General features: G+C 26.2%; 3 protein-coding genes and 1 long non-coding RNA gene across 4 annotated transcripts in view; all 4 read left to right on the top strand.

Annotated features, from left to right (window-relative positions):
* The window catches only part of LOC145844135 (glycine dehydrogenase (decarboxylating), mitochondrial-like), a 16,189-nt gene extending 13,242 nt beyond the window's left edge, over positions 1–2,947 (top strand). Inside the window, exons 19-22 of the mRNA XM_082951496.1 lie at positions 32–89; positions 425–592; positions 1,796–1,941; positions 2,266–2,947. Of these exons, the coding sequence (XP_082807622.1) occupies positions 32–89; positions 425–592; positions 1,796–1,941; positions 2,266–2,409 (516 nt within the window). The 3' untranslated portion in view covers positions 2,410–2,947. The remainder of the gene's footprint in view (positions 1–31; positions 90–424; positions 593–1,795; positions 1,942–2,265) is intronic.
* Positions 2,948–16,718: 13,771 nt separating this feature from the next.
* On the top strand, positions 16,719–26,279 carry LOC145844699 (kelch-like protein 24). Its single transcript, XM_082952115.1, has 13 exons — positions 16,719–17,075; positions 17,377–17,432; positions 17,489–17,614; positions 18,699–18,857; positions 19,702–19,832; positions 20,303–20,454; positions 20,719–20,920; positions 20,978–21,035; positions 21,303–21,445; positions 21,977–22,100; positions 22,429–22,540; positions 24,273–24,398; positions 25,479–26,279. Exons 1-13 carry the CDS (start codon positions 16,823–16,825, stop codon positions 25,664–25,666), a joined length of 1,830 nt encoding a protein of 609 aa, XP_082808241.1. The 5' UTR covers positions 16,719–16,822; the 3' UTR covers positions 25,667–26,279.
* A 10,688-nt stretch (positions 26,280–36,967) lies between these two features.
* Positions 36,968–38,097, top strand: LOC145844361 (uncharacterized). Its single transcript, XM_082951757.1, has one exon. The coding sequence runs from the start codon at positions 36,980–36,982 to the stop codon at positions 37,553–37,555; it is 576 nt and encodes a 191-aa protein (XP_082807883.1). The 5' UTR covers positions 36,968–36,979; the 3' UTR covers positions 37,556–38,097.
* A 697-nt stretch (positions 38,098–38,794) lies between these two features.
* LOC145844625 (uncharacterized) lies at positions 38,795–42,750 on the top strand. Its single transcript, XR_014370299.1, has 3 exons — positions 38,795–38,892; positions 41,206–41,267; positions 42,615–42,750. It is a non-coding gene; the product is annotated as an uncharacterized LOC145844625 (long non-coding RNA).
* Positions 42,751–72,089: the final 29,339 nt, after the last annotated feature.

The following is a 72,089-nucleotide window of genomic DNA, read 5'->3' as shown; positions in this document are numbered from 1 at the left end:
TGTGCTCAACAAATGTTTTATTTTTATTCAGATAATGTACAGAGGAGTTAACGGGTATTCAGCTCACGAATTTATCTTGGATACTTCAGGTTTCAATAATTAACTACTATTTAGTTGTATTAACAATAGTTTTAATTTTGACTAAGTTCTTGTTATAAGATTTACCAAAGATAAATGGTATAAATTCAAAATTACATTTTTTTACTGACATAAATTTTCACTGCTAGTTATTTGGTACACATTTATTTATTAATATATTTTTCATTATTTTCTCTGGCCAAAATTTATGTTAAAAACATAACTTTTTTTTTCTAAAATTTTGCAACAAGCAAAAATTAATACTAAATTGGTTCAAAGAATGACTAAAACTAAAACCGATAAAAACCAGAAACGACCATAATAGTCACTTTTACAACTTACGCAGGGTTCAAGAAGACGTGCGGGGTTGAAGCTGTGGACATCGCCAAACGTCTGCAGGATTACGGCTACCACGGCCCAACCATGTCGTGGCCCGTCACCGGTACACTGATGATCGAACCCACGGAGAGTGAAGACAAGAGCGAACTCGATCGGTACTGCGATGCGTTGATTGGTTGGTTGATTGTTCCTGCTTTGTTCTCATTGGTCCAATGTTGTGATTTGTTCTCACTTTATTAAATTTCTCTAAGTTATTTAGATTGGTTAATTTTTTTTCAACACTTTTCTTATTGGTCAAAACTTTTTAATCTGTTATTATTTCTTAATTTATTGATTTTTTAATAGTTCACAACCTGATTTAATATTAGTTGAATTTTTTAAACTGCTCTTATTGGTTGATTTATTGGTTTTTTAATAATACACATTCTAATTACTAATTGGTTAATTTATTGGTTGTTTAATAGTTCATAGGCTAATTACTTATCGGTTATTTTATTGGTTTTCTAATAATACACATTCTATTTACTAGTTGGTTAATTTACTGGTTCTCCAATATTTGGCAATCTAATTACTGATTGGTTAATTTACTGGTTTTCTAGTAGTTGGCGAGCCGTATGTTTCGTCCTACTTTAAACTTTTGTAATTATTATGAAACTCACAATATAGAAAAACTTAGTTAAAGCTATTTATATTAAATATTTGAAAAAGTTATGTAAGTTCAAATTTTACTTAAGAAGTAGTTTATAAAAGATACCTTACTTTAATTTATCAGTATTTTTTTGATGTAATAACAAAACATTTTATAGTGTCATACAAAACTTTTACTTAAAAATTATTGTAGCAGTTATGTACTCAATCTTAATAACGCAAAGTAGCAGCAAAAATTGTGGAGTAATAAAGTTGGTCACTCACTTTATGCACAATAATTTTTGTACTGATTGAACTAACAACCGTAGACAGTTTTAACTTATTAGTTATCAGATTGTAATAACATTATTGGCAGGCGATATAAAGTTTTATATTTCAGTTATGTAATGGATTATTATTAATTAACTATTTATATGTTTTTCATCACACATTATAACTTTAGTCTTAACGTGTTGTGGATTTTGTTCAACTTTGTAGGTGTGTTATTTTAATTACATTACAGTAATTGATAAATTAAATACATACAATTTTTATCTTATTGAAATTATTGCAGACAGTTGATTTTTAAATCTTATGTGTCTGTAGTTCTCGGAAGCTTTTTACATTGTTGTAATAACATTCCAAGTAAGTTTTTGTAAACATGCAAAGTCAAGTTTAATTTAAAAATATGCATAAACCAGCTTATAAATACGTAGTCTTCTGCTAACTCATGCAAATACTTGTTTCACAGAAATTCGCCACGAAATACGTGACATAGAGGAGGGAAAAGTAGACAAAATGAACAATTTACTAAAAAATTCCCCACATCCCCTGCAAGTTGTTGCCGGGAAAAAGTGGGAATTTCCCTACAGCAGGACCCAAGCCGCCTTCCCATTGGTTGGTTGTTTTAGTTTGAGAATTATTAGATGTTGCAATTTTGTGTAAATTTTTATTTTTTACTTGTAAAGTTTGATAAGAATACTTGATAATAGTTGTACAAGTACTATTAATAAAAATAAAGATATTTTAACACTATTTTTTTAAGGTTTTTTTTTCTAAAAAAAATCTTTCACAGAGAATTTTTTTTGAACTCTGTATTATCTTTACATCGATTAAAAAGGTTACAGGTATTTAAAAACGAGTTAGCAAAGTTTTGAATAAAACCAAATACTTAAAAAAATTGAAAACGACCAGAAAAGTAACTTTTAAATATCATACCAGGGCTTTGTGGACAACACAAAAATGTGGCCTCAAAATTCTAGGATTGACGACGTTTATGGTGACCAGAACCTAGTTTGTACCTGCCCGCCCATGGACAGCTACCAGGACGAGTGTGACGTAACAGAGAAAATCGAAGCTTTATGACGTAACAACGGAACAATTTGAAACTGCAAGGCTGCCTCTGATAATTGATGTTTCGATGGAATTTCTGTGGTCATTGATGAAGCGTTTTAAAAATTGTTTTATGTGATGAAAAGTAGAAATGTTTTCAGTAATTCATATTTTTTAAAAGTTAAGCTGTTTGATAGTGGTATTGTTATTTAAATATTTTTTAATTTTAGCGTTTGTAACATATTCAAAAGTTATTAAGGTTTAAAGTTTTTTTAATATCAATTAAGTTAAAAATTAGAATAGTGTATAGTCTTAATGTAAATAAGTTAGTTTTACGCAATTTCCTTTAACTATATACAATTTACATACGTTTTTTTAAATTTTCATTCCCAGTTGTTTTATGTTTGCAAGTGATCTTACATCAAAATGTTTTATTTTTACAGCATTTTTTACTTCTAATTATTCGTGTCTTTTTTTGTAGTTTTCAATGATATTTTTTATTTACAGTTCGAATTATTTTATGTCGATTTGTTTTTTATGTCTATACGTATTAAACTTGTTTTAAAAAATGTCAATTTAATTAACAATGTATTTAACAAATTATATAAGTTTTAAAATGGATTAGATTTTTATTTATGTTTTTTTTTGTCATCTTTAAAACACCAAACATATTGTTTAGCTTAGTTAGAAACAAAGTTATTATTTATTAAAGGTTGAGCAAATTTAAAATTTAAAAGTAAAAAAAAAGATTATAATTTCCAGTTAGAAATCTGAACTTTTCATTTCACGTTTAATCAATAAAAATTGATTATTAAAGACTGTATAAAACCTCAACCCTAATAAATTAAAAATTAGCAGAACCTTAATACGGTTTTGTTACATTAATAACAACAATTAAAAATAAAAAAATAATTTTGAAATAGTCAAAAACGTCTTCATTATTTTAGAAAAATAATAAACAAAGCAAAAGGTTATTATGAAATAGAAAGTTGTTAAATACGTTGAGTACATATAAGTTGAAATATTTAGTTTTTTAACAAGTTTTGTGAATAATGAAAGGTTTTTAAATAGATGTTGCTTTTTAAGTAAAAAATACCGAAAAATTATTTACGTTTAGATTAATATTATTGTACTTTCTAAAGTTATATTGATGTTGTTTAATAAATATTACATTTCAAAATATTTATACAAAAATGTGTTAAAAGAAAACTTTTATTTGTAAAAAGTTATTAAAAAAACACAATATACGTAATGTAAATTGTGATATTTACTAAATAATTATTCAGAAGGTTTTTAAACAACATGTTGTAGTAAATAAAAAACAAAAAAAAAGATAGTGTTTAACAAATAACTTCAAATTACATACTCTAAGAAACAGTTTAACAAAAAGTTTTATACTGCATCTGATTTGCCTCTTTAGCAAACCTAATATCAACAAGCAAGTTTATTATTCATTATGATTTTTAAAATAATTGTTTTTGTGAAAATAAACAAGCTAGCATTAATTTGCTTTTATAATACATACGATGTGTTTTAACATGGAAAGCTTGTTAAACTGAAATTTAAAAAAGTTCTAAAAACTTATAGTTTAGTTACATACAAATAATTAAGGCTTAAAACAGAAAACATGTTTGTTTTTTTTGTTTTTACTGATCGCTTATTTAAAGTCAGTATCAAGGTTTAAACGAAAATACTTAAATCTATAACCATTAAAAACTTGAACGTGATTAAAGCTCTTATATTGTTTATTGTTTTAATTTATTATAAAACAAGTCATAGAGAAATATTTATGCTGTTTTAACAACGTGAAATTTATAAGTTTAAAGATTTTTCAATATCTAGTTTTTTAAATCAGAATATACTATAAACAATTACGTATAGTCAATACAAATAACTACGTACTAAAATTCATAAACTTCCATAATTAAATATACACCATAAAATAGGGGTGGGCAACGTTTTTCAATCAACGGGCCGGATCCGGTAAAATTAAGTCTTTTGCGGGCCGGTGCATTTCGAACTAGAGATTTACCGGATCTATTATCTGAATCCAGCCGAAAAATTACTTTTTAGATCCGAATCCGACTGGATACTAATTTCAAGTCGAGATCCGGATCCGATCGGATTTAAAAAAAGTTTTGGATCCGGCCGGATTCTAATTTTATGGATACAGTTGATCACTTTTTTGAATTCAAATTCACAAAACTTTCTCAAGTCTGACAACTTAAGATGCAGATTGAGACGTGTCAGATGTTTAAATAATGTTTATAAATAGAATTGACATTGTAATTTACAAATATCGTACTTAAAAAAAAACAACTTTGCTTGAGGCAATTTGGAAAAAAGATATTCCAACTAAGTTAGAACAACACAAATACTAGGACAAAATGGTATATTTATTAATACACATTAATTTATAAAGTCATTTTTTAGCATGTTTTTAAAGTCAAATTTTTACAGTTTTGTTTTGTAAAAGTATTATTAATAGTTTTATGAAAATTTTGTAACATTTACCTTTCGCGGGCCTGTCACTTTGGTCGTGGGCCAGTCATTTTCATTTGCGGGCCGGATCCAATTAAAGTTCAAAAAACAGTCGGGGGCCGGTCATTTTCACTCTGCGGGCCGGATCCGGCCCGCGGGCCGTACGTTACCCACTTCACCATAAAACTTGTTTATGCCTAATCAAATCAGTAATACTGATCAAAGTTAAAATATATTATCGAAAATAGTACGAGCTTAGTTTGGTAAAAAAAAATTCTTTGATGTTATATAAAAATTTATACAAGAACTTTTTATGAAAATATTCAGTCGTTGATTCTAAAATACAATTTTTTTGCTGGATATACAAATTTAAAACTATTAGAAAGTCTTCTGTAACAAACATCTCATCGAAATGAATCTTTGGTGTGAGTTTTAATGCGGCATTTTAGTTATAACTTCAGTAAAACCTTTATAAGTAATTTTTTATTATAGTTCAACATGTGAAGATTTTAGAAATACATTTAGAATCGAGCGTTAACTTGAAACCTCCTTGCCAACATGTGTAAATATATATTAGGAAAAACTAAATTTATAATGTTTTCAGTCATTTTTCACACTTTAATGGTTCAAAAGTTTGAAATGTGATGTGCTTTTTAATTTTAAGTAAGTTTTAAGCTTTCGCGTTACTTCAAAAAACTTCACTTTGTTTTAATGAGGTATTTAATCAGTAAATAAAACTAAAAAAAAAAGTTTGAAATAACTGTTTGCAATACAAAGTACACTAAATAATTTTTTTTTGTTCAAAACAATTAGTATTACTGCCGCTAACTTTTCTCAAAATACATTAAATTAAGAAAATAGTTTTACTAAAAAACCTTCAATATTTTTTAATTAGGAAAATAGCTCATGGTGAATTTAACGACTTTAACCTTGTTATATTTGCTTTTGACAAGTATACATATATTTGAAATTTGTATAAAACGTTTTCGCCACAAAAGTATCACTTTACTTGTAAAAGTTCTTTAAAGAAAATTAAATTAAATTTAATAAAAAAATAAAACTTAATAACAAAATGTTTCTTAAGCGGTATAACTATTTTATTAACAGTTCAATTTGATATATCAGAAAGTAGTTTATTTACAAACATCACATCTTATTACTTTTTTTTTGTTCTTTTTTAAGCAATCAAGTTTTATTTTATAGAAAGCTTTAAATTTCAGATTAAAAAACTATATTGTTTTGGTATGAGTAAACATGTAGCGTTCAGGACTTCAACTTCTGGCGAATTTATTCTCACTTAAATGATTTTAAGAAGTATTATTTGTTATTAAAAAATTTATTATTGATATCGTTTAATGCCGTAGACAAGACATTAAAAAGTAACCGTGATGTAAGACTGGTAAAAGGTTCTTAATGCACCAGGTCCTAAGACATAATATTTTGAGCGCATTTTTTGTCGTTCAATAAACTAATATTGCGAAAAGTCTTTTAGATTAGATCATCTTGATAAACTTTAAAATGAAATTATTTTGAGAAAAGCAAACAATTTTAAAAAATGTATCTAGGAAAAATTAAGTTTAAAAACAACTGCACAAAGGTGTTATCATTTAAAAAACATTTATTAGATCTGAAAAAAGTTTTTTTATAAGGTAAAACATTAAGCTTAATTGAAAAAACAAAAACAATTCATATTTTTTGAATGAACTTTTAAGCTCATATTTGTTTATCATTTTTTATCTTAGGTGTGTCACAAATTATTAGACAAAAGTGCATAACCCATTGAATTTTTATGTAACAAAGTGCACTTTATAATTAAAGTAAATAGAAGCATAACTTAAATCAGCATTCAGCTGATAATTGTATTTAAAATAGACAAACTCTGACAATTAGAAAGCCATTGCTTATCTTTATATAGACACTTGCTTTCTTTATTGAAACAAGATAATAAATTGATTATGTAAATCAAAATTATTATTTCTTGATTGGAATTTGAGAGCTAGTGTACCTAAATGTTTTTATATTTGAAGTTGAGAGCTAATATTTCTTATTTAAACCCATATGGCATTTTGAGAAGTAATTATTTTGAAACAGAAAATATATTTTTAAGCATTTGTTGAATCAATCTAAAGTTTTACTTTGTTAGAATTATAAACAAGATTTTCTTAAGTTTTTTAAGAAGCTAATAAAGTAGATAGTAAAGTGTTTGAACTTTAGAAAATTATTTATATTAATGACATTTATAAAAAAAAAAATTATAACTTATTTTAAGGATTTAAATGTAAAAATTATATTTAAAATTTTTTAAGTTAAATGTAAATAAAGTTTAAAGTAACTTTTAATTATGCTTAACCAAAAAGAATATTAAAAAGTACATACTTTGCAGTTGTTTAACACACTCCATTGTCTAGTGTTGTAATGGAAACCTTCAAAAAAATGTTGGGTTACGGAAGGTCTGATGAGAAATGTTGGCAGAAGTTAATAAAACTTTTCTTCTTTCTGGCACCCCATTTTCACGGCTCCATCTGTCTTTATTTGTTGTACTGGAACTCGATCAAGCTGTACTACTCTTGGTGGGTAGATCTGTTTCCAAAGATACTCTTGGAGATCTTGCTTATTATTGATCTCTTATTTTACCCGGCTCTTGTTCGGAGGACTTTGTTGAGCTGCTATAAAAGGTTGCGAGAACACCTCCAACCGAAACCTCGGAAATTTGCGTGGTTTCCTGACATTTCGACAATGTCGGCTTGGTTGAATCGTTGCGCTTCAGCAGTGAGGTGGAACCATGAGAAAGACCAACTCGCAGAGAAACATTGTGCTACAGTCTTCACGTGGAATGAAGAAAAGAATGAACTTTTCCAGAATGTTCCATTTACTACCGTTGTTAATCAAAAAAAACCTTCAGCACCCGAGGCAGTGACTGCCGATAAAAATCAAAAAGCTCTTATTGCTGATCAAGGTACACATGGAGCAACCAGCAAGCCTGGTTTGATGAGGATTCATGAGAAAAATCAGTCTGTAGAAAAGGTTCCACCTATTTCTGACAGCAATGATGTTGATCACGGATGTCCTGAGGCAGTTGAGTGCAAGCATTCCATTTTGAAAGAAGAAATTATACCTTGTCATGGTAGTGAACAAGCAACAAAGTTAAACGAATCTTCACAAACAAACAAACCATTTTCTGAAGCGTTGCAAGCCACTGAAGAAAAAGATAACGAGTTAAAACATTGATATTCGCAATCAACTTTGTATCCAGATGTATCATGGCTTACTAGAAAATCAAGAAAACACTGATATTCAAACCAACCTTGGATGCATAAAGTTGTTGTAGTTTTGTGGATCATTTTGTATGTTAAGTTTAAAATAAACAGTTTTCTGTGTTTTTAAATACTCTATTGATATTAAAGAATTAAGTTTTGTTAAAGTAGCATATTACAGTTTGAGTTTTTGAAATTTACCGCTTTGTTTTGTTTCGATTCCATTACCACAATAAACTAATATTTAAAAATCAGTGAAATTTTCTTCTACATTATCCTACTCTTATTAAGTTTAATTATACAAGAAAGTTGATTAGCATATTATCTTATTTGAAGTAGTAATAAATAAGATAACTATTGCCAAGGTACAAATACTTATGTAAGGGTTAAATTTTATAAAGAAAAATTGTAGTTTTTGTATAAAGCAGGGGCGTGTTTTGACTGGTTTCCTGTTACCTGTGAACCCCTTGAAAAAAAGAAAAGAAAAATTCTCTGAGAACATCACTAAAAACGTAGTTTTTTGACTTTGTTTTGGTTATTTGATAAATTTGTAATGAGAATGTTGAATTTATAACACTGAAAGATTATAAGTTTCCGTAACACAAAATGCTCGATTTTGCCCAGCTGAAATAAACTTCAAAAGAAATTTTTAACTGTGATGAGATAATAGGTAAAAGTTTTAAAGTAACATTTTTTTCTGGAAACTTACTAAGATTCCCATTATAAATGTTTACCTAGTGTAAATAACTTTTTATTAAGTTACGTTTTTAACTTAAGTACAACTTTACTTAAATGTCCAATATAATCACTAAAGTTTTTACTTATTTGGCTGTATATAATAATGTAGTGTGAAGCTCTTGAACCTTGAAAAGTTCAATTCAGAGATTTTCAAATCAGGCAATCAAACATTTAATTACAATTTAAAGATAATTAAATTTTGTTGTACAAGTTTAAACATATTTTTAGTGAAATTACAATTTTTTTCAAGTTATTTTATTTTTGTATATCTGGTGGCCACAAAGTTGATTCTTGATTTTTTGCAGTTTTCAGCTGATAGAGATTTCAAAACCAACATTATTTTTATTGCTTAATGAACGATAAAAAAAGCGCTCAAAAAGTTTGGTATAAGGAATCCCTGCACCATAAGGCAAACATTTAATTACAATTAAAACATATTTTAGTTCAAATTTATAAGTCTATACATTTTTTTCAAGTAAAACTTCAGTTTTTAATAAAGTTGTTTTACTTTTGTATATCTGTTGGCCACAAAATTGATTCCTAATTATTTGAAGTTTTTACTCAATGAGATTTCAAAACCATCATTTGAATCTTTGCACCATCAGGCAAACATTTAATTATAGTTAAAAGATTTTTCAATTTAACTGTATAAGTCTAAAATTTTTTTTAGTGAAATTTCAGTTTTAATAGATAAAATAACTTTTTAGAATTTTTTTTATTATAAATAGATATATAAATGTAAAGAGTTTGAATTTTTAAAGAAAAATTTGTAAGAACTCCATCTATACTAACATTTAAATCAAACTTTGTAAGTTCATAACTTTTTTCTGGTTATTTTAGTTTTGATTTATCTAAATTTAATACAGTATAATAAATAAAAAATTTAACATATTTCTTTTTATTTCTAAGCAGAAAAAATTATTTTAAAGAAAGAGTTTTTCGGCTAAATATTGCGTACTTAACTGGCAGTGCATACCTATGAAATACGTACTTAGGCGGCAAATTAAGAACAAAAAAATTGTGAACCCACTTTGAAATAAGTCTAGATACGCCTCTGGTACAAAGTTTGTATATGAACATAATATCAAAACACATTTCCTAAAATCGTTAGCTTTTTGATTCCATTCGCTAAGATAAATTTGAAGTTAACATTTTATACTGCTTAATATTTGATATAAAAAATACTAAGTATAATAATTTATGGTTGTGTCCTTAAATTTCAAACTTTCTTAAATTTTTATAAAACTAGATTAGATTTAAAAGAGGTTGTACCTCTGCTGATTAAAAATTATTATGCTTTTCTAATATTATATCGTTGAATTACTTGTTACTAAAACAAGAATAAAGATCGCGAAAAATAAAGCTTTTTATTATAAACTGCATAAAGTTTAATGCATTTTAAGTGTAATATTTTATTAAAATTAAATTTAAATATAATATTTTTATTATGAACGTTTTTAAAATTGCGGGTCTAATTAATGTTTTACTAGTCAAATTCTTTTAATAGATTTGATAATTTTCATCTTTAAGATCAAAAAACACAGTTGTAAACAAGTTGAACATTGATTAACATATGTTTCTAATTAGAACAACTTTAAAGTAAAAGTAGTATTAGGAGTTTTCTAAAATCCATCTTTGTTTTTTATAAAACGAAACAGTAGTTTAAGTTTACTTATTAGGTCTTAGTTTTTAGACATTCTTTAATTTTCAATAAGACCTAATAAGATCTTTCAAGATAAACAAAAGGTTCTTCGTACACCAGGTCCTTAGACAAAACTTTTTGAGCTCTTTTTTTATCCTTCAATAAACAATACATATTACCTTAAAACTTATTTATGCCTCGTAAAAATCAAACTGATCGGAGTAAAAGTTTATTAGAAACTAGTTAAACACATTTTTTTGTTTAACATGATTTAATAATTCATACCTTGTAAATATAATCAGGTTTTTAAGATACTAATTATGGATATACAAACTTAATCTATCAGAAAATACTTTCTAACTAACATGTCATCGAAATGAATCTTAAGTATGAGTTTTAATGCGGTATTTTAGTTTTAACTTCAGTAAAAACTTTATAACACTTATTTTGTTTACGAATCAACATGTTAAGATTTTAGGAACAGTTTTAGAATCGAGTGTTAGACTTGAAATTTTCTTACCAATATGCGTGAATATCTATTCTATTTAGTAAAATCATATTTACAAATATTTTGAATCATTTTCACATTTGAATGGTTCAAAGCTTTGAATTCTAATTTTTTATTTTAGTTTTTAGTTAAGTGTTTAGCATATTCACTTCACGAAACTTTATCTTTTTTAATAAATACCTTAACCAAATAAATAACAGAAATTTGGCATTACTGTCTGCAAATCACTTTTTTTTTAAATGTACAGTTTTTACTTTTATTAACTTTTTCAACATAAATTAAACAAAGAAACTTAACAATTACAAGAACTTTCAATCAAGGTAGGAAAATGCTTGATGCTAAATTTAGTGACTTGATCGTTGTTAATTTTGTTTTGATGAGTAAGTAAATAAGTATTTGTTTTTAAAAACCTTTAATTTTTTTTTGCAAATAAATATTACTTCACTCGTATAAGTACTTTTTTGAAAGCTTAAACTAAGTTAAATATAAAAAAATGTGTTAAAAGCTACACATTAAAATATTTTTAATTCGGTGTGAACTCTTTTATTAACACTTATATTTAATATTTCAAAAAGTCTTTTTATTAGAAACATCTAATCCAAAAGGTCTGTTTCTAGTTTTAGCTCTTATTTAAGTAATAAAATTTTATTTAAAAGAAAACTTCAGATTTCTTAATTTTTCTAGTATAAGCCAACATATAACATTTCAAACTGAAGCTTCGAACAAATTTACGTTAGTAAATATTATTATATGCTTTTAAACAATCTCAGTGCGAAGCGTCTTTTATATATGATTTTACATTGATAGAATTTAGAAGAAAGTAGTTTTAATCTATATACAAACACACACACTTAAAATTAATATTTATTATGAGTTGTCTTTAAAATCAACTGTCTTCAGTTAGCAACACTAATTAAAAATCACCTAATCAAATTTGCTTTTTATTTCTTCTTGAAAAAAGTTCTTATACTAATAGTGTTTTTAGTGATAACTGTAACAGTTAGAAAATGATACAGTACTTGAGATAAAATATAGTATTCAATAATAAAATATTGAGCTTTATCTGAAAAGCCAAAGACAAAAACTTGATTTATAAAATGAATTTTTAAGCTGAATTACAACAAAATTATTTGCAAATTATGAATTTTTCGAACATATAGTTTGTTTGTTTTTTTATAAAAAGAATCTCAGAAATAGTTTTTGTTAGAATTTAGTTTTAATTTTGAGATCTAAAAAACTGTACTACAACATGAAAACAAGAAAGTGATACGACTGATAGCTGATAAATATGTTAAAATAGAAAAATTATATTATATAAAAAGCCAATGTTTGGCTCAAAAAAAAAATTTCTTCTTATAGAACTTTAACGTTGTAAAAGTTTTGAGTTTGACATAGTATTTATATTATGTGATAAAAATCTATTAGCTGTGTTATTCATATGCTTCAAATTGGTAGTTAAACTAACTTCAAACAATTTTAAATTCTACATATAAGATAAAATCTATTAAATTCTAAATTTTAAAAAGTAAAGGTTATTACATATTACCTTGTATTTATTAAAATTAATCTAACTTGTTTTTTAATTGTGTCTGTTAAATCAATTTTTCATAGAAAAGAAAATTATATTAAAACTAATGCAATTAAGTCCGTAAAACATTAATATGATATAAAATTACTTCTGTTAATGAAGTTATAAAACAAAGCAAAATTATGTTATGTTTTAAACTATATAAATTGTTTAATAATTTAAAATCCAAAGTAACTTAAAATACTAAGTACCTTTCGAAAAACTTTAACCAAAAGACTAATAGTATAGTTTTCTAGGTTTTCAAAACTTAGTTATTGAAATGGAAGCCTTCAAAAAAGTGTTAGGTTACGGAAGATCTGATGAGAAACGTTGGCAGAAGTTGGTAAAAGTTTTCTTCTTGTTGGTACAATTTGTTCTCGGCGCCATCTGCGTTTATTTGTTCATCTGGAACTCTACAAAGCTGTACTACTCTTGGTGGGTAGATCTGATTCCGAGGATACTCTTGGAGATCTTGCTCGTTATTGCGATCTTATTCTACCTGGCTCTTATTTGTACGAGTTTTCCGAAGAACTGGATTGAAAGGTTGCTGGAATGCATCAATCCCAAGCCTTCGGTGAAGTCTGACGGCGCGAGAATGTCGGCTTGGTTGAATCGTTGCGCTTCGGTCATAGGGTGGAACAATGAAAAGGATCAGAAAGTGACAACGAGTTAAAACATCAGTGTCCGCGATCAACTTCGTACCCCGATGGATCAGGGCTTACTAGAAGATCAAGAAAATACTGAAATTCAATTTCATTCGATGCATGAAATTGTTATTGTTTTGTGAATCATTTTGTATGTTTAAGTTTAAAATAAAAGTTTTTCTGTGTTATTGAATACTCTGTTTCGTTAACATTTTTTCATGTTGAGTTCTTGAAATTTACCGCTTTGTTTTGTTTCGGTTATGTTACCAAAATAAACTAACGTTTAAAAATCAATGGAGTTGTCTTGTTTTACATAGTAGTACTCAATGTATAATTTTATATGCTTTTGTTCAGCTAGATATATATTGTGTTTGTAAAGAAGAAATGAATAAAATAATTATTACCAAGGTACAAGAACAAAGTTTTAGTACAAAGTTTTTCTATAAACATAATATCAAAACACATTTCTTAAAATCGTGTTTCCATTAACTTAAATAAATTTTTAAGTCAACGAATCTATTCTGTGTCTACTAAAAGTTAAATTTAAAATTTAATTTTGAGAATAAAAAGGTTGTTAAACCATTTACGGTCGAGTTAGTAAATTGTCAATTCTTTAAATTTAATGAAATTAGACCAAATTCACAGGACTTCTACTGATATACAATTGATTCTGCTATTCTAGTATTTTAACATAATGATACTTGGTGTCAAACAATAATAAAGATCATAAATATAATCAAAAATAGTTCTACATTATTAACTATAAAGTTTTATGGTTTGAGTATTTAATTTTTTCTAAAAAGTTGTCTTTAAACTTTTTATTGTTAATTTAAACTTTTTAGTACATTTGATAATTTTCATCGCGCAGATAAAAAATACAGTTGTAAACAACATATTAACTACTTTGAAGTTTAAGTAGTATTAGTAACTAATTACATTATTTTATCAAAATCAAATTGAAATAAGTGTACATAAAATAATTAAATCAAACTTTCATTAATTTTTATTACTCTAGAAATTATTTATATAGTTAAAAATACTTTAAAATAAACTGTTAGTTATAAACATAATAAATGCAAAACACTCTAAAGTCTTTTTGTGATAGATACTACGTATTTCTCTACTTTTCATCAGAAACTAACAAAAACGCAGTTAAACGATTTTTAGTTGCAGAACATTTAATAAATAATAGAGATTGTGCTAGGAAGTATGAGATATATAGATTTTAATTAGTTCATTACTGTAGTAGTGTATTTGATCTCTTTAAGTTAGAGGCTATCTCTATATTTTTTGAGAAACCAGAATTGTGCATACAGAAAGAATTGATTACAAAGTGTTTTTATTTCGTAAAATTATTTATTTTGTTTCCGTTGATAGTATTTTAGTTTAGTTGATGTTTACTGTACACTGATTATTTAATGCGCTAATTACTTAGTTAGTTTTAACTTTTTTTTTGTTTTTAGATAAAACTATTCATAACTTTATGTTCTATTCTACAGGTAGTTTCCGATGAAAAGTAGAGAAAAACGTATTCAACTATCACAAAAAAAATTTAGTGAGTGTTTTATACTTTTTATGTACTTAATTAAAAGCTAATAATATTTGATATTAGTTTTTAATTTTATTTGAGAATACTTGATTACTGTATTAAAAATTTACTATATGTTACTAAAACTACAATAAATAATAACAAAAATGTATAAAGACCTTATAAGAAGTACAAATAACCCTTAAAACAACAATATATTAGTGCATATTACTTTAAAATTAATTTAATTATACTTTTTACTAATGTACAATTTTGTTAAATTAAAGAGAAAGACACAGATAGCAATTAAAGTGAACATAAGTTTTAATTTTTATAAAAAATCTAATAAAATCCCAAAATGATTTAAAATAATGTTGCACATATAGAACAAAGTTGATTTTTCCTTACAATTTTAATAAACTAGAAAACCTAAAAAAAAAAACAATATTAACAATAAAACGTTTTTTAAAACTGACTAGTTAAAACTATATGTATAAAGTTGGATAAAAACTACAAACATTTTAAATTTCTTTCGTATTAGTAAGTTTAAAAACTTCTCACATTTAAATCGCAATTATAACTTATAGTTGGGCGAAATGTAAAAAACACTGCTAAAACTTTTTATTCCCTCGGGCGATTAACAGCATTAATACATGCATATGCTCTGATTTCGATAAAAAGCTAAAAAAATATAATAATATTTTGGTAGAAGTGAAATTTAGAAACAGTTTCTTTTAAGTTATAAATATAAGGTAACCTACATTATTTCTGAGCTTAGACAGTTAACTTTTATTTTTACTATAGTAGCAGTTTTAGTTTAGTAGTCCACTTAAGTATTTATTAAACAAACTTTTTGGACTTTTAAACGTAAATGAAATCAAAAAGTGAAAACTATTGAGGGATATTTTTAAATCAAGTCTTATAGTTTGGTTTTTAGCATACATGCTTAGGAAAGTGTGAGCTTTTTTAATTTTAAGACGTCAAGTTACATTGTGTAACATGTAATAACAATTTTAGTATTAAACTAATTTTTAGAACTGTGGTATAGCCTTAATTGTTTTTTTACGATAGTGTAAAACTACACTCTGTAAAAATTTTAGTTTTATCTTTTTAAAGTATTTACATTATCTTTCTGAAAATATTTCAAAGCTTTATTTTATTTTGTATTCAGTTTTACATAAATAATCTAAACAATTCAATCTTCAATAACTTAAGTGAGCTTTTTTATTATAAATACTTTTATAGGGCTAAAACTAAGCCTTTCATTAAAAAAGATGCTCCTTTATAATATAAATAAACAATTAAACTATGTTACTGTGTAAAAGTCATAAAGCACGTTATTTCCATATTAGGCTTGTAGCACACATAGGCCTAACAATTAAATCGTTTGCTGTTTAACTATTATTTCTTTAAATATATTTTTCAATGCAGCTTTTATTTTAGATCAGCCAGTAAATGCGAAAAGAATTCAATATTATGACATTTGTTAAAGATTATTTCAATTATAAAACAATAGAAAAACAAAAACAGATAACAATAGTGAATAAGATAAAGTTTCGTTTCAGATAAAAACATTGTAAGTTCAATTGCAATGACCTAGAGCAGTTTTTCAAGTTTTTCATTTTCATGTATATATATTTAAGTTTAAAATAGAAAAAGTAAATAGAAAGTTGAAACATGTTTTTCTGCGGGTGGCTTATTTTAGTTGTGACGTCACATAGACAACTTGCAGACGACAACGCGTCTGTTGGCTCAAGTTTAAATTAAATCAAATTTATTTGTTTTGAACAGGTTTGGTATTATGTTTTATAAAACTTCGGTAAACACTAGCAAAAAGGATTTATTAATATTACTATTACTTATTTTTATGAAAATTATACTTTAATGGACTTTAGGATAAAGAACTACTTTTAAAAAGCAGTTTAAACATTATCTATACAAAAACAACTTTGCCGATTCTTTCTATTTAAACTCATAAGAAATTTTAGTCGCAGTCACAAAATTATCACAACTGCAAAAAAAATAAAAAAAAGTTGCAGCTTGTTACAAACCTCGTAATACCTCAAGAAAAATCCCCTAAACTGATGCCGCTGCGCCTGAACAGATCCGACTCTTTCGTCAGCATAACGCCTCCAGCGGTTGCCAAGGAAACCACGCCACCTGACGACGATGACGACAAACTGCCTAGCAACGAGCGGAAGGAGTACACGAACCCGAAACACTGCCACCAAGTGTTGAAGTGTTTCAACAAATTACGCAACAGGGTTTTGTTTACTGACGTCATACTGGCCGCGGAAGAAAGGGAATTCCCTTGTCACAGAGCAGTTCTAGTCGCCGGTTTGTTTGAAATAAGGATTAATATTGAATCCTTAAAAAATAAATAAAATAAAAATCAAATGTTTTTGTTGTTAGTACCTCAGCAAAAATGTTGTTGCATATTTTAGTTTTGAATTATAATTTTTTGGTTAATATATTTTGGTGATATTCAGATACCGTTAAAAATCAAAATTAATAAGTACTAAAATAATCTAAAAACATTAAAATGATGTAGTAGCTTTTGAAATTTAAGCAACAAAAACAACTAACTAACTATTAAAACTAAATTTATAACTAACGCTTTAGTATATTTTTTTTTCAGGAAGCAAATACTTCGAAGCGATGTTCACAAACGACCACAAGGAGTCGCGAGAGATGGTAAACAAACTCAATTATACACAAACTAAACTTTTTACAACAATATAAACACATAGGTGGTGCAAATTAGCGGAATGACGAGTGACACAATGGAAATATTGCTCAAGTATCTCTACACTGCAACTGTTTGCATAGATTGTGAGAATGTGCAGCATCTTTTGGAGGCATCAAACCTCTTCCAAGTTAGATTTTGTTGCTTGTTGTTTTTATTTTTTCTTTAATTAAACAAAGCAAACTTAAGTTTTCAAATTAAAATTTTTAAGCTAAATTTTTCTTTCATTTCATTTAGGAGCCTGCTGTTTTTTTGAGCATAAATATTTTGAGTTACTTATATAAATATGATAGTCTTAGTTTATTTTCTTATAAATATGCTTGTTAATATAAAATCATTCTAAAGAGACTAAAGTAAACAACAACTTTTTTATTGATTACAAGTACATGCATTAAACTTTCTTTTTATATTGACTTTACAAAAGTACTGCTTCATTTGTTCACACTAACTTGTTATGAAGTTTATTTTTCTTTATTATACTTTCGTTTTGCTTTAAATTAATTTTTAACAGTCGTTGTTGCCAGATGCAAAAGATAACTTGTTAGCCATTTAAAATTTGAAATATTACTACTTTAAATACTAGCTTAGTACTTAAATAATTATTTTTTATATTGTTTAAACTCACAGTAGAACTTTTTAATTTAATTAAGTTCATAACAAAAATTAGAATTTATAATTTCATAATTCAGTATAAACAATTGTAAGCTTATTCAGCTAATAAAATTCTGCTCAAACAGTTATCTTTAAACGAAACTTTGTTTTCTAAAATAACTTAAAAAACTCAGATTGTTTTTCTTCTTTGATACATACATCTATTATTGTCATACTATCACGTAAAACTGTAACATAAATTATTTTGGAGAAAAATATAAAAGATAATCGCTTTGATAAGCCTTCTTCATTTGGATGCAAGTATATTCCCAGATTTTCAAAATCTAAAAAATTTGATTTGAGGTCTTAACTCAATGTCTACTGCAGGGTTTCCCTTTTTTTAAAGGCCCCCGTAAACAAAAATTAAAAAAGCTATGGCCCCCACCAAGAATATTACTCAAAAAACTACAATTAAAAACACCTAAGATCTTTTTTTTTGCTCTTCATCATGAACTCCAGTGTAAGTTTCATATTATGACCTCATGACCCCCAAGGGGGCAACTTGGTCCCCTTTGTGAAACCCTGGTCGACAGAATGATAAAGCTGTTTTTATTTTTTTACAGATAAGCGCACTGGCGGAGGCTTGCACGAGGTTCCTTGAGACGCAACTTGATCCTTGCAACTGCATTGGAATGCGGGGATTCGCGGAAGCACACTCCCTATCAACATTGTTTAACAGAGCGAGTTCAATGATATACGACAAGTTTCACGAAGTTTGTCAGGTGGGTTGAGATGTTTTTATTAAATAAATAAATTAAAACAAGTTCGATGATATACGACAAGTTTCACGAAGTTTGACAGGTGGAAACTTTTGTATACTTGATTTGATTGAACAAAAAAATGATTTTATTAAAGTATAGAACTAGTTATTTTAAACTTTTAAATGACGTTTCAGTGTGCATAGGTTTTTACTGAGTTATATTTCTGTTGTATCATAAAATGTAATGTATATCTTTCAATTATATCATTCACTACAGTAAATGTAATGTATATATGCAACAACCCAACTCTTGAAAGATATACATTACATTACTTTTTTGTAGTAATAAATGCATTAGCTGTTTTCTAAACTTTATGCTAGACTTCTGATAACGCAACTCTTGAAACTCTTTTGAAAAACTTTATATTAGTTAATCCTTAAGAAGCTTAAAAGTAATGTTGTAAAATAAAATGTATAACAAAGAAACGTAAAACAAAGAACTGAAAAACTTATTTGATGATTATGCAATAAATTTATAAACTTTTGTTTGTCGTTTTTTATCATGTAAAAAACAAGAGGATTAAAATGTCATGTGTAAATAAAAAAAAAGTTTCAAATACCACGATTAATTTGTATAAATTTTAACATTAAATTTTAGCTATTTTTAGAACTTTATCATATGATTATAATGTGAGTACATTTAAGTTTAAAGCTTAACGTACAAAATGAACTGAGTTAATAATAAAAAGAAATAAACTTTTGTGGGAACTGGTTTTTATTCTTAAAATAAAAAAAAATAGCACATTACTTTTTATTGTCTTGATTTATAAGATAAAAATGCATAAAAATAATAAAAACATATACAGCATGAGGAATTTCAAGAACTGCCGAGGAACAGGGTTGTTGATTATATCAGCAATGACGACATAAACGTACCGAAAGAGGAAGTTGTCTACGAAGCTGTGAAGAGATGGGTCAATTACGATCAAGCTACTAGGTAATTGTTTTAACTGTATGGTATTACATTTTGTAAGGAATTGTTTATGAAGCTGTTTATAAAATGTATGATCGTTCCACAAGGTAATTGTGTTAAATAATACTTTTATTACTGATAGTTTCTTTGTGATGGTTCATATAAAACTTTTACTATATAGTATTACCTTGAAAAAAAAGAGGTTGTGTAAGTTTTGATGTTTTGACGTTTATGTATTTTTATAAACGTAAATCATCTACATACACTTATAAACAAAAAAAAAGTTCAAAGCATTAACATATCAAATCAAAAGTTTGTAGAAATAAAGCAATAAATCACAAACCTTTATAACTTTAAACTTTGTTAATTAGTATAAACGTACTATTTTTCATAATTTATCATGTGTTTAACACGTTCAAGTATTGATTTTACTTTGATACTACTGCATTTAAAAGGATAAAATATTTTATAAAAGCATTTATTATCTTTGACAGATTATCATACTTCCCCGATTTACTGACATTTGTCCGGTTACCCCTCATTCATCCGACATACTTCGTGATGAATATTGAGAGCGATGAAAACGTCGTCACGAATCCCGCGTGTCAGCCATTATTACAGGAAACCAGGAAATATCACATATTAGGTTGGCATTAAAACAAGAAATTAGAAAATACAATATATCAGGTTTACTTTGTTTTCACTGCTAGAAAACAGCAGAGATTAGAATTATATTACTAATAAACCCCAAAACCGCTATTGCCAACAATAGATACTATCAAAAAAATAGATAATGTTTATTTTTATTTATGTTTAATTGTTCCTGGCGAACTGTACAAGCAGTGAAACAACTATAGTATGTTTAAAAACTTAGCTGAATACTATTATAATGATTATTTTCCATTTCCAGGCGATGAAATCAACAGTGTACGAACTCAACCGCGCAGATCAACAGGGTGCATGTCGGCAGTGGTAACTGTGGGGGGTTGCGACCGGATAGGGGGTTACAACATGCCCTACGTTGAAGCGTACGACCCCGTGGAAGATAAGTGGACCGCACTGGCTAAACTGCCAGCTTTCACTAAGAGCGAGTATGCGGTTGCCGCTTACAGGTTTGTTGAATCAATAATTCAGTTTTTGTTTTGTTTTTATATTAATTTCAATTACAGGAACTCGATCATCGTCAGCGGAGGGAGGATTCATAGCAAAGATGTTTGGTTGTACCAGGTTTTTAATTTTGTAATTTTGTAATTATAAAATAAAGTTAAGTTTTTATATAAATAGTTATACTCCAAACTGACATATTAGCCATTTTGATGCCAACCTACACAGTGTGGATTTAATATATAATACTTCAAAAATGTTTTGTTTTATCAGGTTGATATATTTATATATCTTATATTATTGTTGGTAGAACATAATAGTATACTATAGTTTACCTTATCATACCTCATACAACGCAATTGAAAAATTACATTAAAAATTGGTCAACAGTCGCACTTGGACAACTGGGTGAAAGTGGCACCACTGGTCCGTGGTAGATGGAGACACAGGATGCACTCGATGGGTGGACACGTTTATTGTGTGGGTGGTTTCGATGGAAAGAACAAGCTTACCAGTGTTGAAAGATACGATAAGTTTGTTATATTTTATTATAAACAATTTATTTACTTTCGTTATCACAACTATTCCATTGGAGTTTTGATGACAAGATTTAACTTAAAAGTTTTGAGCGATATAATAAGTTTATTGATCATTACAGCTTTGTTATTTACTTTTACTATGTGCACTACTAGATGTTTGATGGAAAAATAAATTCGTTTGATTTTGAAAATTTAAAAAAGGTAGAAAGTAAAATTACAAAATTAACCGCAGTTAAAGTGGTAAATGTTTTTATTTTCAAACACCTTGCAAGAAATAGCATCGTTATTGAAAGCTTTTTTACTACAAAACAGTTTTTTTAATTTTCTCAAACTTTTTGCAAGAAATAACTTTTATATAAAGATTATAATAAGAAAAATCCTATCATAGTTTTTCAAATACTAACTAAAAAGTAGCTCCTTTATTATGAACTAGTTTGATACAAATTGTTTTTACAGCTTCTCAAAAACATGGCAAGAAATAGCCCCACTGTTGAGATAAAAGTTTACAACGAAATATTTTTGCAGCTTCTCAAACACATGGCAAGAAATAGCCCCACTACTGAGAGCTGTTTGCTGGTGTGCAGTCGCTTCTTGCAATGGAAAATTGTACGTGATTGGCAGTGGAACGGATGAAGACCAGACTGTTAAAGTTTGTCTTTTTATCATATATACTATATATATATGTAATATATATATAGTATAGTTACATCCTCGTTGTAATAATTAAGTTTAATATAAAGAGCTCAAGTTTTAGATTATAAAAATAACAAACCAAACACAATCTTTAGTTGTAAACAATAAATTAAAATGCAGTTAAAAGTATAGGTTCAAAACTGCTATTCAAGACTGAATGCATAGCTAACTTTTTTGTTTTTAACTTCAGGTACAGTTATCTAAAAAGTAAATGTTCTGTATCAACATTAAATAAAGTAATCAATTTAGTTCAAACTTGTAAAATTGTATTTTTACAACTGTAGGTACAATGCTACAACCCTGACACAGAGACTTGGACCTATAAAGGACCGATCCCCTTTATACCTGGAAAATTTTTATCTGCAGCTACTTCTGAAGGAAGAATATTTGTAATTGGTTAGCAAATCATATTAATAGGTTTAGTGAAGTAATTTTTTGTTTCACTGAATAGTATTTTTCTTATTTACACATATTTTTTCAGTAAAATTTTAAAATTTGTTTATTAAATTAAAACGTTAAATATTTTTTAAGCAATATAAAGTTTTCCAGTTTAATTCAATAACAATTAAAGCTATAGTAAAATGTTGTAAAAAACAGCTTATTCAAACTAAAACAAAACTTGCTTTAATTAATAATTTTTAAACCTATACATTTAGATGATTGTCATCAAGAAAGAGTTATACGTAATTTACAGCCTCTTTCTTTAAAGTCAGCACTTAAATCCAAACACAACTGTAAAAGATGTTTTTTAAAAGTTTTTAAGGATCAAAAAAAGAATTGACTAAAACTTGTTTTCTAAAGTAAGACCTAAGTTTAATAGGTATTTTTTTTTCACATACTTCCACAAAAACAACTTAATCACGCCATATACAAATGACACATATTTAAAATATTCATGTGGCTTTTTGGTGTAATGCTTGAGAAACGTGTAAAAATTAACCTCTTTGGTATTCCATTTAATTAGTATCATTGAAAGTTAAAAAAAAAAATTACACGAGTATTCTTCTTTATACTGCATAAGAATAATTTTAAATTAATAAAACGTCAAGTGTTTTATTTATGTTATCAAAACAAGCTAATTTTGTGGACTATTATCCTGTTAAAAAAAATCTAACGCATTTTACTGTTTTCGTGCTATAGTCATGACTGTTAGGCTTTAAATGATTGTTAACTATATCTTATTTTAATATGTACTGTACAACAATATAAGTAACAATGGTCATTCTAGAGCTGAAATTAGCTGCTAAGTACACATTCATTTTTTAGTCTTACTTGAAAGTGTATGCTCGATAAGTTAAGTTACTACCGTATTTGGAAGTTAAAACAAGCGCAATTTAAAAAATGTACTAACAAAACATTTTTTAATAGATTATGGGAACTAAAAAGCTGTGTGAAATTTAGAAATGAAAGTTAAACGTAAATATGCTTCATTTAATTATAAAAAGAAACCAACAGATATTATACAACAGATAAATTAAAACTATTTTTTAAAGTGTAGACGGAATAATTAACGAATTTTATTCATTTTATAAAACTTTCCAACAAAAATTTACATTTTTCATTAATAAGGATTGCTCATCAGTTTCTTGTAAAGCCACTGATTAACTACAACAGGGATTTATTCAGTTTATAAACTCTTGGAAAACAAAAGCACAAAAGTTGATTTGTTATAAAACAGTATCTCTTACAAACTCTGTTTATTTTGAAGGATAGTTCAAACAAATTTGTGGAATAGTGCTTAAATATTTGTACTTCAAAGTGCTTTAAGAACTGTAAACTACTATATTGAATAAGAAGTCATCACATTTTCAAACGATTAAGGTTCTCTTTTTAAGAAGTAAAATGATAGAAAAAAAAAGGTTGAAAAAGATTAAAAAAATATTTTTGAACAAAAGTAGTCTATCAAAAAATTCGAAACGACCAAATTTTTGTATATAGTTTATTGAACGACGAAAATACGCTCAAAATGTTTGGTCCTAGAACCTGTGCACAAAAAACCTTACGGTCATTGAGTTGCACACCACGGATACCTTTTAACGTCTAGTCTAGGACAGGCTTATTATAGCTTAGTAAAATAAAGCTAACTACAATAAATAAACATCTAATATATTAAATATTGTTTCAACAGGTTCAGTATTCAAAAGCATCAACTGTTACGACCCGTTTTTGAATGAATGGACAGAATACAAGGTTGATTTGGACAGGCTGGACAGCTGTGGTGTCACCGCGTGTGGAGGAATGCTTTATATTACTGGTATGTAAAAATATTGCATTACTACTTATATTAGTTGTTCATTAAATAGTTGTATTATTATTCATATTACAGGTATGATATTTTAAAATAAAAAGTTTGATAGTAAAAAAAAGGTATTTATATTTTTTAATCGATCGTTTTAGTTGAGGGTTTATGCTAAAGTTATTCTTTATATTTTTACTTTTTTAAGTGCTTGGTATGAAGTTTTTATTAGAAGTTTGTTGGTGGTTAGAACTCAATTTAGTCGACTAAGTTCATGTTTTTAGCTTTTTAATTTTAAAACACAAACTAAGAGTTTAACAGTTTTTTAGATGTCTTTATAACTACAACCGATTACTATCAATTTTTTTAATTTAAACTTAAAACATACATTAGTATATAAGTTTTTGGTAATTAGATCTTAGTTGGGCGTGTAAAATTCTATCTATTATTGAGCAAGTTTTTTCTAGTTAAAAAGTTTTTATTTATCCTTAGAAAATACGAAGCTTGCTTTATATATCTCAATTAAGACGGCACTTAACTAATTAAATTAGATTAAAACGATTAATTAGACGAAATGTTTTTTTATGAGCATTATTTTTGGATGCTTTCTTCATAAGCTTACTGCTAGTTTTATGACATCACAATGTTTTAAGTAAATTAAGAGCTTAAAAATGTGTAAAACGACATTTTTATTAAATAACAACCTGACACTACAAAGGTTTATGACTTAAAGAACTATAACGGTGTGACTTACAAAAATATTTTTTGTCAACTTTAAATTTATTTGTAGAACACATTCTGTAAGTAATGTTTCAAACTTTTTGTTAAGTTATGGTGAATTTAAATAGGTTATAACTAAGAAGTAGTCACAGCATTTGCTAGTGTTCAGCATAAATCAATTAAATGCTTACAAGTTTTTTGGTTTGTAATTTACTTTGCCAATCCGACTTGTTTCCGACAGTTTATTTTAGTGAGCTTGTAAAACAGTAGTTTAGTTTTAGTCCATTAAACTAACATATTAATAGTTTAAATTTTATTTTAAAGTTTCAACAAGTACTTCATATACAACCAGATTAATTTTATTATGACGTAACACAGGGGGCAAGGGCCAGGGCAGCGAGGCAAGCGACGCGGTTCACAGGTTCGACCCCAATTCGAACACCCTGCAGAATATCGGGTCGATGCCCCGTCCCTGCTGTTACCATGGTTGCGTCACAATCACCAGGTTCAGCAGTGACGTAACAAAGAAAATGGCTTCCATGAAGGTTTCCACACTGCATCGATGATAAAATTATTATAAATATAACTAAATTATTAGTTTCCACAATCAGTTTATACTCGTGTTAAATGATTTGTAGAATGTGTCTTATTTATTGATTATATTTGTAAAATAAGTTTGATTCAAATTTTATGATTACTTAAAATTTTTGAATAAAACTTGTTTAAATTTACAATAAGAGCTACAAAAACTTGTACAAAATAATGCTAATAATTTAATAAGAACGTGTTTTATTTTTTGTTAAATTGTTTACAAATTGCTAAGTACTTTTGCATCAATGAGATATGAGATTTTTTTTGTGTGTAAATAAGTCTATTAATTTTGTGTTTGTATGAATATTTTCTAGATTTTTACTTGTTTCAAGAATTTTCGCGTTATACAGTTAAATTTTTAGTCATTAAGATTGTTAGAGTTGTTTTTTTTGATTTGTTACTTATTAACACTTATTAAAAACTGAAAAGAAAAGATATAAGTAGCTTAATTTCGCTCTTTTGTTGTCAAATTTAATAACTGCTTATCATTTTTAAAATAATTGTTTTCTTTAACTTATCTAAAAATTTTAATTTGAAATTAGTTTTTATTTTAATTTTTTTACAACATACTCTCTTTGTTAATCGACCGTAACTACTGAACATACGTAGAATGTTTTTGAAACACTTGTTTTTCTCAATTGTTTTGTTTATTAAATTAAAACAAAAACACTTAAAAGTATTAAAAAAACTATAATTTTTTTTTCTTAGAGTCACTGTGTAAGTTCACTTTCAAAGTTAACAAAAAAACCTAAAATTCTTAAAATTAGATAAAAATTAAAGTTTTAAAAGAAATTCAATAATAAAAACAAGACTATAAAACAAAGCTTGATCTGTATGTACTTTATAAATAAATTATAGTTTTATTATTAGTATATTTTCAACTACAAGTTAGAACAAATGTTTGAAAGCCTCTAACAAATGTAACACAGCCTCTTATTGTAAACCTTTATTTTAGTTTCTAAAATATGTTTATTTACAGTTTTTTTTGTAAAAACAGCAACCAAATTAAATGTATTTTATTATGTCTTAAAATAAACTAATTGTTGCTGTTTTTTTTTTGTTCACTTTTTCGAAAAACAACGTTAATTTTGTTAGTTCTTCGTAGAATTTATTTTTTAATTTATGAGAAAATAAGTGCTCTTAAATATTCTAAAGGTTGTTTCTGTATTACAATAATAGATTAAAAACATTCTTTGAAAGTGCTTACAAAGATTTTGTGTTAACTTTAATGACAAAGTTATAATGTTATTAAAATATAATAAAACCAAACTGATCATAATTTTTTTTGATTTGTTGTTTACTAAAAATGTTAATGCAGCAATTTATAAATAGAAAATTAAGTAACTAAGTTTCATATATAGTGTTTGATCTAATCATTGAGGTATGTTTTCGTTCAACTGGTTTACTAATCTTTCTTTGTATGCTTAACAATAGCCGTACACAAAAGTAACACTTTGATTAAAAAAAAAAAAGACATAAGCTCATGTAAAATTAAAGTATTATATATTTTTTTAGACTTGTTTAAAGATAAAATAAAAAAAAACATATTTTTAAGTTATTACAGTACAACAGTGAACTGAAACAACTTAAACTTCAACATTATTTCAAAAGTATGGTACACATGATTGGTTATTTTTTCAACCAATTTTAGTTTAAACCGTTTTAGACCAACACAAAAATATAATTATTAAATGAAGTTTTAGTTTTTTATACAAAATAAGCTTTAAAGCTTTTGATTTTTTATTTTTAAGTTTACAAATCGAATTTTAAACTTTAATTATTTAACAAGATTCGAAATCTACTTGTTTACGAACGAGATCCTAAACAAAAGAATAAAAGTTTAGAATGCTTATTACAGGAATTGTACAAAACAAAATTGTTATTCCTAATTATAACAGTGATAACTTAAATTATATAAAACTTTTAAACATTAACTCGTGTAAATTAATCTTAGAGTTTTTTGTCTAAACAATCCTTTTGATTTATAAAAAATTGTTCCTTTTTTAATCAAAAAACTTTTGATACAAGTTAATAAAAAAAAATTTAAAAACTTCATTAAAAAATATTGCAACTCTTTATCAGTTTTGTATATCAATTATTTTCAATAAGCCTTTTCTATTAAAATATTTATGCTGTTTACAGTTAGCACAAACAACTTTTTTTCTGATAATCAAATATGAGTAAACCTATAAATTAGTTATACAATGTTTTAATTTAAAATATATTTTGATACTTAAAAACAAAAAAGTGTTTTAGAACAACTTAATTAAAACTGAATTATGTTATTATAACAACAAAAATAGTAACAATCTAATTCCATAGATAGCAGTGAAAAATCAACGAATATCACAATAAAGCAAATTATTGTTAGTTATAATTGATCATTATCTTATATAACAGTAAATTGCTTGCAAGGATTTTGCTTTGTTAATTAACTCAAAAGAATAATCTACTTAACGCAGTGAAATTATAAGCTATTTTATGTATACCTAAATGAAATTTTCTAAAACCAGTTACATCAGTAAAACAGAATTTTATTTGCTTTAAAGCTGTGTTCTAAAAATACTCAATAAAATAGTATCAGATAATTGAATAGCTACTTTCTAACTTTTTAATTTTCAAAATGATAGAATTTTTGTAGATCATTCCTGACTGTTTTTTTATTTTCTAGTTATTAGATTTTATACAACTACAAATTGTATAAAAAAGGAATAATTAGAGGTTTTAGTGTAAAACATTAGCTGGTTTACTTAACTTATAAACATTTTAAGGGTTAGTGTATATTGTGTATATTGTTTATTGAACGAAAAAAAAAAGCGCTCAAATATTTTGTCCTAGGACCTGGTGTACGAAAAAACCTTTCGGTTATCGAGTCATACACCAGAATACAGTTTAAAGTCATGTCCAGGACAAATCTTGTAATCTTCAAAATATTAATACCTTGTTTATCTAATACATTAAAAAAAAACTTTAGTGATGACTTTGTAAAAATATTTGATGACTTATTTATTATAAAACTACTGAGAAAAAAGAAGTATAAGTAATGCTAAACTAATTTTTACAAAATTATAAAGCTTTTTATATAAAAATTTTTATCATTAACCGTAAAAATAGTTTATAAAATAAACTTACCACATTTTTTATGACACCTTAATTAGTACAATTATTTACTTTTAAACCAATAACAAAATTACAAAGATGTTTTGTTAAAATATTGTTTAAATTTAATGAGCACATATGATTTATTTAGGGGTTAACTACTGTGCTAAGTTTTTAAAAATTTACTACACTAAATCATTGGATCCTGGGACAATGAAAGTCTTAAAAAATAATTATTTGTTTAAGTAAAACTTAAACCATATGATTTTGTCTGAAACTAGTTTATAAATTTTAAATAAATATACTAACTAGTAACTACATAAAAAGTTTTAACTATTGATTAGATTTAAAAAAAAAGTTTCTAAACTAACAAAGCAACTTAAGAAAATTCGTTAAATTAGCTTCATAGTTTAAAATATGCTTACATGTGGAAGTTTCCACATGTAAGCATATTTTAGACTGGGAACTACTGCTGTTTTATGAAAAAAATCAGATGTATAGTTAAGTTTTAAATTTGTATGTATGAGAGAAAAACAAATCATTCCTAAAGACTAATTTAAAAAAATAACAATACGTTTTTTAAAACAAAACTAATAAGGATGTTTAGATTTTAGATTTTCTTCTTTTATAACATAGGTGACTTTTTCACACAGATAACCCTTCTTGACTCTATCAAAACCTTCATTGTTTGTCATATCACCGTAAATTTTCAGGTATAAATCTAATTCTTCACAAACTAAATAAGACCTACTATAACTACTTTTTTACAACTAAATAGAAATGCCATTGTAATCTTTTTTTTTGTTTAACTGATTTTTTATTACTTAAGATTTAAATATTTAAATGACATAAAATATAAGTGTAATAGCTCGTAAAAAACTTTTCAAGCATGTGGTGTACGACACGATAACTGAAAGTTTCCTTTGTACACCAGGTCCTTAGACCAAACTTTTTGAGCGCCTTTTTAAGTCGTTCAATAAACAGTACTAACTAGAAAAAAAAAACATTTTAAGTAAAAAACGCCTATAGTACTCAGAATTCGTTATTTTTTAAAACTTTGAAACAGGCTTTTTTTAAACTACATTCTTAAACTTTAATGCCTAACCTTTAGAAAAATGTCTTCAAATTTTAGTCAATAAATTGAACTCTTGATAAGTATTTCTTAAATCTGAAACCTAGTAAAATACTAATTGATAAAAAACTACTTTAATGCTACTCTTATTAAAACTTATAGAAACTTTTATATACAAAAGTCAAAAATTATTCTCGCTCAGTTATGTAAATAGTTCATGTTTTTAAGTTATTTGAACTATACTTTCAGTTGATAGTTGATTTTAAGTTGAGTATTGAATATAAAATGTTACTTAATAGTTTCAGCTTGAGTAGTTTTGCTATGAACACAAGCCATTTCCTATTACATGAAATTTCAGCAACTTTTTAGTTATGTCATATCATTAAAATAAAAAATAATATATTTCTCATGTAAGTCGACAACAAAGAAGGCAAAAAATGACTGTTTCATTAAAAATCTATCTCTCCTATATTTTCACCAATAACTTTTTATAATATCAATTTAATTTCATAAAACAAAGAATAACATGTGATAAAATATAGAAATATGCTGAATTGAATTGTTGAATGCCCTAAAAAACTTTATTTTAAACAGGTTGTAAACGAAAACAAAACAACAAACAGTAAAAAGTTTTAGAAAATAATTGACGATATTGTTGCTTCTTAGCCTATCTCTCAGGCTAAAATCAATGGTATGCAAAATGTGCATGGTAATTTTGTTGGTGAACCAAAAAAAAAATGGTAATGTACATACTGAAACAAAAGTTTTGTGTCTATTTCTGATGATTTAATTAAAAAAAGAACACATGTTCTTGTGATCATGATGAATTTTCTTTAGATTCTGTAAAAAATAATTTTGTTTTTAAAAGCATATCAGCAAGTGAAATTGATAATTATATTAAAACAATGAACCCTAATAAAAGTGTGCGTTCTGATGTCCCTAGTTTTTGTTTTATGAAGCTTAGTGCAAAAATATTTTCTCCATACCTTTCTAAATTGTATAATAATTGTGTTAAGGATGGTGTATTTCCTGATTCTCTTAAACATGTTGAGGTAGTGCTAATTTATAAAAATGGTAAAAAAAATATGTAAATAATTGTAGGCCTATTTCTCTCCTGTCTCCCTTTTCTAAAAATTTTCTGTTGTTAGTTTGCGAGAGACTGAGTGGTTACTTTTCGTCAAAGGATTAATAATATGAATTGCAAGTAATATGGGTTTAGAAAAAATAGTACAACTGAGTTAGTAGTAAATCAGATTGTTGAGTAACTAATTGAGGCTGGTGAAAAAAGGTAAATTGTTCTATGTTCTTGGATCTTGCTAAAGCTTTTAATACAGTTAATCATAAAATTTTACTATCAAAACTTAAGTGTTATAATATAAAATGCTCAATGTTAAATTTCATTGAATATTATTTAAAAGACTGAAGTTAGTCTACTGTTATAAATAATGTTGTTTCTGAGCGTTAAATTTTAAATGTTGGATTACCTCAGGGTTCTTGTTTTGGTTCATTGTTGTTTTTTGTGTATATAAATGACAAATCTTCAACTACAAATATTGATTTGACATTGTTTGCAGATGATGCTTATCCGAGTTATCAAAATTGTGATTCTGATCATGTTAATGCTGTTATAATATGGAGTTGAGAGAAATTGATTAATGGCTGTGTAACAATAGATTGTTTATTAATTATTCAAAGAAAAAGTTTTTGCTGTTTAATAGGACTGCAAAAAAGAGTGAGTTTGGTGTTAAGGTAAATAGTTTAGTATTTAAGCAGAGTGAACATGTTAAATACCTAGGTGTGGTAATGGACAACAAGTTGAATTGGAAGGCAAAGTACCTTAAACCTGTGCTTTCGAGAAGTTGTTTCATGATGTCAAAATTGAGATATCATTTGGATAGAAGTACTTTAAAAATGGTATTACAGTTTGTTCTATCCACATATCCAGTATTGTATATCTGCTTGGGGTGGTGCTGCTAGTTGTCATTTGAAGCCAATTGTTAGTATGAAAAAAAGAATTGTAAGATATGTTTGTCACGTGCCTGCACTGACTCCAAAAAGTTCCTTGTTTGTGAAAACTAGTATCCTGAAATTTAATGAGGTGTTTAGTTTTCAAGTTTGTAAGTTGATGCTGAATACTTTGAGAGGATTTGAAGTTGATCACAGTTGCTTTACTGCAGTAAATAGTTGATGCACACAATACAAGACATTAAAAAAATTAAAATTTTGTAGTTGAAAGACCTAAACAGGACTTAAACTAAATTCCTTCAGGTATTTTGGTCCTAAGTTGTTTTCCCGTGTTCCAGAAACTTAAGTAAAACCTAAAAAAGGAAAAGTTTAAATACAGCTCAAAAATTTATTGTTTAGCCAATATAATGAGTTTAGAATGCTTTGATTGAGTAATTTGTATTACATGCAGATATTGCATAATTGGTACTTGTTATCTGTTTACCTTAGTATATGTAATGTATGGTAAATTTTTGTGTGTGCTTATTCTAATTTATGATTGTATATGTATAATTACTATTGCATAACTTAATTTTGTTCATACTTTTATTAGACTACAATTAATTCTACCTATATATGTTTCAGAAACCAAATTTTTTCTTATATTTTTTAATTTTAGTTCATATTCTCTGACTAATATTTCAGTAAAATAAATGCTTATTTTGCGTATTGAGATAGTTATTTAAGGTTAATGTATTCATTTATTCATTAAAATACTAGTTTAATGTATTTTTTCAAGAACTGATTGTGAGTTTATTCTGTTGACAGTGATCACATGTTTGTGTTGTTGGTATAATATTTTTTGTTGTAGGAACACTTGCTTGGGGATTTAAAAGATAGCTTTAAGATTTTCTCACACTTTGTGGTTTTTAGTGTTGAGATTTTAGTCTTGTGAGTGTTCTCCAATTTGATTGTCACCAAGGGTTTTTTATTAGTTTAAAAGATAGTTTTTTGTTTGTTATATCTTTGGATAATTTTAAGTAAAACATTAATAGGGCAGGCAAGATTATACATGATGTAACACACTCACTTTTCTCCAGAAAATGTTTATTTTTGAAATGGTTAGAGTTTGAGACTGATTACCATAAAAAAATAAAGGGATTTTTTAATTGGAACAAAAAATTTGTATTAAAAAATCAAATAAAAAAATTTCAAAAGTAAACAAAAAAGTTTTTTTAGTTTGGTGTAACTACTTATTTCAAAAACTGTTTCCTATAAGTTGTCCTAAACATTTCAATCAACAGTTCACACTTTTTTTATTCTTATGTTTGTTAGTATAGGTTGTTTATGTTTCAATTAACAGTTTTAAAATAAACTCATAATTTATTTAATTTCAGTATTTTGTTGCAAACACTAAATTAAAAAGTTTAAGGGGACTTTTTACATAAGATAAAATAGACTTTTATATGAAAGCTCTAAGTACAAATTACAAGCCAGTTTTTATGAATTTGAAAATATTATTTGACTTTTGTGATGTTGTATTTTTTATAAAAAGTTTCTAATACAAACATATGAAACACAAATTTTTCAGGGTCAATTTTCTTGTAAGTTAAAAAACCACTAAAAATCTATCTTCTCTGTAATTTTTTTGAATCAGAGGTCTCTTAGACTAGTCAGAAAGTCAGAGAACTTTCAGAAAATTTTCCTTTTATAGTTTAGAAGACTTTTAATGTTGCAATTTTTTAAATATTGAAAGATAAAAACTTTTGATAAAAAAACAAAAAACATAGATATTTTTTTTGTAATAAAATTTTTAATTTTTACAATTAAAGAAACTCCTCCATAAATATATTAAAAATTTATTAATGGACTTTCTGTGAAAATTTGAAGAATATTGGTAAAAAGATGAAAGAGAAAATAAATTTTTAATGAAATAGTCTTTTTTTTGCGTTTTTTATTTGTGCTTTTTTATTGAGCACACCTACTTTGATTGCTTGTATCTCAAAAGTTGATTTGAATTTATTTAAGCGGCAAAAATGTCAGATAGCTCAGATAAAACTTGATAAAATAAGATCAACTTGTAAAAATAAAGGTGGACCTCCCTATGCCCTTAGAGTTTAAAACCCCAAAATTCCTAAGCTTAAGTAGCAAAAAAGCTTAAATGATACCATAACAATATAAAAGTTTTAATAATAAAAGTAAGAAATTATGTATAAAAGAGTAATATTTAAATATTTTTATTTATAAATGAAAATAATCTAAAGACACATTAAATATATTTTTTATACGTTAATTTTTTTATGGTAGAAAAACATCAGGCTTACTATACTCCTCTACAACAATTAATATTTTTGGAGCTCAAGCATGTAAAAGTTACTTCTTAACAGTGTTACTTCTATAATTCTTCATGCCCTTCTAAAAGTTAACATTTAACTAATTAAAATTGAAACTATCTATCTTAACTAAAAAAATCCCTTGATAATTATTTAGAAAATACTCACAAGGTTAAAATATCATCACAAAAAACCACAAAGTGTGGGGAAAAAAAAGATGCTCAAATCTCCAAAGAAGTATCTGCCAACGCTGCAACAAAAAGAAAACATAAACAATCCAATCATGAGATCACTGCCAACAACGCAATTTCACAATCAGGTGTTGCAAATTAAAAAAGCCAATACCTTACTGAAAGTATCAAGTTGTTGAATAGTATTTATCAAAACAGATACTAAAATACTATTAATAAATACAATTTATTTTATTCATGTAAAACCACCACTCTTTAACTAACTAAGCAATCAAAAACTAAGAGAAACCCAACATATCTAAAGTACAAAACATGTATCAAAAATTAGTACATAAAGAAATACATTCAGAAACACTCTAAATTTACTCCTTGTAGTTTACTTGATCAAGTAAGTCAAGCTTGATTTATAGTAAAGAGTAACTTTATCAAAAATTATCTTTTATCAAGTTTTGAAAACTTCTGAGACCCAAATACATGAAACAGTTTAGGCTAAGTCTTGTCCTATATTTTACTTTTTTTTTTGAAAAGCTCATATTGTCTACATGAGAGAACTAGCCAGTGTAATTTGTTTTTGTCTACACATCAAACTCTGTCAATGTAGTACACTAATAATAAATTTATACTCATCATTTAGTCTCAGCAGGTCAGTTGTTTTAAACAGAGGATTTGTTGGAGTCAAGGCAGGCAAACTACAAACATATCTGGTCGTTTGTATTGCAAATAACAAACAACATAGCAGTAAGCAGCACCATCACAAGAAAATTTACAATAGGATGTGTGGTTAAAGGAGGCCATTTAAAGTTTCTAAATAAAACCTCGGTTTGACAAAAAATTAAAAACCTTCATTTCAGTTCAGCTTATTATTTAAAACTATAGTCTTATATTGAAACTGGCAATATCTTAATTGTCCAGTTTGAAACAATTGATTTGTTGCCTAAATTTTTTGACTGTACCCAAAAACAGACTCTTTGATGTTAACACAAGTGTATTGTTAAATTTGTTTTGTTATGGCTACATCTGCCTGATGAGTCTTAGTAAGGACAAAACCAGGTTACACAATGTTGAGTGTATTGTTGTTGACAGTCATGTGCTTCACCATAGTAATTTTTTGTCTAAAAGATGAACATTCTTTTTTTTTTGTAGAAACAAGCAGTTAACATTTTATAATCAATCACACTAAGTTTATTACACAACGTTATAGTTTGCACTTTCCTTAAGAAACCTATTAAAGTTTACTTACAACTTACAACTTGAATTGCTTATATCTCAAAAGCTACTTTAAAAAATCTTTAAACTGTAAAAAATAACTGGTAGTTTAGTTATTTATGTTAAAAGGTAACTAACTTTAAAAAAATTAGTATACCCCTTGTTTAATGTTAAGTTGAAGTATAAAATTGGTTCTGTTACAAAATGTTCAAAAATTAACATAGTAGCAAATATTTATGTAAAAAAAAAAAAGGTAAATAGTTACATAAAAATAGTTACAAACAAAAATGCATTACAGACTAAAAATGCATAAAGTTATAAAAAATGATCCTCATGTCCTAAGTCAGAGTTGCCTAAACTTTTTTTCATTAGGCTCCATCTGAAGAAATTAAAAAAAAACAATGGCCCCCACCATTAAAATTTTTCAAAAACTACCCTAAAACTTTTGTTTTGCTCTGCTTCATGAACTCAAAATATCTAGTGTAAGTTTCAAATTATGGCCCCCTGACTTTCTAAAATAACCCACTTTGAAAAGCCCTGGTCTAGTATAATTTTCAAATTTTCTTATAATATCTGGTGTAACATTCAAAATTACCCTTAAATACACATAAGGCCTTTTTTTGGCTTTTTATCATCAACTCCATTATATCTAGTATAAATTTTAATTCATAGCCCCTTTACCAGTCACTCTCCCTTTTGTGGTTTATTGCCTCCTAGATTTCTTAAGTAGCCCCAAGGGAAACCCTGATCTAGTTTTTTTATAAACTTTGTAGTAAGTACTTTGTCTGGAGCTGGTGTGACCTATTAATTAACTTTTTTTTTACATTTGATATTTATTATGTTTAAACATGGAAAGTCTATTTTTAGTATAATTTGCAGGATTTTTTTTTAATTGGCTTTAAGGCTTTTTTAATGACTGTATAGTAAAACTCAATCTCAATTTTTTTTTTGTTTGATTTGTGTTAAACTTTGACATATTTGTCATTTTAACTCATTTTGGTAGTTTTTATTTTTTGATATAGTTTTTATTGTATTTTTATGTCATGTATATGCTTTTTGATCTTTTAGCTGAGAACTAAAATTTTACAAACTTTTATCTAAGTTTTTAATGTAGTATGCATTTCTATAGTTCAAATTTTGCGCCCCTGTAAATAACTCTGAGTAAGTTTTAGTGAATAGGAGTTGAATGTATTTATACATATTTCCAGCGCACTTCTTATTTTCAGTTAATTGATTATTAGTTTGTATTTATATTTGAATATAAACTTGAAAATATAAGAACTATCATTTACAAACGCTAAAACTTTTATATTCTATTTAAGTACTGCCATATATTTGTTTCTTTTTAAGCTTACTTTTATTACGTATTGTAAATTAAACAAATGTTTTATTTATTGTATTTTTTATTACTTATTCTGTTTCTCAGACAAATAACAATTAAAAATGAAAGACTACAAGCCTGTAAACCAGTCAGAAATAAATGAGAAGAAAAAAGAAGTGTCAAAAAAGTGCAACAAAAAGATGTGTTGTGGAATTACCTCACTGAGTATTGTAGTTCTCATTCTCAGCTGCATAGTTGCAGTGAAAGCTTTCTACCCACTTCACGCATCTTGCAAGATAGACTACAAGTTCACCAACCAGCAGTGTGAAAGCGTAAAAGCTACTTTGGTTGAGCAGATCAATGCTTGGAACCACACAAAGTGTGGGAAAGGTGATCAGGTACATCAAAGATGCAGGTACAAGTTGACATCTGAAGACGCTGATGAAATAAAAGCAACTCACACAACCCCACTGATGCTCTACGTTGATGATCTCAGCTTTGATTTCAACCAGGACAAAAGCTCTTGTGAGGTGAAAGCGTTTTCATCTTCTCAACTCTGGTACGCTTTTCTTGATTTTGGCACAAATTACTGTAATTTGCACAATCTGGTTGTTGGGAGTAATTTGCAGAACTACACTGAAGATACTTATAACAGCAGGTGCACACAATACACCAGTGCTAACTGTACACGATTTTAATACAAATGAACTGTTGTATTTACTTGGTTCAATAATAAAATGTGATTACTTTGTTCTTTGCCCTAAGTACAAAACTTTATAGTTTTTATAAACAATCAAGTAAAACAAAAAATATGTTGATTATAAAAGCTTTTATATTTTATTTTTAAAACGAATTAACTTTTAATAATGATGAGAAATAACCAGAAATTGTTGTCTTTTTTTTACCAGAAATGCAATATTTTATATTTCAAAAACAATCCAGTTAAAAAAAATGTTGATTACAAAAGTTTTTTATCGTGTAAAATTTATAAGTTTGTTGTACTTGGAAAATTTTATGGTAATTTAAACAAAAAAAATATTTTGTTATTTGATAATGATATAAAAAATAAATATTTTTAAAGCCATTTTTCTAAAAACTTCCAACTTTTTTTTTTAATTTGTACTATTTCACTGTTAAAATATTTATACTCTATTATAAAATTGCAGTAGATATACAAATAAGTAAATTTTTTTACTCTGTCTTTTAATTGTATACACTTTTTTTAATACTTACAGCAACAAGAAGCAACTATTTATTTTAAAACTTTTTCAACCAACATATTTTAGTTATCATCAATATTTTACTGTATATCTACAGTTTGTCTGTGTGTTTATCAAGTTCACATGTATCAAATTGTAGATGTAAAGTAAATCATTTTTAATAAGTGAAAACCGTTTGTTGAATAAACTTTAAGATAATTATTATTTTCTTTAAATTTTAACATTTTTCAAAATTTTTGTTGAACATATTTCAGTCAAATTTGTTTGCTTCATTTAAACATGTTATACAATGTATTTATTAATGATAAATGATTAATCGTTTCTTTATTTGATATAAAATATTGTACTACATTAGATATTGAGTTATTTAGAAGCATCTTTTATACTATATTATAAATTACAGATATATATTAAAAGTATAATGGTAACTGATATTAGAGAATATTATTCAAAAGCTGTAAGGTTTGTTTTAAAAATATTAGAATAAAGTTATAAAAATAAAAGACTACTTACTTTTGTTTTTAAATAATAAAAAAAAATTATTTGATTTAAAATAACTAAAAATAATCACTTTTGTTATTAACTGTAACTTTTTGTAACAGTATTTCAGCTTAAACTTCTTACAAGTTGTACAATAAAAAGTTTTTTTTAAATACTTAGCAACAGACAAGTTTAATTCTGGTCTAATTAAAATTATTAAACTAAAATTTCTACAGGCTTGTTACTCCACCAGGATGACTCAGAATTTTTACATGAATACAGTAATCCTTCACTTCAGAAGTAAGCGAGGTTTCTACACGTTTTCAATATATAAAGTAAGGAATATTTAAGGTATTTGTTTGTTTTAAGTTATTTTCTACTACATTGCTTAAACTTACAACATAATTTTGTATAGTTGTGTATAAAAAATAATTAAACTTACATTTACTTGAGTATCGAAATTTTTTTTTTGTCAAAGCTTATAGACCTTGCATAGTTATAGATTTTTACTTTTTTAAACTTTGATCATTACATACATTTTTTAATTTACGTTTTTAATTTTTTTGTTGTTGTTGATTGATTGTTGCATAATAAGGAGTTATAAAAATACTGTTTGTGATTATCCTTCTGGTAATAAGTTAAACAATGTAAGTTAGGTTAGAATTAGTGATGTACCGGACCCGGATCCGGACTTTTTTTTCAAGTTAGAATCCGGCCGGAACCGGATCCGTTTTTTTTTTTTCAAATTAGAATCCGGCCGGAACCGGATCCGGACTTTTTTTTCAAATTAGAGTCCGGCCGGATCCGGATAGACAAAAATGGCAATATCCGGCCGGACCCGGATAGTAAGTCCGGTACATCACTAGTTAGAATTTAAAAGATAAGAGTATAAGTCAAGCCCTAAAAATTTACAAAATAAATTTTTGCACCAACAAGCTGTGTTCTGAGACAACTGGTTTTGTTCTTAGTGGACTCATCAGTCATATTCTTGAGTGTTTTATTATAAACGGAGTTCAGTTCTAGTTCAAATAAAAACAAAACTGCTGCTACTAGATTGTTTCATAACCTGTTGATGCACACTTGACCCATATTGTGTTGAATTGGAAGTAGGGAATAAAGTTTTGTATAAAATCAATTCGAAAATCTTATCTCGTTATAACCTATAGATCAGGGTTTCCCAAAATATTTTTAAAAGGCTTTCTTTAAAAAAATTAAAAAAACTATGGCCTCCTATTAACAACACCTAAGATTTTTTTTTGCTCTTCATCAACAACTTTAGAATATCTAGTGTAAGTTTCAAATCTGCCATTAAAATAACACCTAAGACTTTTTTTTTGCTCTTCACCATCAACTCTAGAATATCTAGTGTAATTTTCAAAACTACCAAAAAAACTTAAGACCTTTTTTTTGTTCTTCATCATCATTTCCAGAATATCTATTGTAAGTCTAGTGTAAATTTCTCATAGCCCCCCTGTGGCTTCTTTATTAAAATTATGAAATTCGTATTAGATACGAAAAATATATCATATTAAATAGTTTTTTAGGTTTTAATTTTTTTATTGTAAAACTTGTTTAAAGTAGCATTTTTAAAGTAATTTAGTATCATTTTAATGTTGTTATACTATTAAGACAGTTTTTTACCTTTAATATGATTTTGTACTATATATGGACAAAAAAACTTGTACTTCCAAAAACCTTGAAGAAATTTCTAAAAATACCTTAGGCAACCTTGATTATGAAAAAATTATATTTATATAGTTTTGTTAAATAAAGTGTTAAATGATTGATTCAAAAGCTTTAAATTAAATTTTGCATTTATTTCCTGTTGAATGAATCATGTTGAGTGAATAGTTCCATATGCAGCATAAAAATAAAATAAATTAAACTTTTTAAACTAAGATAATTTTAAATAGCGAGGTCATGTACCATGAGCAGGTATGATTTTTTAATAGATATTTTTCAATTTAAAAAGTAAATTTATGTTCTAATATTGTATGTACAAGTTCTTAGATAATTCCTACTTAAGTTTTTATCAACATGGTGCAATATGAAAATAGTTTTATTTTTACAAGTAATGTGTATGTAGATCAGGGTTTCCCAATATCATTTCTACAATCCCTCATTTGGCAAAAACTTGTAAAACAATCGCCTCTGTTTATTAGATATCACGCTTTTACTACATGTTTACCCATGTACTTTTTCGCTGCCTTAATAATTATTGCCTCTTTAAAGTCAAAAGGGTATAATTGCCAAATCGCCCCGAGGGGTTTAAAATCGAGCCCACTGAGAAATCTTTGATGTAGACCAAAGCACACAAGGCTTAAATAAGAAAATTACGAGAAAGAGTAGACTTTTGTTTTTAACATTAAGTACAGAAAGTTTTCTCGAAATATCAGCTATATAATTTTTATAAATTTTTAGTTTTCAGAATTAGATTAAAAGTATATGATGATGATGCAAAGTAACAAAACTTTTATAGAAATTTAACTATTACGCTAAATCAAAATTGAAATAGTGTTTTCAATTCACAAAAACAAAACTTGTTCTTGCTTTGTGATTTTAAATTTATCAATTAATAATTTTTTATGGATTATGTACTTTTTCAAAGCTTATTTAGATGCTTTTTGAGTTTTACTTTTATTTTTCAGAGTAAAAACGAAACAAATACAATGGCGTTACAGTTCAGAATATTGTTTATAAGTTGAAACAGGTTTGTCTAATCAAATAGTTAAACAAAAAATAAGTGTAGTATGAACTGTCAGTGTCATAAACCTTTATGTTTTATAATTTTATCAATATTATATTAATTATGTAGTAAAATTATCATTTCTAAACTAAGTAAAATTATTGTTTGGTTAAGTTCAACCGTTAATTTTGTAATTTTTTACTTAAGTCATCCGTTCTAGTTTCGCGATTTAAGGTCAAAAAATTTATCTCTATTAAGTTCTTACTATTAATTGTTCTATTTATCTCTATCAGACCTAACAAGTTAGGTCTGATTTAAAAATAAATATCACAATTCACAACTTTAATAGTTTGTATTTTAATGACAACAGGGTTGCTTTAACCTCAAATATGCTTGGCTTTCAGATATCTTTTCATTTTTGTATCACTTCGAAAACAAGAAACCATTGAATAGTAGAGCAATTAAAAATTTTTAGTTAATGTTCATTTTATAGAGTATGTATAAATATATATTCAAATTCAATTTTCAGAACTAAAAGCTGTAATATTTTGTTTTTGTTGGTTTTCCAAACTAAAGTTTAAATACAACCATGTATTTTAAATATTTTATACTCTGTGCAAAAAATATTGAAAAATGTAAATATTTATCTTATAGGCTATAAGTCTAGTTATACTAGCTTATTAAATCCAAAAAGTCTTATATTTAAAACAGTGTCTAATAAAATATTTAAAATTAAAAATTGCTTTGATATTTTCTAAAGATTTTATAAAAGTTAGTATATGCTTTCTTTTATTGTTTTAAAAAAGGTAAATTTCTAGTGTTTTAAATAGTTCTTTTACAAAATAGATAGAATTTATAAATTAAACTGTGTTGTTTAAAAAGCTGTCAAAACAAATTTAAACTTTAGTTTTAGAAATAAAAAATGTAATAAGATAAAAATAAACTTGATGAAAAAATAAATCTTTTTCTGAATTTAAATATTCCTTCTCTTAAATATTCTTTTTTTAAACATAGTTGCCAACTAAGAATCAAATTTAAATAAGATTTGTAACAAAATATTTTCGTTTCTAAAGTAGGGCTATTACAAACATTCTTTATCTCAAATCTTGCGGTTCTAATACTTATATTTTCTACACTTAATTTTTTTAAACTAAATGCATGAACATCTAAGTGTTAAACAACACATAAATTACGACATATAGATTGGCAAAAACTTCAAACACTGATTATAACAGCTCGTAATTTGAAAGACTATGTTTAAACTTGAAATAGTCAAAATCACAATGTATGTTTATAAATTAAGATAAATTAGTTTTTTATTTTCATAAAAAAATTAAAAAAGCACTTCAACAAAATCAGTTTATTTTACAGGGTGAAGTTCAGAACGTGATTGAGAATTTAACACCAGGGGAGCTAGAGATTAGTTTCCATGGTAATTTACGAGCTAAAAGGCGATGAATAGGTAGTTTAGCTGGTAGATGTTTTAATTCATCATTTTAGATAACCCTCAAGAAATAAAGTGTATATTTAGTGAACACTTGAAAATTTTTCAAGATGTACGTTACGCTTTTAATTTAACTTTAAATATTAAAAAAAAAATTATAGTAACATAGTACTGTGCTTTAGCTTTTTTTATTTTAAATTAAGATACTTTTTTTTTATGTAAAATATTTATTATAATTTTTATTTATTTCACAAACAGCTTTTTATTACGATAAACTGCTGTTTTTTCGAACACGCAAAACTAAATATTATGAGTTTGTTCATATTATTTTTTCAGATAATGTTTTTCTTAGATTTTTTACACGTTTATATTTATGTAGTATTTGATATTCTCATCATATTTATTTTTCGTGCTTTTTATTCTTCTGATTATTTAAATAAATCTATAAAAGTTTTAAATATTTAATTAGACTTTTCAACAGTTCAATTAAGTCTAATCATCAATCATGTACTTATACCTATACATGTTATATATATGTTACTTATTCTATGATACTTGTTTAAAATGTTGTCAGTTTTTTTTTCCTCATTTATATTTTATACAACATTACTTATTAAACTTTTTTATTCAATTAGAATTTATTTGTTTACATATTATTTTTTTTTTTTAAAGTCTGCTTTAAGTTATTCTTAATTGTTTTTATTACTGGTCAATAATTTACTTTCAAGTTAATTGCTGAAAACTAGCTATACGAGAGTTTTTTTTAATTTTCAATACGAAAAACGTTTCTACTTGAATACTTTTAAATTTATATTTGTAAAAGCATGTCTAAATTAAAATAACTTACAAAGTTTACAACCAAATCAACATTGTTGTAAACATACAAAATTTGGTATTATAAATGTTTAAGAAAATCTTAGTTATCTTAACAATATTTTAATTAACTTTATGTTGAGAATCTTTTAATTTATTTGTAATGTAAGTACAAAAGTTATTAAAAAAATTGTTTAGAGACTGTAAATTAATAAAAAATAAGAAAATATGTTTCTGCATTAAGTTTTTAAAATCACAATTTTTGTTTTTAAATTAAAAACTATACAAACTTAGTTTTATAACGTTATATCTATTGCATTTTCGGACGAACAAAACGATACTTATTTAATATCACTTAGAACTAATATATGCAGTATTTTAAAATCATGTTTTTTAGTCGTTTTCATTTAAAACTCAATAAAAAAAATCTTGTTTTGTAAAAATATTTATATAAAAGCACATTATTTTACATTAGAATAATCATACTAAAAATTTAAACTGGGTAGAATTTTATAGTAAGTTTATAAGTTTGTTTATGCTAATATTTTTGTGAAGACAAAACTCATTGATATATGTTTATTTTAAACATTATAATTTAATGGTAGAAGTTTATGTTATTTAGAAACAATAAGTTTTTACTGTTTTGTTTATTTTTATTGTATTCAGAAGTTTTCAAAATATTTTCTTAAACAATAGTATTTTAGATAAACAGTCTATTTTAGAACTCGAAATACACTGTATATAATTATTAAGTTTATATTATTTAAATTAAAAAATATTTTAAAACTTAATTATATATGTGTTTTAAAAGTGCTAATCGAAAAAACAATACACCACTCTAAATTATATATTTATTTTATTAACTTTTACAGTTGCAATAAAAAGATTTGATGAAAAGATGATCTGAAGTGTTACTTTATTCATTTATACTATTGGTAACGACATATCAACCTTAATGTTTTATTCGTAATAAGCTAATTGTAATTTTTTAGTTAGGTTTTGTAAGCCTAGTTTTTCTTAATTGACAGAATTTCAGTCGTTTGTTTTTTACTAGCTTAAAAAACAGTCATCTTTACTTGGAGATACTTAAGGTCAACAGATCTAATTATTACAAAACATTAAAAGTGTATACAATGATATTAAATTTAATAATGTTGCATGCCATAAACAAACAAAAAGAACGTAATGTTTATTTTTACATAAAAATCATTTAAAGTATATAAGTAAGACAAATAAAAACAGTCTTATAGTAAACTGAGTTAATACTGCAAATCAACAAAGTTGCTAGCGCTTTCTTTCGAAATTTTTTCCCAAAAACATTCCTACTTGGATTCTACATCTCGAGATTTCATTCTTACACCTTCTGTTATGGGAGCACATAATCCCATAACAGACTATCTAGTCAAACATAAAAATTATCCGCGTAATTTCTTAGCGCCAAACAAAGATAATCTCATAAAGCAGATCATCTATAGACTTTTAGTGTTTCATTTAAGTAGGTTCATTAGGTAGATACAACAGTTAAAGGCTTGTAAAAACAGTATTAGCCTAAAAGAACATTTTTCAAACCTTTATCCTTTTTTCGGTGGTTCTTTCATAGCCGCATAGTTCTCTGATGCTTTCCATCAAGATAAAAAAGTCGATGGAAAGCTAGATAAGCAAGCTGAAATTTTAAAATTTGTAAATTTTAAACGTTTAAAGTATAAATATTTCAGGCTGTCTTTAATGAAACTCTTGGCATTACGTTGATCAAACTTATAAATCAATATTATATCTAGGGTGTATGTTTAAATTCTTCTTATAAATTGCGGAATTATTCCTTATGTGTTTAATTATAAAACAGTTTATGTTTAAAAAAATGTCTTAAAAAACTTTAGTTTGTTGTTATGTGGGCAAATGTAGCCTTTAAAATACGTTACTTTTCCTTTTTTCTTTAAAGTAATAGAAATAGGACTAAATCTAAAACTTGTGTACTTTAAATAAACCTAGTTAATTAGTTTAGCTAAAACTACAAAATTAACAGCTAAGAAAATAAAAGTACTAAATAAAGTTTGTGATATATTAAAGTGGCTTATTCACATAAAAACTGTTATAAAAATTTCTTTGCAAAATTCTAAAACAAAAAATAGTTGTTTGTGCACGGCAAAGTTTAACTTTTTTTCCGCTATATACTAGCTGTGTGAAATAATTTCCAAAATAAAAATCCGTAAGTAACAAACATTTTCTTACAAAACATATACTACTAAAATACTAAATGGCCGTAGCAAAACAGTAGATTTGCCAAAAAAATATAACATGTTTCGTACATGCCTGGCCAAACCAGTATATATGGTAAAATTGGTAAAATGTTTAGATTTGTCAGTACCAATGCATAAAATATTCCAATTTTTTTGAATCGATTTTACCAGACTTTAAATAAAAATTATTTAAGATATGATGTAAGATCAGACTTTAACTTTTTTTTGTTTTATTATTTGTAAACTTTAATATGAGTGATGAAATAGTGTATCTGAGAGATGCGTTAATGAGAAATACTTTTTTATTTTGCTGACTTAATTAAGATTGACTTTCTGTATTAATACAAGCTTTCTTATATACCAGTATTTTTTTTAAATTGATGCGGTCAAGATTATTTGCCAAGAGGTGAGTAATAAATATATTTGTTATTGAGAGGGGAATATTATAAGATAGTATATCAATTTTACTGTAGTTAGAATTGTTTTAAATTTAAGATAACAAAACTAGTTTTTTGAAAGTAAATGTAAGACACGACTGAAGCAGTTACATGTCAATGCAAGGTCTAAAAATCCTAACCCTTATATTTTCTTGGGGTGTCTTTTCTAACAAAACAACTTAAAGTTTAAAAATAAAAAATGCATACTGAAAATATTTACTTTTAATAATATACGCCCTTACGACTAAAATTGTAGTTTTAAGCCCAACCGGGTGCCTACCAACAAAGGTTGGGGAAAATGCGAGTCAAAATCAGGGTATGCCAGGCTAAAATTGCAAAATTTCGGTTACGAACCCCGATACAATTATACTTAATTATTAAAATTTTCCCTGATAAACAATGCTATAACATATTTAGGTTGATTTTTGACATTGTATGAAAAAAAATGTGATAAAACAGCAATAATAAGGCACTAGTAATCACTGAGTAATTATGAACATATTTTTAAGTCTATACCATAGTAATTTTTTTTATTTTATCATTTTGGCTAAAAAGTCAACCGCGGGTCGCAGATTTTTTCTTTGCGGACCGCAGTTTCCTGACTTCTTAACTGGTCGTAGACTCTAAGTTTAAATGTGTTACTCATTTTTTACATTCTTTAAAAACTTTAAATTGTGGCACATTGAGTTCTCATTTTTACGTTTTGTACAGTTTATAATTTGAACTTACTTAGCTCTTTTTCCTCTTAAATATTCTTTGTTTCTTACTACTTGTAGTATTGAAGAAAACAAAATGTCGTTAAAACATTTAAACTTACAGACTACGTTTCATTTTGATTAATGGGTTATTGCTTCTTTATTACAAAAAAATTATAACCTTTAGCTGTTCTGCAGATTTAAAACGTTCATTATAACCTTGTATGTTTAATGTTCGAAGTTTTTTTATGTTCGACTTTTTGGTTTTCCTATGATTATTTTTATGGAAATTCCGAACTTTGCTTAATTTATTTTTCTTAAGACTCTTTAATACATCATTAAAAAGTAAATACTAGTAAAAAACTAAAATATTTTTTTGTCAGTTTGAAATAAAGTTGTTCTAAAACTATATTATTCACAAACATTTTTGTTTTAATAGTTAGTTCCAGTTAGATTTATAGCGCTTTTTTTGTGGAGATACATCTTTTATGTCTAAAAATAAATACTAAATGGTTTTTAAGTATTTTCATAACAAATTTTAGAACAGCAGCAAACTACAACCTTATTCATCTGTTTGTTTAACAACTAAAAACTATAAAAACTTCAGAATCTTTTCTGTATTAATGACTTCTGTTGACTAGAAATTAAATTAAGAGTACTTTTCAAAATTTTTTTACTTTCACAAGTTATTTTACAGCTACAATTTACGTCGTGGGCCAGAGATTTCTGTTGACTGCGGGCCTTACATTGCCCATCTATATATTAGATTAAAGTTCTCCTTTATAATCTTCTAAACATTCTAATTATTTTAATTTTATAGTTTATGGACAGAGTTAATGGCTTGATATTAAGCCGAGCATTTTCCTTTAAAAATATAATTTCTGATGATATTAATTTAAAGCAAAATCTTTGTTATTATGCGGCTGTGATATAGTTTTATGTAAATATTTTTTTTTAATTTTCTCTTATGATTTAAAGTCTAAATAAACTTTCTTGTTAGTTTTTAATATCGGTTTTAACTTAAAAATCTTTTTTTTTATTTTAATGTTTTTTGCTTCCATAAATTAGCTACGTCATAATAAATGCAACTTTATCGAAAACATGGAGCTACTTTAAATTTCTAAGTAGTTTTAGTTGTATGTTTGTTTTTGTCTGTTTTACGTGTGGAAACTAATTAAAAGTAAGTTATTTTGCTGTATATATTCAGAAGCGTTATTTTTTAAAATCTCTTTTTGACTTTTTTTAATTTGTCAAGAAATATATCAACTGCTCAAAGTACTTTAATTTGTGACGTTATTATTTTTGAGAGTTTTAAGTACCTATAAGAATAAGTTTGTTAAAGATTAATACTAAGATAATAGAAAAAAGTTTAGTTACCGGAGAAGAAGTTAAATTAAAACTTAGTTATAAACTTTTTTATAGAAGTTGACATTTGGTTAACATAATAAATGAATAAATTAACAAATCAATTAATAACTGTTTAAAATATAGGTTTCATCGTTTGCTAACAAAAGATCCTAGTGAAATAACTTCACTGGAATATAAAAAAAAACAAATTGTACAGTAATCTTCCTTTATTGTACCAACATATGTTTCTGTGTGTTAACGAATCAACACACTTTAACTGGGTTCTGTAAAAAAATAATTACTGTAATGAAAGAATAGAAGCATAGAATAAAGTGGGTGTATACATGTTTTCATTAAAACATTAAAACAGTCGGATTTATTATTAAGTATTTTCCCTATTATTAACTATTATCTGTAGAAATTATTTTATTTTAATGAAAAACATGTATACACCCACTTTATTCTATGCTTCTATTCTTTCATTACAATAATTATTTTTTTACAGAACCCAGTTGAAGTGTGTTGATTCGTTAACACACAGAAACATATGTTGGTTCAATAAAGGAAGATTACTGTACAATTTATTTTTACAAATCAAATAAAAAAGATTTTAGAATTACACAAGTATCATATAAAATAGCTTACTGTATTTCAATTTCAAAATAATTAAAGAATTCTAAATATTATCCTGACCAAACTGTTTAAAGTCAGTAAACCGAGCTCAGTATAGATTTGCTCTCTGAAAACTGAAGTAAGGTTTTAAAAAGAATATAACAAAGTTTAAAATCACGTATTTAAAACAAGTTAGTTTTAGTAGCTTGCTAGAAGACTAAATATCCTAACTTGTGTGAAATTTTGTAATAAATAATATTACATAGTACTTTTTGTAATTGAATTACTTATACCTTATTTATTCAATTGAGAAAAATACCAGAAAATTTAAAGCCTTATTATTTTTTACTTATTTTTTATGTAGTTTTTAAAACCAAATGAAAGACTTCAAATTTTAATTTACTTACTTAAATGTTAAAATAGTTTTTATATGAGCTTTAAGTTTCTTAAATTGTAATTGCAGCGTAATATAAAGTACAATAAAACGGCCAAATTTTGTATCTTAAATAATTTTGTGCATAGAAAACTTAATTAAAGTCTAAACTTGTTTTTCAACTTAAAACTCAGCTAACTAGTATTTTTCTTTTAACAGAGCACAATGTCGTCTTTCAAGGAAATGGAGAATGATGATTTCCTGAAACTACTTCCTGATATGTTCGAAATTGAGAAGCAGGTCGAATACAATCCTCAGAGGAGGCAATTTGCAAAAGACATCGAAGCAGGAGGCGTTCACAAAGGTTAGAGAGAAGAAATTGTAGATTACTAAGTTTTGATATTTGAAAACAAAATTGTTTATAAAAAATTATATGTTTTTATAAATGCAGAGTATTTAATAGTAGGTTAGTGTTTTGCTAGTACTTGGAAGACGAAGTAAAACATTTTTTGCAACAAAAAAAAAAATATGCTTAGTCGTATACGTTTAAGTTTTGCAGAAAAATAGTTTGAAAGCTCTCAAACTTAGTTTCGAATAAGTAAATTTACTGTTAGTTTTTTAATCCTAAGTTAATTTGAATTCATGTTTAACTACATTTTGTATAAAAAAAAATTAGAGTGATTTATAGTTCATTAGTATAAACATTTGTCTTTCAAAACACTTAGAGTTAGTTTGTAAATATAATCTAACTTATACAAACAGTTTTTGCATATAAAGTTAGTTATATAATGTTTTAATATTTTAAAATTATAATGATTTTAACAAAAATATATGAAACGTATACAGCTGAATAAACTTATATAAAATGATTAAAACTGAATTATTTTCTTTTGGAATTTTCTATTTAGAACGAAAGTTTTCTTACTAAGTTTGACTTAAACATTTTCATATTTAAACTTATAAATTAGACTACTTATGCAAAACTTAGCAAACTCAGCCTTATTAAGACAAACACTTTTCAGTGAAAACAAAGGCTTTTGTGAGCAAATTAGTTGTTGATCTTCTGAACCTCACTGCAAGATCTCAATATGAAAAGCTTTTTCCAAACTGGCAGCAAATCAACGCTTCAGGTTCGACTTAATTATTTTTTTTTTTTAGTTTACAAAAGTTTAAACAATTATTATGTAGATTTACTTAACACATTTAATTAGTTTCAAAATTAATAAAAATTATTAATACTATTAGTTCACTAATTAAACGCATTGAATATGTTATGACTTTTTACCTCAATCTAAATCTAAAATCGTCAACATTTTTGAATTTTTTTATAAAACAAAAGCTGATAGTTTATGCTTAGTTAATAGTTTCTACATAATTTCCAGGAATCTTCATCTCATCACTGATCGGAGACATCATCGAGGTGAAGAGGTGCAAGGACCAGATCAAGGACAAGATCCACGAGAAGAAGATGAACTTGGACGTGAGAGTTGAGTACGTGGAAGACATCGAAGACTTGATATTCTTCTTGACCGAGTACGACCCCCTAGCGGAAAGAATTTCCACCACTGTGAGCAAGAGGATCCCGGAAGATAAGATCAAGGAGCTGGTGCACGCCATCAACATGCTCACAAGAAATGTTTTTAGTTATTGAAAATGTTGTAATGCGAAAGATAACTTTTTAAACATTCTTTTAAATTTTTGTTTTTGATATCTAACATTACTTACGCAAATACTAAGTTTTTATTCAAGTGATTAGTTTTTGAATAGTTTATTTATTGTTTTAAATTTAAAACGATCAGTTTTTAGAGAAGTTATGAGCCGTTATAAACAAATCTAAAGGAATATTTTAAAACTGTTTTGTGTCGATCTATCCAGTATTGTAATCCGGATAAGAATTTTAAGATACATTTAAATGGAAAATTTTTGGGTAAAAGTAAACGTTGTTTGTTTGAGTATATTTTTGGAGATTGAAGGTTTTGCTAGTTTTAAAATAAAGTTTATATATATACAAACTTTTAGCGAATAAAACTACCTTATTTAAAATATAAATTTTCGAATGTTATTTTTTTTCGAACTATTTCTAAATCTGGATAAAAGTAAATTTATTTATAATTTACAAATGATACAAGGTGAAGTACGTGGTCTTCCAAGCGGTGACCTACACCAACCCAACCTTGTTCGACGAGATGCTGGGAAAAGCTACGAACAGGCTGCAGATATTCTACACCCACAAGGTGAAAGATGAGGAGTACAACAAGATCAAGAACCATATCCAGGATGAAATGAACAAGCTGGATCTTCCGGGACAAGCTGTAAGTTGTTCAACTTTTAAAAAAATGGTATTATATGTGAAAATAAGTTAATTTATTTGGGTTGCAAGAAAAATTAGAGAAATATAAGTAATTAGATATTTTAAACGAGCAACTAAACTCAATTTCACATTTCATTTAAATGTTTTCTGTTTTATAACAAACTATTTCAGTTTTTTTTTAAATTCTTACTTAACTATAACTTAAAAAATTTGATTAAATGTAAATAATTGTTAGCTTTAATGTTTACAAGCTTTTGTTGGTATATAGCAAAAATTTTATATAAGTTTTTTTTTTTTCTGTTCTTCGAATAATATGACTCAATCAAACTGTGCTGCTTAACACAATGACAAACAAAACAATATTCATAAGTAAAATATTAATTCAGACTACAAAAAAGTTGTTTTAGAAACATAAGTTTTCCTGTGTGACCAATTTTATAACTTAAGTAACTATTAAAAACTATTATTTTTACTCTTTTCCTGTTCAACCTCACCATATTTAGCACAGTTTTTATTTATACATTCATTAAGTTTAGTTGAAAAAGTATATAAAGTTTTAAAGTATTTGTGATACTTTTTACAGAACGTCTACACTGTTATTAACCATAAGAAGAGGTACGAACTGATAAGAAAGCAAGTTGACCCGTCCTTAGTTGATGAAGTATTAGAACCTTCAGGTAAAAAAAAAAATTTCAATTTATAATGACAGTTTTAACATACATTGAATATCTGTTATTTATTAAACACTTTAAACTTTATTTTTGTTAGTTTACTTAAACCACCGGCAAACATAACTCCAAATAAATTTTAAAACCTTATAATTTGATAAGTTTACTGAAAAACTCTAACATGCCAAACCGTTTAGATAAATAAAAATTAAATATAGCTCACACTAATACCAATACCGTTAAGAGTATACAAACTATTTTCACACATATAAGTAATAAATGGACAAGTAATGTATCCTTAACACAGCATTCGGAGAGCACGTAAAGACGATAGACCTGCGCAAAGTGATCCCCGACGAAGTGTTGGAGCAGCTGCAGGAGCAACTGCAGGAGAACAAGCTGTACCTGTGGATGTCGGAGAAGAAGGAGGTGGAGAACTTCTACAGGCTGGCCAACAAGTGCCACGTGGACATCGATCTCATGCAGATCTTCCTCGACAAGGAGCTCAAGCTGAACGAGATCATCCAGAACTCGCTGGTGTTCGAGTGCTTGAAACACAAGAACGTCAAAGTGATTAAACATTGTTTTTCTTATACCTTTTTGATTTTGAATTTCAGGAATTTAAGGTTTTAGAAGACTTTGTTTCTTCAATAGGTTTTATAGTTTTAATTTTCAGTTAGTTTTCTTAAAAGCTTTTTCTTGGACAGACGCAAGTACTTTAATTTTTGAATATATCGATACATTAATTTTCTAGCTTTTGTTGTAGTTAGTTGTTTAAAAAGCTTAAAGTATTTTTTCACGTGAGTATTTAGAAATTAAAACTACAGCGACTGTAGGTGGTATTTTAATTATTTTTAACAATTTGACTTACATTCCTTTTTAAAATACAGCTCTAGCCACATAGATCGGCCATAAGAACTAAAAAATAAAATAATTATCACTTTTTTATACTCAAGAGTTAAAAAATTAAAGTAAACAAAACTTTTGCTATTGCCTGCGTTTTAACTAATTTAAAAGACACACTCAGAATTCTTAAATACTTGTTAATTTTTAGTTCAACACATTGACGATATGCAGTATAGAATCTCAGGACCTGTTCATCGACCACGTGGTAAACATTCTGCCCCAAGTCAGGTTGAAGTTGGACCTGAGGACCAACATAAAGTTCAGCGATGACAAGAAGGCCGGGTTGATTGAAAAGTTCGAAGCAGTCATGCTGAACCGACCCAAGGTGAATTAAAAAAATTAGGCGACAATTTTTAGGGTATTATTTTATTCTAATACTACGTGGGTTTATGTTTTGTATTTAGATTTTAAAGTTTCTAGTATATTATAACAAAGTGCTAAAAAATACATTTTATATCTTAAACTAATTACTTCTTATGAGCCATGTATCACTTTTTTTTTGTTCACAAAAACTGGAGACTCAGTGTTTTAAAAGTTTAACAACCAGTATAAGTCATAATTAAATTAAAGTTTTTTCCTTTCATTATTTTCTTTACTTAAGTTTACCAGAGACCTCTTTGAAATCTAACAAACTACTTTCTCAAGTCGCAAAGGCTGGAGATTCACTTTGTGGGCAAGCAGCACGTGATCCAGGGAGCCCTCGACAAGGAGAGCTTCCAGGAGCAGGAGCTGAACCAGGAGGTGCACGTGAAGGAAATCGAGGAAATAAACGAGAAGGACGAAGACGTGACGGAGGAGAAGGTCACGTCGGGAGAGATCTCCGAGGAAGCGAAGAAGGAAGAACCTCAAGGAGAAGAAGCTCAGTAGTGGGAGCAAGCGGAAGGAAAAGACGAGTAAATTTTAATAGTCTGTGAAGAAAATATTTGTGCATAATAAAAAAATTGTTAGATATTTTTGTGTTTGACTTAATTGGGGGATTTGTTTTCTTGTAATTATTTTTCATATTTCGTAGAGTTCCTCTACTATAATATTTTAAAATCATATAAGTTCTTACAAGTTTTTTGTTTTAAAAGATTCATAAAAATACTTTGTTAGTAGTTTTTAAGCTTTTTATCAATTTTGTTGTCTTACTTATTAAAAGTTCGTATCAGATAAATTAAGAGTTTTTAGATTTGGTTTTGTTAATAGATTTCTAAAAAACAACCTTTAAGTTTATACTTTTTTTAAACCTTGAGTTTGTTGCTAAAAACTTGATTGAAGGTCCTTTAAACTAAGTTACACTTGTTTTTACCATTCTTTCTGCTGTAGCCATAATTATAAATGTAAAATTTAACAATGTATTATAGTATTTTTTTAAAGTAAATAAACTTACTCGGATATGAAAGAGTAAAAATATATGAAAAATAACGTATGACTTTGAGTTAAGGGTAAAAAAATAAAGAACTGTTGAAAACTTCTAAACAAATTTTAAGGAGGTTTAATAAATTAATTCAATCTTTAAAAATAAACTGCAAAGAATGCCTTAATGAGAGTATAAACGAATAAAATTGATGTACAGTTTTTATACTGCTTTACTATAAACTTACTTATATTTTTGCTAAATACTCACTATGTTCAGTTAATTACTGTAAAAAATCGATATATTTACATATTTTTGTACATAAAAACAAATTATACAGTAATCTTCCTTTATTCTACCAACATATGTTTCTGTGTGTCAACGAATCAACACACTTCAACTGGGTTCTGTAAAAAAATAATTACTGTAATGAGAGAATAGAAACATAGAATAAAGTAGGTGTATACATGTTTTCATTAAAATAAGATATTTTCTACAGATAATAGTTATTAATAGGTGAAATACTTAATATTAAATCCGAATGTTATAAAACTATATGATATTTGTGATTATTAGGTCTAAAATAAGTAAAGTAAGCTAAATTACACAACAAAACATAATATAAACAAACACATTTGTTACAACTAATAATTACGTCACGATGTAAATGAGGTTATTTAAACTATTTAATTTGTATTGTAAAAAACATTAATTTTGTTTTTATGTAATCTATTTTGAACAAAAATAAAACATTAACCATTAGTTAGTAAATCAATAAAATTTAACAAAACTTAACGACGCTGAAGGCAATAAAAGTCACAGAAACTCGGTGTAACATGTATATTATATATTGAATGTTTGTAATGATTGAATCAAAGTTATACAGAATTAGGAAGCAGATTTAGTTCAAATGTAAAAATGAAAAAACTAAACTTTAAGGAAAAAAATTAAACTTTAAGGAAAAAACAAAACACAAAAAACATAATTGTTATTGGGCTTACAATGTACTGACCGATAATTAATTTACAGCGACATACATAAAATCATAATGACCTGAATTAAATATATATTGTATTTTATAATTAATAAAAAAATTAACTGGTAAAGTATTTTTGTACCTCATTTTAACCAAAAACAGAAGTTTTAAATAGTTTTTTTCATTAACTTTAGTTTTCTTATAATATGTAAATACAAAGTTCAAGAAGATTTAAAAATATTTTTATGCCAAAGTTTCAAGTATTGAGTGTATGAAAACGTATAATGAATCTATTGTTAAAACTGAAAGCTTAATATGTTTTATTGTAAGGTATTTGTATTATCTTTCAATAAACAAAACACAAGCTATTAAATGTAACTGCATAGGAAGTATTTATTTGCGACCTGTAATTTAACGTTCAAGTTTAAAACAGTTTTGTCGTTAGTTAAATACACATTACAAATATTTTGGGAAAAATCAAAGATGTCATTGTTGTAAGTCAGGATGTTTTTAAATTGTTATAAAGTTAAAATTTTAATGATTAAACAAAATAAACACCATTTTTTTTACTTTTATTAAAAAACAACGTTTATAAATGCTCATATAGACTTTTTAGTTTCTACAATCATTTTCTTAAACTAGCTCATATATTTTTCTGAACAATTTATAACAGTTTAGTGCAGGGTTTCCCAAACTCAATCTCATAACCGCTTTTTTTGTTAGCTATAGCCTTTTACTAGTTAATTACCCTTTTATATTTTCCCATCATAACTAGTTATTGCCATCTGATAGCTTAAATTGCCTACAATAGGTCAATATCACCCTCTTTAGTTTAGTGTAAGCTTAATCTAAATTAAACAAGCATATAATTCATTATTTGTTAATTACTTATAATAGGAATGAGTAATTTTTCTTGTCTGTGATTAAAGTTTAAAAATATAAATAGTTTTATGGTGTTATAATATACTTTGACTAATTGTAGTAAAAAGGTTATAAGTTTCAGTAAAAAAAATGGTATATGTTTTAACGCTAAGCTAACAGCAAACTTAGTTACATACTTTCGCATTTAGTTACATAATCTTGAAATTTCTTTCAGCATTAATTTGGTATAATTAATTAGTTTCATCATGTTTAAGTTTTAATTGAAAAAATACTTTAAAAATTAGTTTATTTTATTAGTCTACGTTGCTGAAGAGTACTATGTGCAGTTTAAAACGCGCTTATATTGTTAAGTTAAAGTATCTTTTTTGCGTGTTATGAATTTGATTTCGATACTACTTTCATTTGTTCTTGAGATAAAAGTTTATGTTTTAACCAATGAGAAAATAAAAGTTAGGTGCTAAAGTTACGTTTTAATTTATTTCGAGGTTTTGCGACATAAAAATTCTGTAATTTGTTAATTTTTCATGTATAAATATTCTAAGTAGCACTTAATAACATAATTTTTGTCAATTATTTTAATACCACATCATTAGTTATTTAAAAAACTACCAGATGACAAGTAACAAGTTTTGTGTTACTAGAGTAAGATAGCTCATGATTTTTATTGAAAACTGTCAAAAAAACAAACGTGCTTTTAAAGTTTGTAAACTGATTAAGTGATGCAAATGAATTTTTCTCACAGAACTATACACGTTTGGAGAAATGTATCTTGATAAAAATACTGCTATAAAACAGCTAACATACTGTATTACAAAATGATGATTATTTTACAAGTCTTCTATCGGAGTTGACCTTCTCAAGAAAAAACTTGTTTGTTGAACTATAAACTCGAACCAAACTCTCATTAAATGTCATTGTAAAATTAATCTTGTTTGTAATGAAATTTGCACGAATTACCAACAACAATACAATTGACTGCAGAATGCAGAATCTTAAAGTAAGAAGAAACTTTTCTTTTTTTAATGCGTCGAACTTTTGTTTATAAACTTTTTAAATTACCATCGCATGAAATATGTGTTGCGGTCGATTGTTTCGATCATACAAAAGTTATATGATTAAGCTAGCTTCTTTAAAACTACTAAGCACAGTTTAATATTTTACTGTTTTATAAATATAGCAACAAACAGTATATTTTTCAAGTATTTGTTTCGGTTCAAATGTTATGTTTTTTATATACCTTTCTTTAAGATTTATTCAAAACGTTTATAGTTAAATACAGAACAAGAACATTATTATTTTCAACGACATAAAATAGTTTTTATTCAAAGTGTTTTTTTGTTGCGTTTTTAACAGATTTATAAATAAAACTATAAAAAATAAATTAATGCATAAGTAAACTGTTAATTTTTAAATATTTTTAATTCATAAAAAGGAGCAACAGTAACCTTTAAAAAATAATTATACAAGTTTTTCCATTGATTTGAATCACATGGACTATATAGAACAGGGTTTCCCAAAGTATCCCCCTTTGGGGCCGTGACAGAAATTTAGGGAGTCATGAGGAGCAAAGGGGCCACAGAGGGGCCATGAAGTCAGAACTTGAAACTTACACCAGATATTATGGAGTTGATGGTAAAGAGCTAAAAAAAAGGTCTTAGGCGTTTTTAATAGTAGATTTTTTGAGTAATCTTGTTAGAGGGGGCCGCAGCGTTTTTAATTTCTTTAAAAAAGTTTCGAAAAATTGTTTGGGAAACCCTTATATAGAAGCTGCATGCTTACTAAACTGTAAAAAAAAATTACAAATGTTCATTAACCAACTAATTGAGTTGTAATGAGTAATTTCGTTGGCACAACTCCATTTTAATGCTCGATTAACCGCAATGCTACGATTATTTTCCAAACCAAGTAGTTTGTAATATGCCGTAAAATTTTATGTGACAGGTAAGTAAGAAGCGAGTTTTTTGGTCAGAATTATATTTGATTAATAAAGTTTATATAAACATTTAAACAAATTTTAAATTTTTAGTCATAAAATGAGTCGACAGTCTTTTACAAATCTGGGGCCGATTTTTCTAGAAAAAGTTGCTCTCGGGCCGCTTTTATTTAAAATAGTTTTAAAAATCGATATAAAAAAACTCTAAACTAATGTTTTGTTAAGATATGCAATAATTAAGCACTAGTATTTAATATTTTTCAAACTAAGAGCCTAATCTGAATTTTTATACATAAATTAACATACTTAGTTTAATTTTGATGGTTTAAAACTACATCGCAGGCCGTGGTTTGCCGAACCCTGGTCTATAATATTAATAACTAATCAGCTTTTGATAAAACTCTATTTGAGGCTGTAACTCGTGTTTATTATTTTGTTAAACAAGCGTAATTTTTTTTGTACTGTTCATCTTATTTTATCTTTTAAGATTAATATCAGATTAGAAAACTCGCATACAAATAAAAAGTTCAAAGCAATGAAGTGTGAAACTCAGTTTCAATTAATATTTAGAACTCACTTAATTTTTTTTCTCCACGGTAAAAGTAGAGTTTAGATATCAATGGATAATAATTGAATTCAAAAAGTTTTCTGTTTATTAAAATTAAACGCTTAAAAACAGGTGGTACCATAAGCTTAACTATGTTTTAGACCTATATAGAGTTCTTAGGTATTATATTAATAAAAACAAAAGTATTTAATTGTCTAAAACTTGTTGTTTTCTTTACTAGTATTTTTAAATAAGCTTTTCTTTTGATTTAAGAAATGATTTAGGTAGTTATTTTTAGATACAAAACATTTGTTTCTTGAACAAAAATGTCTTTTAACGACGTCAATGTGGTAAAAAACAATAAAATGTTTGGTTTGTTTAGTACTTAACAGATTTAAAACGCTACTTGTTTAAAATAGGTTGGTTCCTATTAATAGTTTTGAATAACAAAATTTCCAAAGTTCGAAGTTTTTAGAACAAACTATAATCTTATTTTCTATAAACAGCAGTATTTATTTCGGTCATCATTAACAAAGTTGAGATGTTTTGCTTCTTTAATAATAAATAATTAATTTCACTACACGACCAGAACAGAGAAAATACAAACAAGTTTTTAGAAATTTAATTTTGGAAAACTAATTAAAATTAGTAAAAAGTTAAAAACTTAGGTTTTTGCAGCAGTTGATAGTAATTTATTGAATAAGAAATGATATAAATTATACTTTAAAAGTTTAGAACAACACATTTATTGTTTTATTGCAAGGTATTTATTTATCTTCCAATAAACAATAAAATGCTATTAAATGTAATTGCATAGGAAGTATTTATTTGCGACATGTAATTTAACATTTAACTAAAAACAATTGCTTCGTTTCATATGTTAAATACACATTAAAAAATTTCTGAGAAACATAAACAATGTTATTGTTTAAACTCTGGACGTTTCTAAATTCTTATAAAGTTTATTTTTATTGTCTACATAAAGCATCATTTGTTGAGCTTTCGTCTAAGTTTAAACTGTTTACAAGCATCTAAATTAACAATACAAACTTTATTTATTTTCATCTAACTTATGCATCTAATCTTACTAAACATGATTTAAAATTTAAGGTAATTTTGGAATGTACATTAAAAAACTAAAAGTATAGTCTAAACTTGCTTATCTTGTAATTTGTTGTAAATATATATTTTAAAGTTTAAATTTAATTTTTAGTAACGCAAATTATAACAATACTAACGTTTTTAAGTTATTGTTGTCTTAAATTAAATAATCAACTGTTTTTGTCTTTCATAACACTATTCAAGTAAATTAAAAAAATATATTTTAGCATAAGGTTTGTTTTAAAAGAATCAATAAAACTTTATACGCAAATAATGTCTGACAAACTTAACTTTTTTTAAAAACCTACATTGTTTTAAATTAGCTTCAAAGCATTAAAACTCAAAGTAATAAGTTACAGCAAAACAGTGTAAGCATTCACATAATAAAGTTTTAATCAAAATAAACTTTATTAGTAATATGTATTTCCAAAAAAGTAGCTGAAACTATCAACTTATTACTCAATCAACTTCTTTAATCAAAACGTTTTCGAGTTGAATTTCAAACAGATCAATCAAATCAAAACGCTAATAAACTCTAATAAACTTTTTATTAACCTACAGCGTTTTAGATTAGCTTCGAGGTATTTAAACTCTAAGTTGATTAATTAAATAGCACAACAAGTTTTATCAACAATTTTCATGAGAACGTTATATTTTACAGAAAACTGTAAAATATTACTAAATATCTCCTAAAAAAAGACGATAATACGAATTGATTACATAATTATTTTTTTAACCCATGACGTTTTCGCGTTCAAATTTCAATTACAGCAATTTAAAGTTTGTTAAACCAACTACAAATATTAATAAAAACAACTGTATCTTAAATAAAACTAATATAATATTATACATATATAGGTCTATACTAAACTAATTGAGAAAATTTAAGTAAAATTATAACATTAGTGTGTACATTTCATAAACAGATTATAGGTACTGAGAAAAAATATTTTAAAGTTTTGTACTAATTTATTTTGTGGCATCAACTAATGTAAAATGTCACTTCTTAAGTACTTAATTATTTCAGTTTTTACCAAAATACTTTTGGATAAATATCAGCTCTTTAATTTAAATTGGTTACAAAACCTATAGATTTAAAGTATTTTTAGAAAAAAGTGACATGTTAAGCGTATTAGCTAAAACTTTGTTTTTTTTTTTGATTCTTGTAAATATTAAAACGTGCTTTCATGGTCAATAAACTTCTAAAAGCAATGTATTACCGATTTAACTAACTCTTTCTCACAAAACTCTACAAATTTAAAGAAATGAAACTTAACAAAAGCAAAACCATAAATCACCTATTATGTTGTTTAAACACAAATAGTTTAACAAAGACATGATTTTTCAAGTATATTCTTACTAAATTCGACCTTCTCACTAAAAACTTGTTTGTTAAAGCATGTAACTCGAAATTCTTCTAAAATGCCGTAAATTTGACTTTGCACGAACGACCAAGACTAATCTAGTTAAAAACAGAATGTTTTGAATAATCGTTTTTTATACGTTTTGTCGGTTTTTGTTTTCCAATCTCTTTTATTTATGTCGCTAACTAAGAAATTTAGTTTTTCTTTCAACTGTAATGTTTTAAAAGTTAAAAAAAAAATTATAATACATCTTGACTTGGTACTTAATTGATTTGTATTTGATTCAACTAATGTCAGAACTTATAAACAATTAAACATAATTGTTTAACGCTTCTATTTATGCTAAAATCAAATAACTGTATTTTTTTAATAATGATCATTAATATCGCTAATTGTTTTAGCTGGGCTAAAGATAGTCTTAAATTTTACTATTTTGTAAAAAGAAACAAAAATTTAACTTATTTTTTTTTTTTTTAATATCTTGTTAGGATAAGAATTTTAATTATCTAGAAAAACTTTAAGGTAAACATTAAAACTCGGTTCAAAATATTATAGATTTTAACTAAACATCATTTTTATTTTATATAAACTACTAATGGATTTTTGAGTAACTTTTAGCATATATTTTTTTAAATTTGATATCATCAAAAAGCTATCAACAAGTATTGTAAAATTGTTTTAAACTTTTTCTGCAGCATACAAAATTTAACAGCAGATTTATTCAGAAAAAATTGATGCAATTTCTTTCTGAGTCTAAATGAATAGAACCTGCATGCTTACTGAATCGTGACAACAAATGACAAATCTTCAGTTACTAAATAATTGAGTTGTAATGAGTAATCTCGTTGACTCCATCTCCTTGCTCGATTAACCGCAATTCCACGATTATTATCCGAACCAATTCGTTTGTAATTTACCGTGGAAATTATATGTGGCAGCAAAATAAGATATTTCTTTAGTGTAACGTATGAATTTATGTCAAAAAAATCAAGAGTTTTAGCGTTCAAAGAAATAAAATAAGTGATGATAGCTGATATATAATTATACTTTTCAACTACTTTTAATAAGGTTTTGACTGATAATTGAAAAAAATTACATTTTTCTAAGTATAGGTTAAATTATTTAGTCATTGCTTTGTTTATAAATTTAAAAATTAATATGTGTCGTCCAGATAAAAACTGTTTAAAATATTTAAGAAGCTATAAGCGTTGATTTATTCATTATTAAAAAAACATAAAGTTCTATAACGCTAAAATTTTTTATAGTTGTTTAATTTTTAAGACGGTGTTTTATTGAACTTTTTAGTCCTTTTCGTAAACAAGGGTACCTTTTTATGTATTGTTTATCCTAATATAATTGTTACGACCGAAAGCAATGTCGAAAACTGACTTTATTTGAGTTCAATAAATCTTAATAGGTTTATTTACGAAAAAAATTTATTAATAAAACAAATAAAAAATACAAAATCTTTTTAAACAATTGAAAGTTATAAAGTTTAATCCAACTAAATAAACTTCAAATTTATGCATTATGAAATTAAAATATGCATAAAACTAAGCGTATAAGTTGCACGTTAAAGAATTTACAACTTTAAGGAGATGTAAATTAAAACTATATAATCCAATAAAAAAAAGAATTGAAAAAATTATGTATAATTTTGTAAAATAAGTGTTTAGTATATGAGAAACATTGAAGATTAAAAAAACATTGATTTTTTTTTTTATAAAATATAAAACAGAAGGTAAATTAACTAATTCTAGAAAATATCAAATCTTACTAAAGCATTTAGTCTGAATTTCAATTATTTTAGCCGCCACATTAGAAATATCGTAACAGATTTATCAGTATAATTAATATATTGTTAAAATCAATTTTTTTTTTGTCATTTATTTATACTCATCTTTGAACAAACAAAACAAAAGCTATTAAATGTAAATGCATAGGAAGTATTTATTTGCGACCTGTAATTTAAACGTTCAAGTTTAAAACAATTACGTATTTTCGAGTTCTCAATACACCTTTCAAATTGTTGAATAAAATCAAAGAAAGCATTCTCGTAAGAACGAATAAAGGATTATTGAGAATTGTTTTAATTTTGTTTATAAAGAAGTTTCAATTTTAGTTTTGAAATGACGATGTTATAAAACTATTAATCTAAAAGTTAACCATAATATACAAGATTTGCTGATTAAATTATTTTTGTAAGAACGAAAATTTTTACTTTACAAACTTTAAAAGAAGTTTAAATATGATAAAATTTGTTTTGATTAATTACAGTAAACAGGGTATTGTTTGCTAAGTAAGACGAACCATGTTTAAAACATTGGTGAAAAAGCTTAAATCAAAGCAAAATGTAAACTGATACTATAAACTGTACAAAAAAAACTGTATGTGTCTAAATTTGAAATAATTTGCTTTCAATCTAAGCGTATAGGTTACTAGTTTTATTGCAACAATTGAATTTTTGTATAAATCATTTTATTTTTTTCAACGCAAAATTTTACGTGCTATAACTAAAACATGTTAAAAAAGTAAACAAAGCTAAAGTAGTGTAAACTATGTTTAAAATTTTATATCGATAGGTGCAAGTACAAAATCCATAAAACTGTTAAAATTTTTGTTTTTATAAGTAGCTAGGCTGGTTTTCATCACAAAACTCTACATACTTTTAAGTCGTGCAAGTAAATATCAATATGAATAACTCTTTAAATCCACAAGTATATTGTTGATTCATAAAACGTTGTAGGTTTTCGATGAAGCCATCCAGTTACAGTGCTTCCTCACTTATCCGGCCGTGTTGGGCAATCTTTTAGTAATTTTGGCCGGAGAAACCTTTGGCCGAATAACTACAAACATTGTTTTTTTTTTAATGAACTAGCTATTTTATATTATGCAATGCATACAAAAAAACAAACAATAAATTTTCAGTTAGTTTACCTTTATTTCATCTTTAAAACGATACAAACAACATATTAAAACAGTCAAAGAATAAAAGAAACAATGCTTTAAAAAGTTTAGAATTAGTTTAAAGAAAAGAAACTCAGAAAAGCTTGAAAATGGACAAAAAAAGCTTTTTAATTTACTGAGTACGAAAGCTATGAACATTATTCTCCTAACTTATAAGTTACGAACTTTGGTTGTAATCTTATAAATTAAAAATACACAAAACCATTTTTTTAGCTAAATTAAATAAATCTACTTCTCGACCAAAATCACTCGACCACTGTAAATACTCTTCTATTTATTCGCTCTTTAAAACATTCTTATAGAAACTTAATTAGTTTGATGTTGGTCACTGGTGCATAGTTTACTGCAAATCAGATAAGTATTGGTGACTTTTTATATAAATATCATTCGAGTTACATCAACAAGCAAGTTTTTAGTAAAAAGGTCAACAGTAATGGCAAATTGAACAAACCATCGACTCATCAAACTATTCACAAATCAATAATAAATAAGCTAATTCACAGCTATACTAAAAAAAAGTTTTTGTAAATAATGTGAGTTTTGTTTTGTATGTCTGTTAGAAAGTTTTAAGATAAAAAAACAAGTAGTGAAGCAAATAAACGTTGCGTATTGATTCACTACAAAACAATCAAGTTTTTTTTATTTGTTCTCGCTTTTAGTTGATAAAATCAAAAACTTTGTTTTAATAGTTTTTAAAAAGAACAAGTTAAATAACAAGTATAATAATAATTAACCTATCTTATATAAAATTCTATAAAATTCTGTTTTGATTCTGAAAAATTACTACTGTGAAAGTTTAAGCAGTGTAAAAAATATGTTTTGGTACCATTTTTGTAAACTGCTAATAACTAATGGCAGTATTTATAAATTCTAAACTAATTTAATTATTTAAAAACTATTCAATATACCGTGTTCAAAATATCATCTACAAAAGACTACATTAACTAATGCATACAGTTAAAGATCTTTAAGGTATTTCTACTATCAGTTAAATAAAGATCTCTTATGACTTGTTAACGTTTTTTTGAATAGTTTCAAAAACGTTTTATATAAATACATAACATAAACAAAGAAAAATAAACATTCTTCTGTAATAATAAATTTTCACGGCAAATTAAAATCGACTTGGTTCGGATAATAATCGTGGAATTGCGGTTAATCGACCAATAAGATTGAGTCAACGAAATTACTCATGACAACTCAATTAGTTGGTAAATGAAGATTTGTCATTTGTTTTCACGGTTCATATGGTGAAGCTTCTACATGATCTTTATAATTCGATTCATTTTGAATTACCGAAGAGTTGCATCAATTTTTTTAAGTACGTCCGCTGATTATTTTTGTTTATAAACTAAAAATATCAAAAAAATTAAGTAGTTTTCTGTGATTTACTTTTAGAGCATTATCATTAAAAAGCAAACTTAAGTTTACATTTAATGGTAAATTTTCAAAAAGTTTAAAGCGTGTAACAACTCCTCAGTTTATTCACTCTTCAAAACATTAAGCTTTCAATTAGATTAGTATTCGACGTTAGTGCAAAGTTAAACACAAGTCAGATTAAAATACTGCGGCATTTTATTAAGGTTTTTCGAGTTTGATGCTTTGAAAAGCAAATTGTTGGCAAGAAGGTCTACTTTTGATCGCTTCAACTAACTTCTTATGAACAAACAACTTATTTGCCGATTTACAGATGTAAGTTTCAATTATTAAAAGGTTGTATAAAAGTTGAAATATCTATGGCAAGTTTGAAGTCGTCTAATATATGTTTAGAGTTGTAAATAAAATTACAATAGTATTTTATTTTTCAGCAGTATAGCTAATGCGCTAAACATATTAGTTTTTTTTCTAAATATTAATTTTTCTATAAGGTTTAATGGTAATAGTTAAAATAATTACAATCACAAAGTGCAAATCATTTAGTTTTATAATAATTAATCATTGTTCAATAACTTTGTATAATCATTATTTATCACTATCTAATTACTAGTCGTTATATAGATGTGAACAAGTATAAAAGACTATTTTACTTTTGTATACAAACTTTTATGATTTATATAAGTTTTATGATAAATGATTTAGTGATGTTAATATAAGTTTTACGTTATTAATCGTGCTCGTCACATTATTTATTTTTGTTTATGTTTTAATTAGAAGGGAACTTGTTTAAATATAAATGCAATCAAAATTTATATGTAAAACATAATTTGCCTAGCTTAGATGATTGTTGAAAACATGTTTTTTAGTTTAAAGTATCCGATTAAAAAACTTTGATTTTTTTCATTTAAAAGTTAAATTATCTAATAATTGCCCCGAAGTGTTCATACGACAATGTAGTGTAAATAATGTGACGGACTATTAACATGATTCAGTGATTTAAATAAATGAAGCATCAATTTAATAACAGCTTGTGAATTACAGCCAATAAGTTTAAACACATCCGATGTTTTTTTTTTTAAGTCAAAAAATTTTTGAGCTTTATAAAGTATAAAATCATTCCTTATAGACTCACTATACTTTCTCGAAAAACTTATATGATTTATAAAATTCAAGCTCTGCTATTAACTTGCTAATAGTTTGTTGATTAACACAATAACCTACGTTTTATTTTATATAAAAATTGTTCACCTTTAATGTTTTATTGGTGATACTAAAACCTTGTTAACTTTAAAAAAAAAAAAATTGCATTATTTTCAAATCTAGATTATGAAGAAGTAATGTAATTGCGTAGGAAGTAATAATTTTTGACGTATAGTTTAACATTTTAATTTAAAACATTACGTCTTTTTCAAGTTCTAAATACACGTTACTAATGTTTCGAGATTTTTGTGTCGTAAATTTTCTTTTTTGACTGAGATTAAAACGAACTTATGACTTTAAAAAATATCTTTTACAATAAATTCCCAAAAGATTTTTTTTAAGTTAAAATATTGTCTGTCAATCTAAATAGTTTCATTTAACTTTATTTTGTGTGGTATACAGTAAAACGAAATTTGAAAAAGTAAGTAAGTTATGTTTAAAGGAAACGGATTATTCATGAATTATAGTTTATGAAAATTAATGTGTTTTATTAAATTATTTGTTTCTTTTAGGTTTTTAAACATTTATGTAACGTTTTATTTTATGTAATCAAATAAATATCAAAAAAGTTTTCATAGTTTGTAGGTTTTACCATTGTCTTCTTTTATATAGCTCGTTTTTTTTCTAAACAAAAACTAAAACAAATTTTAAAGTTAAAAGTTTCACTAAGTGTAAGCGGTTATAACTTACTTTGATTATCAACTTTAAATAGGCTTTTATTCACTAAAGTTAGACCAACCATAGTAACATTCATACCAAATTTTCAACTAACTTCAACTAACTTCAACTAAAAGTTTGTATCAGTCATTTTAATGTAAAATAACTATAGTTTAATAATTTCAAATATTTAGTTTGTTTGGTCTATCACGTTATCAAGTTTTAATCGACCTAGTTGGTTTTGAGGATGTAGTTTGCAAAAATTTAACCAAGCTTAAAATCATAAGAAAAAGTTTTATACTTTGTTACGATTATTAAACTTTATATTTTTATTGTTTATATTATAACGAGGTTGCTTTAAAGTTTTCTTTTGGACGTCGAAAAAAACGTAGACGGCTTTTATGCTTATGTTCCAGTTTATCTTGACTTTTGTTGATATAAAGTATTGTTATACACAGCTTGTTAAATTAGAGGATTTCGCTTTATGCCTTTTAAAATTTTTTAAACACTGCTATAGCAAATAACTTTAGATTAGCAGAATTAAGTTCAGAATATTGGGCTTAGTTGTCATAATCGTGTTAGGCACGTTTTGGTCTTTTTAGATTTTGGCTTCATTTGAAAAACTTCTTACTTTTTATCGAATTTTGTAAACATTGAAAAAGTGCTTTTATAATGTTTAAACTTCTAAAACTGATGCGTTGAAAACTAATTAACAGTTTTCTAACAAAAGTACATACATTTTAAGAAATGAAACTTAACACAACTAATGTTAAAAATTAGCTAATATTTTAGCAATAGATTTGCAAAAAGTTTAACGAAGCGGTGCTTACTCTAGTTTGCTTTAATCAAAGTTGACCTTTTCTTAAAAGATGAGCAGTCAACTCGAACGAAATTCTTCTAAAAACTACACATTTAATCTGATTTGCAATGAACTGTGGACGTAAATTAATCTTATTGAAAGCAGAATATATTGAAGAGCGAATAAACTGAAGAATCGATTTTTGATACGCTTTGTTGATTTTTTGATTTGCAATTTCTCACGTTTTTACGTTATGAAACTCCTATATAGTTATTTAGTTTCAGTATTGGTTTTTTTATTGGTTAATATAAAACAAAAATTTTTTTGATTTATTTAATATTTTGTTTTATTTTTTTGTCAAACTCTTAAGTTTTTTTAAAACTCCTAGTTATTAAAGTATTGTAAACTTTACAAAATAGCTTGAAATAACGAAAGATCTTTCAATCCTTTTATTTTAAAACCACTGTAAAATTGAAGCTAAACTTATTTTAAGCTTTAACTTAATTACTAAATCAATTTATTTTTCTAAACATTTATATTGTCACATAATTGATAAGTATAAAACAGGATTCGCCAAACTACGGTCTGTCAAGCTTCCTTTGTTTAAAAATAACTTGTGCAAAATGAACAAAATACAATTATTTATAAACAAAATTTAACAAGTCTATTCTTAACTTGATTTTATATAAAGTGTGGTGCTAATCTAAGTGTAGTATATTTACAATTTTTTTTATTTTTAAAAAATATAATATTCTAAATAACGGCAGTCCGTTAAAGAATATCTTAAATAAATTCGGACTTTTACTTTTAAAAGACTGTCGACTTTTGATATGAAACGTTGAAGTTACAGAATTAAAAAAAAAAGAAGTTTTTAAGTTTCTTTATAGTTTACTAGTTAAGTTTGACAAACCCTTTGCACTTTAACTTTAATCACTTTCCAAAAAATATCTACTACTATTTATTAACAAAAAAAAAACACTTTTTTGGCCAAAAAATTTACGGGTTGTCTTAAGCCTTAGTTCAATGTCAGACAAAATAACTTAAGCGTAAATTTAAAAAAGATATTACTTCAGTGTTTGTTTGATTGAAAAATGAAGGAATTGGGTAAGTTTTACAGAAGCTGCATGCTTACTGAACCGTGACAACAAATGACAAATCTTCTTCTACCAACCAACTGAATTGTCGTGAGTAATTTCGTTGACTCAATATTATTGCTCGATTAACCGCAATGCCACGATTATTATCCGAACCAAGTCGTTTGTAATTTGCCGTGAAATTTTTTCGTGACAGGTGAGTAAGAAAAGTTTTTTGTGCATAGTTAGAAAGTTTATACAAAACAAATTCTACTAACTAAAAGGCACTGAGAGCTTGTTAAAATATAAGTTTTTGATAGCTTGTATTTAAGAATTAAAAAAAAAAGCTTTTACTTTAATTATAAATATCTTTTAAGAATAAACAGTGTGTTATACATGTTATACATCTGATTTTGTGTAACTTTTGTATGAAAAACTTGTTCTAGACTAGAACTTAAAAGTTAAGTTAAAAAATAAAGTAACTTATAATTTTCCTAATAAAGTTTTGCACGAAAATTGACAATGATAGCTAGTTACTATGTTTTCTTAAATTCTTTTATAAGTAAAATTCGCAAATATATAGTTTAATCTAATAAACAAATTTTTGTAGGATTTTAGAACTCAACAAAAATTTCTACTTGTTTTCGATATGGAAATTTTTTTTTTTTTTTTGAAATTGTATAGGAATTAATACTTCAAAACTATAGTAAATAGTTTTATATTTGAATTACTTTACAATGTAAAATAAAATCAAGTTTTGTATTTCTGTTACCTCTTAAAATCACGTTTATTTCATTATATTTCCTTTAAAATTACCGTAACTTTTTACGTATTGTTTATCCTATTAAATTGCTTACTATGAAAATCAATTTCTAAACATAGTATTGTTTGTTCAAAAACTTTTCTTACGTGTATCAAAAAGAGTATATTTATATAAACATTTTTCTGGTTATATATTATTAAAAAACAAAAGAAGACAATCTCCTAATTAACATGTATTTTTAAGATAAAATGTATAGAAATATCGTTTATGTCTTTCGTAGTCTAGTTAAGCGTAAAAAATTTATACAGTAAAACAGTTTACCGAATTTTACTTTAGCATCTGTACTTGAAACTATCATGAATAAATTTTTAAAAAACACTTAGACAGTATAACTTGTTTTGACAAACGGCTTTTAACAATAAGTTGTTCCTTTTCAGTAAAAACTAAAAAACTTTAATTATCTAACTTTTGTTTTGCTACTTCAAAAAATACTTAAACATAGTTATTATAAGCTTATAGAGTATTGTAGAAAACCTGTTCTAAAAAATCGAATAACATTTATTAAATAGTATTACTTTATATCACAACTCCAGTGTATTGAAGTTGATTAACTTCTTATAAATAGTCTAAACTGATAAAAAAACAAACATCTAGTACTGATAGAAAGTTTCAAATCAAAATTACTTTAAACTTGATTGATAAAAACTCAGTCACTTTTATATGCAATTCATCATGAATAAAAAGTTTTTACTGTAAAGTGTAGATTAAAGTTTGTTTAAAAGTAAAACAAACAATATATCATTTTATCTATAATATACAAAAATTAAGTCATTTCATAAGTTTTACTTTAAGTTTACTTCAAAGTTTTTAATTTTTTACTCTATCAACACTTTACAAAATTTTACTTATAATGAAAAACATACAATAGCTATACGCAACATTTTTAAGTATATGTTGTTGGTGTACAAAACTTAGGTAGTTTAATTACTTTAAAATGTTGTTTTATCGAAACTACTCAAGTTTTATTTATAGAATAACGGTAGTTTAACCTTAATATATAAAAATAACTTGTTTTATAACATTTTAAACTAAGACATTAATGTTTTCCTGTTTTTATTAACACTTAATAAGCGTTGAATACATAAAAATTCAGCGTAGAAAGTCTTTCGCCGATGTCATTTCAGGTAAAAACTTCTGTTTATTCTGGAGTATCCTATTCATCGTTGGGTTGATCGTCATTATTTTCAGCTTGTGGTTCATCTTGAGCGTTGTCTTCTGCTGGAGTCTGATCTTCAGCAGCACCTTCTTCCTGGGCCTCCTCTTGAGCAGCTTCTTGAGGTTCTTCTTCAGCAACTGGTTCCTGTTCAGGACTTTCTTCAGCTTCTGGAGCTTCTTCAGATGCTGGTTCTTGTTCGGGAGCCTCTTCTACTTGTGGTTCTTGTTCGGGAGCCTCTTCTACTTGTGGTTCTTGTTCGGGAGTTTCTTCAGCTACTGGTTTATCGTCTTGAACCTCTTCAACTTGTGGTTCTTGCTCGGGAGCTTCTTCAGCTACTGGTTCTTGTACCTCTTCAACTTGTGGCTCTTGTTCAGGATTTTCTTCAGCTACTGGTTCTTGTTCTGGAGCCTCTTCTACCTGTGGTTCTTGCTCGGGAGTTTCTTCAGCTACTGGTTCATCGTCTTGAACCTCTTCTACTTGTGGTTCTTGTTCGGGAGCTTCTTCAGCTACTGGTTCTTGTACCTCTTCAACTTGTGGCTCTTGTTCAGGAGTTTCTTCAGCTACTGGTTCGTTGTCTTGAACCTCTTCAACTTGTGGTTCTTGTTCGGGAGCTTCTTCAGCTACTGGTTCTTGTACCTCTTCAACTTGTGGCTCTTGTTCAGGAGTTTCTTCAGCAACTGGTTCTTGTTCGGGAGCCTCTTCAACTTGTGGTTCTTGTTCTGGAGTTTCTTCAGCTACTGGTTCTTGTTCTGGGACCTCTTCAACTTGTGGTTCTTGTTCAGGAGTTTCTTCAGCTACTGGTTCTTGTT

This window comes from Thalia democratica, chromosome 9, assembly GCF_965202585.1.
Source record: "Thalia democratica chromosome 9, ktThaDemo2.hap1.1, whole genome shotgun sequence".
Classification (NCBI taxonomy): Eukaryota; Metazoa; Chordata; class Thaliacea; order Salpida; family Salpidae; genus Thalia; species Thalia democratica.
Note: the sequence above shows the minus strand (reverse complement) of the source record. Positions and strands in the feature narration are given on the sequence as shown.

Bases quoted from the DNA above. Each gene is read 5' to 3' on its own strand.
- LOC145844699 (XM_082952115.1), top strand. From the start codon at position 16,823: ATGCCGCTGCGCCTGAACAGATCCGACTCTTTCGTCAGCATAACGCCT. The intron at 17,615-18,698 runs GTTAGATTTTGT...ATTTTTTTACAG, and splicing joins AGGCATCAAACCTCTTCCAA to ATAAGCGCACTGGCGGAGGC. The intron at 21,446-21,976 runs GTTTGTTATATT...ATATTTTTGCAG, and splicing joins AGTGTTGAAAGATACGATAA to CTTCTCAAACACATGGCAAG.
- LOC145844361 (XM_082951757.1), top strand. From the start codon at position 36,980: ATGAAAGACTACAAGCCTGTAAACCAGTCAGAAATAAATGAGAAGAAA.